The sequence below is a fragment of the Mercenaria mercenaria genome, chromosome 10 (assembly GCF_021730395.1).
Source record: "Mercenaria mercenaria strain notata chromosome 10, MADL_Memer_1, whole genome shotgun sequence".
Classification (NCBI taxonomy): domain Eukaryota; kingdom Metazoa; phylum Mollusca; class Bivalvia; order Venerida; family Veneridae; genus Mercenaria; species Mercenaria mercenaria.
Window position 1 is genome coordinate 7,263,198 of NC_069370.1, and position 51,616 is coordinate 7,314,813.

The 51,616-nt window shown below is 34.2% G+C and overlaps 2 protein-coding genes and 2 long non-coding RNA genes across 10 annotated transcripts; 1 reads left to right on the forward strand and 3 right to left on the reverse strand.

The window, feature by feature from the left end:
* Positions 1–2,227: 2,227 nt before the first annotated feature.
* On the reverse strand, positions 2,228–10,098 carry LOC123559980 (uncharacterized). Of its 5 annotated transcripts, none has more exons than XM_045352166.2 (4): positions 9,999–10,098; positions 6,999–7,220; positions 6,218–6,415; positions 2,228–5,952 (listed from the first exon to the last, which is right to left on the reverse strand). In XM_045352166.2, the coding sequence occupies exons 2-4, from the start codon at positions 7,201–7,203 to the stop codon at positions 5,543–5,545; spliced, it is 813 nt and encodes a 270-aa protein (XP_045208101.1). In that variant the 5' UTR covers positions 7,204–7,220; positions 9,999–10,098; the 3' UTR covers positions 2,228–5,542. The 5 variants fall into 5 exon arrangements, with proteins under 5 accessions (XP_045208101.1, XP_045208102.1, XP_053408190.1 ...); XM_045352167.2 differs by having other exon boundaries at positions 9,923–10,009; XM_053552215.1 differs by lacking the exon at positions 9,999–10,098 and adding an exon at positions 9,341–9,481.
* Positions 10,099–15,411: 5,313 nt separating this feature from the next.
* LOC123559982 (uncharacterized) lies at positions 15,412–25,899 on the forward strand. 2 transcript variants are annotated; one of them, XR_008372565.1, is made up of 4 exons: positions 15,412–15,543; positions 19,785–19,919; positions 20,067–20,227; positions 24,173–25,899. It is a non-coding gene; the product is annotated as an uncharacterized LOC123559982 (long non-coding RNA). The 2 variants fall into 2 exon arrangements; XR_008372566.1 differs by lacking the exon at positions 24,173–25,899 and having other exon boundaries at positions 20,067–20,686.
* Positions 25,900–27,926: 2,027 nt separating this feature from the next.
* Positions 27,927–36,148, reverse strand: LOC123559985 (uncharacterized). 2 transcript variants are annotated; one of them, XM_053552219.1, is made up of 3 exons: positions 36,048–36,148; positions 33,269–33,814; positions 27,927–32,777 (listed from the first exon to the last, which is right to left on the reverse strand). In XM_053552219.1, exons 2-3 carry the CDS (start codon positions 33,795–33,797, stop codon positions 32,329–32,331), a joined length of 978 nt encoding a protein of 325 aa, XP_053408194.1. In that variant the 5' UTR covers positions 33,798–33,814; positions 36,048–36,148; the 3' UTR covers positions 27,927–32,328. The 2 variants fall into 2 exon arrangements, with proteins under 2 accessions (XP_053408194.1, XP_053408193.1); XM_053552218.1 differs by having other exon boundaries at positions 33,257–33,814.
* Positions 36,149–44,461: 8,313 nt separating this feature from the next.
* On the reverse strand, positions 44,462–47,106 carry LOC128559760 (uncharacterized). The gene is made up of 3 exons (XR_008372567.1): positions 46,905–47,106; positions 44,949–45,137; positions 44,462–44,627 (listed from the first exon to the last, which is right to left on the reverse strand). It is a non-coding gene; the product is annotated as an uncharacterized LOC128559760 (long non-coding RNA).
* Positions 47,107–51,616: the final 4,510 nt, after the last annotated feature.

Consider the following 51,616-nt stretch of genomic DNA (forward strand, 5'->3'; position numbering starts at 1 on the left):
TTTCAGAAATCCATTCCATGACAGGATGTCAGCCTGTTGAATTATCCTTAAACAAAGCATAATTACTTATAACTGGAACAAGATAATAAGACCTTGTTTGTAAACAAATAAACCCTACTAGCTTTTATTCGTTTTACTATCGAACTTTTATTTCTTGCAGTGACGAGCACAATTCTTGAATTTTTTGTTACATACTAAATATTATAAAAATAGTACCATAAATTTTCGAAGACTGAAAACATGACACAACGCTTAGAAATTGATTTCTGTTTTTCAAATTAGCAAACATTGTTTTAAAAACTCGTTTTCTGTAAATGAAAAATAAAATGATACAGATAAATTCTGTACACGACTTCTATACCTGATGTAAAGAATAACAATTCTGCCTCAAGTTAGGTAAATATTTATGTACTAGTCAGGTCCAAATATTTATAGTGCAAGAGCGGTCAGAATTGAGAAAAAAAAATGAAACCTGTTTCTGAAACAAGACAATTACGATAAATAGATTATATTCGTCTGAGTATGACAATCCATTGCGTCACTGATACGGATGTTTGTATCAGATTATTTCATGAAACACACTAACGCGCGCGTACACACACACACGCACGCACGATAACATATATACGATAACATACATACGTACTTATTTAACAATGCAAATTTAAACAACATTTCATCTTATGTTACAGGATGGTTTAGTAAAAATGTAATTGATAGATATCTAGTATTATGCCTATGTATTGTACTTGCGTTCTTAGCCTGGAAAGTCGTTGAAAATTCATGCCTTGTCAGTATGTCCCAAGCAGATACTGAGATAGGTGATGAGTAGTAACTTCCGGACACCGCTTTCAGCGATAAAACAGCAAAAATGTTCTTTGCATAGTACGCAACCAAGCAACAATTGCAGACTCGGTTTGACTGAATCTGTTCATGGGAGTTGATAGATCCAGAATATCCCGAAGGCGTCGGAACGAAGGGCAAGAGGTTCGTCCAAGAGAATAGGCTGATAAGACTGATGACCGAGGATATGATATCGCGGGATAATAGTATTTCACTGGTAATTACTGCTAATAGAATAATTTTACATTAATTTACATTTTTATTTGTCCAGTTGTGCTGAATTCGAAAGACAGTGGGCACAATTGGAACCGAGTTTAGCATGGACGAAATGGCAGTTGCAGACAGCATTTTGGCCAATACCAAAAACGATCAGCGATTTTGAGTAATTTGGTTGCACACTGTAAAAATTATATATGTCAATGCAGATCCAATGGAGTTGTTATTTTTCTAAGTAATATATTTGCTATATCTACGTTTCTAGTCAGTTGTGGGTTATTCTGCGGTCGAAGATGATACATAAATTTGAGAATTGTGTTTTGATCTTTTTACAGATTTTATTAACTATCACAACAGCAATCTTTAAGTGCCGTGTGGCGGCTGTAAAATGTCTCCCCCTACTTGGATTCAGTGTTGTTGTATTTTCTGGTCCTTTGGGATCATGGATTCCATTAAACATACATGTACGTGTAATAGAGTTCCGCTTAAACAGGTGCTAGGGGGCGTAAGAGGTGTTGCACATTCCATTACCTCTCATGAACAGACTCAGTCAAACCGAGTTTGCTATTAAATCCTGCTATTTAAAGGTCAATGTCCTAGCTCCATTTTGACACCATTTTTATTGTTTTATCACTAAAACTGACAAAGATGTGACTGATTATCATCTATATGGTCGTCCTTTTCAAAACAGTGAAATCATATATAGTTCAAAAGAGTTTTTTCATGGGAACATTTTTTATTTTGAAAGAGTTGGTCCTGACGAACAATTTGGTACCTATGAAAGAAAGTCTAGGGGGGGGGGGGAAGGGGGAGGGGGTGCGGCGTGGGGAGTGCATGGCCCCCGTGCTATTATGTCGTGTACGCCCGAACTTCCATGTTGAATTTGTAGGTTAATGTTGAATGGCATATAAGGAATAAAGTTGAAAACTGACCACGAAATAAAATAGAAACTAAGGTAAGAACAGAAACAAACTACAGTTCGATTACTAAGTCATCCGTGCTTACATGTTTTCAAACCAATATTTCTCTACTTACAAAATGACCTTTCTACTTTTTGATTACGTTTTGTTTTTCTTATACAAGACACACTAAAATATGGAACCCTGAGATTAGGTTACCAAACGCAATCTTTAATGTTTACAAACATCATGTTTACGAAAACGAACTGTAACAGTTTAATATTTTATTTTCCAAAACAACTTGAGTTTATAACATTTTAAATATTGCATTTGCTATCAAAGTATATAAACAACAATTATGAAAAAGAATAAACAGTAATACAAATAGACTGTGTATTGAGTTTGTAACAACATCAGCAAACAACTAATATTGCGTTGCATTTAAGGTTATACATGAAGTGAACGAATTCATAAAAACTTTGTAACTAGGTCAAAATTTGAAATAAAACATAACATGTGTTATTCATTTGAAAATAGAGAATATAATGTAATTGTCTGATAAATTCAAATTTATTAAGCGTGTTGAAGAAAATATATTAGGCGAGGCTCTGTCGAGCCTTATATGTTTTCGTAGACGAGCCTAATAAATTTAGATTTTTCAGACAGTAATCTAATATTCTTTTTATCCTACCTGCTCAGAAAATTGGGAAAAAAGGTGTTGAAAAGAACTGTTCAGAGTGCAGACTGACGTCTTGTATAACGTTTGCAAGTGCAATTAAATTTGTGGATAAAGCTGAAAAAATGCAAAAAGTTTTTTGTTTCTGGATAAATTACTACTTATTTTCTTAGAACATTATCAATACAATTTAAATGGTTTCAATGAAAAATTCAGAAAAAGGGTGTTTTCAAAATTTCCAGCTTAAGTGTTGTAAAAGTGAAAAATAACAATAACTTTTTTGTCTCTGGATAAAAACTTATGATTTGACCACTCATTTTCGAAGTTCATACATTTCCAATACAGTGGTGACGGTTTCAATGCAAGTTTTGATGACATATGTGATTTAAAAAGTTCTCGTTAAAGTGATATCTTGACACTGACCAGGTAAAGCAAAGTTTATCAGGCAGATCGAATTTGTTCTATATCTAGTATGAGGGTAGGATAAATCTGTGTATGGTATAAGACATTCAAACCTGTACATCATACGAAAATCTGTCATATAAGTGTTATCATGTTTTACAAAATTGTTTTATTTAAGGTAACTGATCTGTAGTGACAATCGGCAATTTCCGTATATCATCGTAATGCATTTTTTGCATTCCTACATCATGTTACAAAATCATTTTCATTAGAACCGCAGAATGCCGAACTTTCACTGGAGAATACGTAAACGAACGAAAATTGCCGATTGTCATTGCGGGTCCACTACCTTAACAGTTTGCAAAATTGATTTATAAATAAAACATAACAAGTGTAAAATAAACCATACAAATATATGTAAAAATAAATACTGAAATATAAAAATGCTAGATATCGACTGAACACATCTTCTGAAGTTCAACATGAGATTCTTTTACGTACATAACATTCAGCACAATTGGACAAATAAAAATGTAAATTAATGTAAAATTATTCTGTTAGCAGTAATTACATTGAGGCATCAACCAACCTTTCACAATATAATGATAAGTATAGCATTGTTAGCGTGTTAAATTAGATTTTACAAGATAATGCAAACATTTTAATTATTAACAAAAATAAACTTGTATTAGAGACAAAAGCTGCTGAATAACCATAACAATTATTAGATATAAAATAATTGGTATTTCTTTTATTTTTTCGCAGATCCAAAGCTGTGCAAATATTTTTGAGCTATAATTTTTCAGCGTGTTCGCAAAATATGCAAGATACACATTAGAAAAGCTTACGGTACACATAATGCGACAACATATATATCGATTTACACCACATAAGTTATAAACAAACTAATAAATCATAAAAAATACACGGAAAAAAATATGTGCTAGTGAATGTAAGGATATACATAAAAATGTATGTATCAAGTGTCAAAATAGTCAAAACGTTTAATAGCAGAGATCCAAAGCAAGAGAATCGAAGAAAAACATCAATTGTCGTTCTCCAAGCAGCTGTACAAATTGATGTAAATTTTGTTGTCAGTTTGACAGACTGTAGCTAATTCATATTTCTGAACAGACAAAAATCCTCTCCTTAAAAGCATATACATTATGTATATTGTTAATTTATACGCAACGAGACGACAAAAAAGAAACATGATTGCAGAACAGATTATGCCGCAAGAATTGTTCCCGATATTAGTCAAGAAAAAACAAGTGAAGTCTCAAGGGAGACAACTTCTTGTTCTTCCAAATGCCTGGTTCGCGACGAGCACGCTTCGGGATACAAGAACCAGATGTTCCCCACCCCATCCCCCATACACTGCATAAATGTTTTTTAAACTGTTTTGCAATACTTAAAAAAAGAAAATAATCTTTTAGTTGAAAATATGAGGAGAAAGGAAAGCATTTTATATCATTTTCCTACTTGTTTGATGATGTGACAATAGAAATTTATTCTATGACCCGGAGTTATCAATATCAGTGGTGGTAAGGATTATAAGCATTTATTTAAATTTAGGAGAAATATAATAGACTGAACTTGCTTTGCTAGAATATTTACTTGTCAGTCCTTAAAAAGATCCAATATTTTAATTTCAGCTTTCAAGTTTAAATGAGAGCCTTTTAAACAACATGTCCCTGCTGTACATTAAGCATTTGTATGTAGATTAAATAAGGATAACGCGAGTACGATAGAAAAAGGATCACATTCCGCGAATTCAATAGAATAAGGATCGCATTCCGCGAATTCAATAGAAAAAGGATCGCATTACGCGAATTCAATAGAATAAGGAGCGCATTCCGCGAATTCAATAGAATAAGGATCACATTCCGCGAATTCAACAGAATAAGAATCCCATTCCGCGAATTCAATAGAATAAGATTGCATTCCACGAATTCAATAAGGATCGCATTCCGCAAAATCACAAATTCAGCAGACTTTTATGTTGATAGACAGATGAAATTTATTGCAAGAAATATATTCCTCGATATTTAGTAATTGAAAGTGAAAACATTGCCTACTGATTAAATATGAAATATGCATATTATATTTAGAAACATGTTTCATGGAAGAAAAACACGTCTACACGTCACATTTCTGGTAAATGAAATGTCAATGTATAAGATAGTTTTGTTTTTCATAAAATAGCAGTTACTTTCCCCATTACATGTGAAAGCTTTTTCAATATATTGAATTTAAATTAACTAAGCAATATCTTCATGATTAAAATCATTCATGCAGCGTCCATACTTTCTTGTAATTTTCTTTCCCCCTACTTACTCGTTATTCCCTTCCCCATTTTTTTTTTTTTTTTTTTTTTTGATGTATAGGGGAGTTTCCGCAGAAGAAAACATTTTCAACAATACACATTAAATATTCTTTGCTAAATTAGTAACTAGAATCTAGATTGTTTTTAAGTTGAAAAAATAAGTTCTAATTTTTCAGGTCTCTAAAACACTAACTGCTTCCTCCCAGCCATGACCAGACCTTTTACTTGATCAGAAAATACTGACATCTTCTTCCCTAATTGTATTCCTTTAATGCCAGTAAAGCGAGGCAACGAGTTTTCTGCCCAAACAGGTATAACTTTTATATTTGTTTTCAAAGCATATGTATATAGAATATCAGCTTGATGACATCTGATTTCATTTTGGCAAAAATTGTGTGTTTCATACACTAAGGCCGTTGTATATTCTTGACTTACCAACCTTATGCTCTCCATTTCATTTTTTCCAAGATGAATATTATCAAAAATGTCAACCGTCAGCTCTGGAATGTCAAGATCCAGCAACTGTTTACGAAGTTCAAAAACAGCTTCAGTATCTTCCTCTGAGTTGAGAATAACAACATCTTTGCAACCTTTTGTTAATGTAAACAACACATAACGTGGTAATATACTCAAAATCACAAAGCACTCAAATTTGTTGTAAAAAGAGAATAATAGTCTTTATTACCTTTAAAATCATAGAAAAGCAAATCAGTGAATTCTTTTAACCATTTTAGTAATATGTTAACATACAGTTAATGTAATATAAGTACAACTAACATTTGGCCACTGTCATACAGGATGCAGGTATCTATCTAAGTATACCATTGCAAAATGTTAAAATATCTTTTCAATTACCTATGCTTTCCCGTTGTACACGGTTCATGTTTTCATTTCCCTCACTCTTAACATTCCCGATTGACTTCGATTCTTCACTTTCGGTTTCATTCTGTTCTTTCGGCTGTATTTTAGATGGACTTTCTTCATCAGCTGGCTGTGTTCTTCTTGAACGCCTGAGCGTTCTGTTTTTGTTTCTGTTGTTGCTGTTACTGTAATCTAAATAAAAATATACATACAATAATTCCTATACTGAGCTATACATGAAATAAATTAAAGAATTTGAGACAGATCTAACATATACCACAATGATTTGATAATGCATATGGGGTTTGTTTCAACAGTTGGACATGAGAAATTTGATATATTAAATTCTTTATTGTTTGTTTGGTTGTTTTGATAACTTAAATCTTTAAAGGACAAAATTATCAGTGGTTATATTATCTGCATGAGGTAAAGGAAGTCGAAATAAATGGTAAATTCTACTTTGGAATGACATGTATTTCAATCAGGGAATGTGGTGACGTGTAGGAAAGAATTTGCATATATGGTTTGCTAAACGTTTTCAAACGTTTCTTTTTCCGCCATGATGATTATACTCGAGCATTTTTGTTCCTGTTGTTTGTACCTCATTGGAAGTTTATTGTGTTAATGTTAAACACTTAAACCAGTCTTGTTACTTGCTTTTTGTCTGTTTTTGTTTTGTCTCGAATCTGTTAAACTGATAGATGTGTTAGGCAAAATTGGTTGCTGAAAATCAAAGCCTTAAAGCAAATGCACACAATTACAAAATAAAACTTACTTTTACAGTTTGGTCTGACTGAGCATTCAGCCATGTCAATGTTTAGGACACGATTTGTTTTCAGTGTGTTTGCGTTGTGATTCTGGTCTTTGTTGTTAAAAGTATGACCTCCGTTATCATTTAAATGGCCATTAGATAAACGATTTAGTTGCAATGGTTTTATATTTGGTCTTTGAAGCATTGTTACAGCTTGAGTTTCCTCCATCAGGTGTCAACTGGAGACTGAAATGAAATGTTAATCTAAATTTAAAAGGATGAAAGTATTTAAAAAATATGCAAGAAACAAGTTTTTCTTTGTCGAATTGAAAGTCCTTCTTCTGTGTTGTTGTAGATAGCAAAGTCGAAATAAAAGTAAAGCATTGGCGAGTTTGTATCAGATTATATCATACATAACAACATTTTGGCGGCGATGCGACTTACCTACGAAATATCTTTCACCATCATAATCATATAAACTTAGGTGACATTATCTGTTCTACAATGCCGTCCGTGGATTTCAAAGAAGGAAAACAGATATGGTTTGTCTTGATACAAGCTGGTCAAGACTTAGTTAGAGAGCGAACACTGTAAATTTTCGAATATTTTGTAATTAAAGGGCCAAAACTCAACTCAACAGCTACGGGTATTATCCTGCTTATTATCAAACTTGGCCGATATTAATGCCAGTAAGTATGTTGACTACGTTTGGCAAACATTTGATAAGAACTACTCTAGTCAGAAGGCGGACAACTTAAGTGGACGCCACCCGATCACATATTTGTGTTTCACACGCGTATAAAGTAATTAAACAAGAGGGCCAAGATGGCCCTAGGTCGCTCACCTGAGAAACACACCATAACACACCATAACAGTGTAAATATGTTTGACCTAGTGATTTCATGGAAAAAAATATTCTGACAAATTATCATTAAAATTGGAGCAAAAAATCTTGAGTATAAATAAGTATTATCTTTGATTCGACCTGTGACCTTATTTTTGACCCCAGAGTACGAGACCCATATTCGAACTTGACCTAGATTACATCAAGACTATCATTCTGACCAAATTTCATGAAGATCAATTGAAAAATACAGCCTCTATCGCATACACAAGGTTTTTCTATGATTTGACCTAGTGACCTACTTTTTGACTCAAGATGACCCATTTTCAAACTCAGCCTAGATTTCATTAAGGTTATCATTTTGGACTTAATTTCAGGAAGATCAATTGAAAAATACAGCCTCTATCGCATATACAAGCTTTTCCTTTGAATTGACCTAGTGACCTACTTTTCGACCCCAGAGGACCCATATTCGAACTTGACCTAGATTTCATAAAGGCACTCATTCTGACCAAAATTCATGAAGATTAATTGAAAAATACAGCCTCTATCGCATACACAAGGTTTTTCTTTGATTTGACCTAGTGACCTAGTTTTTGACCCCAGATGACCCGTTTTCGCACTCGGTTTAGATGTCATCAAGGTAATCATTCTGACCAAAATTCATGAAGATTAATTGAAAAATACAGCCTCTATCGCATACACAAGGTTTTTCTTTGATTTGACCTAGTGACCTAGTTTTTGAACCCAGATGACCCGTTTTCGAATTCGGCCTAGATTTCATCAAGATAATCATTCTGACCAAAATTCATGAAGATTAATTGAAAAATACAGCCTCTATCGCGTACACAAGGTTTTTCTTTGATTTGACCTAGTGACTTAGTTTTTGACCCCAGGTAACCCATTTTCAAACTCGGCCTAGATTTTATCAAGGTTATCATTCTGACCAAAATTCATGAAGATTATTTAAAAAATACAGCCTCTATCGCATACACAAGGTTTTTCTTTGATTTGACCTAGTGACCTAGTTTTTAACCCCAGATAACCCATTTTCAAACTCTGCCTAGAATTCATCAAGGTTATCATTCTGACCAAAATTCATGAAGATTAATTGAAAAATACAGCCTCTATCGCATACACAAGGTTTTTCTTTGATTTGACCTAGTGACCTAGTTTTTGACCCCAGATGACCCATTTTTGAACTCGGCCTAGATTTCATCAAGATAATCATTCTGACCAATTTTCATGAAGATCAGTTGAAAAATACAGTCTCTATCGCATACACAAGCTAAATGTTGACAGACAGACGACAGACGACAGACAGACGCCGGACGCCGGACATCGAGCGATCAGAAAAACTCACCTGAGCATTGCTCAGGTGAGCTAAAAAGCAGAAATATCCCGATCGCTTCTTGTAAAAATATTCTCATATTTCAAAAGGTTAGAAATGAGTTAAGGAATTAAACTAAAGTTTGACCATGTTATATTGCAAATAATAGGAAATAGGAAGGTCAAATATTACTTTAAGGTTTAGCAGTATATCACAAAACAACAGATTTTTTAGTAAATGAACAGCATCTTGATGCACAACTTATCTGTCCAATACATGTTTTACTGTTCTGTCCCACAGAGTTGGATACTAAAATTTTTCAAAATGAGTTGTCCCCCTGTAAATAAGAAAGCCATTTGTAAAGAAATAAATGTAAACAATTGTCAAAAACGATGTATTACCTACTTATGTAAAGTTTAAACTCTCGCACGATGTTGCAAATGCATCAAAACGAAGACATGCAAGAGCTTTTTAAAAATGGTGAGTTTTTAAAGGCGCGGAACTGTCCAGAAATGTGGCCCCTTCAAGCAGTCCCTTTCCGGAATTCAATAAATATATGCGTAAATTGACAATGGTTTTGTAAAATAATATAAATGTTTTATATGCTGTTAAATTTTCATGTACAAAACAATGCTTTCTTTCTATGATCTGATGACGTTCGAACTTTTTTCTCCGAAACATGGACCTATACCTTAAATGATCCAGAAAAATCAATCAGTTAGATAAAACAGGTAAATTAATTTAGAATTAAAAAAGCTACACATATTGTTTTACCTTTTGCTAAATATTGTTCTAATCCAAAAAATAAATAAATAAATAAATTAATTAATTAATTAAAGCAAAAGTATACCTGTTCTTACTAAAAAAATTTCGGTGGTACTGGTGTTATCTACCTTGTTATTGAAGGTGGCGCTATTGATACCATTGAATCAATTATTTTTCATCAAGATTAATTTTCGAAAACTACAAGAGCACCTTAACGAGTTATTTCAAACAAAATATACATTTCTTTGTTAATACATGTCATTGAATTTTTTTTATCGTAATTTAAAAGTCTTGCAAAATAAACACTTTGTTAAATGCTAGCCGTGAAATCAAATACCTAAGAATATATCATGCCTTAACCTTGGCTAATATAAATAGACTTGGCAAATGTGCAATTTATTGATAGAATTGGGTATCAGTTTGCAAATCTTACCTATATCAGTTAACCTTGAAATCATACTGTGAAGTTATATGCGGAATAACACACGTAGTAAACATGAACGGAAGACTGAAAAAAAGGATATATTAATAACAAAGATAGCAAAGGTCTTTCTTTCAAAAGGATGTAAGGGGTTGTAGACATTTACTGTAAATCGTTTTCATTAAAAATATAAAAAAGTGGAAACTGCACAGACTGCTCTGCACGACAAAATGGTCCAAAGTTAAAACAATCGGCTAACAAACTGGAACTTAGAGAAGGGCATCTGAGGTAAAAGAGCCTGCATATCGTAGAAACTGTCAAAAGGCAAAATTAAACAGGAAGCACCATATCCAAGGGGCATCCACATCGATGACAATGGGGTATTGGAACAATCCAAGCTGAAATGTTAAAAATGAAAAACAACAACAACAGATCTACTTTTACAACATAATTGCCGCACTGAACGATCTAAAAAGATCGAAATGTAAGAACGCTTAACACTGAAAGAAAAGAGTCTTACTGTTTGCTATTGCTGATATTGTTGACGCAAGGTTCGGTTGATCATGCTGTCGCGTTTCACCATCGCAGTGCCACCACCATACGGTCGTGTGAAGGATGCGTAAACAATTCACTTAATCAGAAAATAAATCCAAAAGTACCTTCGTCTGACGCCATGTTGACTAAGTGAATGGGTTGTGCACTTGCCACTCACCGATGTAGCATCGAAATGCTCGCTTGGTTTTAGCATTCATTATCTGAGGAAGCCACTCAGATGACCGTGGTTCTTTGCAGGGTTCCATCCTTCAGTGGAACAGTGCATTGAGAGGAACCTTCTTCCACCTCAGTCTTTGTTGGAGTGATTCGAAAACCACAGCATCCCCACTTTAAAAATAAATTCCTCGAGTGTTATATGAATCATCAGCTTGTCTGACATCTAAGAAAAGGTTAACTTTAAAGACTTCTGTTGCCTGAAATGTCTTAGCTGCATTTATAATGTAATCATACTACCAATACTTTTATAATTGGAAGGTGTTGTAATTATAATTCAAAAAGCGCATGGGAACTGAAAAATATAACAATCGACAGTTTGACCTTCGGCCTAACGTGACGATGACATGGCAAGTAGTTTTTATGGAGATGACAAATATTTACGTAGATTAGTTTGGATATCAAGCAATAGCAAACTCATCAAAAATATTTTTTTAGATAAAATGGCGGACTAAACGAGCGGAAATGGTTTTTGTCAATATTTTAGTATTCTATTAATGAATAAAACTTAAAAATATTTAGACACAATATCTAAATCAATTCAAGGGGTTAACGAAAATAAAATGAAGGTACAATGCTTTTCGTTATTTTACTTGATCTTATTATGCCCTAAACGCGCTTAAACCCAGTTACCTTTATATAGGTTACTGACCATTCCAAGGCGGTACCCCTATTTTTATGCCCCCGAAGGGAGACATATAGTTTTTAACCGTCTGTCCGTCTGTCTGTCGGTCTGTCCGCAATTTTCGTGTCCGGTCCATATCTTTGTCATCCATGGATGGATTTTCAAATAACTTGGCATAAATGTGTACCACAGTAAGACGACGTGTCGCGCGCAAGACCCAGGTCCGTAGCTCAAAGGTCAAGGTCACACTTAGACGTTAAAGGTCATTTTTCATGATAGTGCATTGATGGGCGTGTCCGGTCCATATCTTTGTCATCCATGGATGGATTTTCAAATAACTCGGCATGAATTTGTACCACAGTAAGACGACGTGTCCCGCGCAAGACCCAGGTCCGTAACTCAAAGGTCAAGGTCACACTTAGACGTTAAAGGTCATTTTTCATGATAGTGCATTGATGGGCGTGTCCGGTCCATATCTTTGTCATCCATGGATGGATTTTCAAGTATCTACGCATAAATGTGTGGCACAGTAAGACGACATGTCGCGCGCAAGACCCAGGTCCGTAGCTCAAAGGTCAAGGTCACACTTAGACGTTAAAGGTCATATTTCATGATAGTGCATTGATGGGCGTGTCCGGTCCATATCTTTGTCATTCATGCATGGATTTTAAAATTATTGGGCATGAATGTGTACCACAGTAAGACGACGTGTCGCGCGCAAGACCCAGGTCCGTAGCTCAAAAGTCAAGGTCACGCTTTAGACGTTAAAGGTCATATTTCATGATAGTGCAATGATGGGCATGTCCGGTCCATATCTTTGTCATTCATGCATGGATTTTAAAATAACTACGCATGAATGTGTGGCACAGTAAGACGACGTGTCGCGCGCAAGACCCAGGTCCGTAGGTCAAAGGTCCTAAACTCTAACATCGGCCATAACTATTCATTCAAGGTGCCATCGGGGGCATGTGTCATCCTATGGAGACAGCTCTTGTCAATTTGTTTTTTTGTCTGTCTCGTATAATGTTTCGTAAATTGTCTTGTTTGTTGTTGGCTTATCTTTCCTCTCTCCCCTCCTAACTCCATCGCCCTGTGCTTTTACTATGAGTTAGTTACCGTACCCAGCATATTATTGGCCGCCGGCTGTCCATGGGCGGTACCCAACTATGCTGATTATTTCTGCTTGTTTGCTCTGTGTGTGCATGTGCTCGTGCGTGCGCACGCGTGCGCTCGCGTGTGTGTTTTGTTTTGCCCCGGATATTAACTGTTATGCTAAGTGATGTTAAAATGTTTGTTTAAACCGACTTTAAATAAAAAATATCTCATTACAATTGTTACAAGTATTTTTTCATTCTCTTGAAATAATTATTATTCATACTATACAGCATAGGCTACACTATACCAATTAAATTCCTTCTTTATTTCATATAAACAATGAAATCTTGAGACCTCATTTTCAGCACTATAGTCTATTATGGTTTACGCTGTAGTGTAACTGTGTTTCAGGAGCGTAGTATTCCCTTTGTATATTAATCCTTGTTCTATTTCCCCTTCGACCTTCCCCACCCACACCCCTTTTCTACCCCTTACCCCTTCCTCCCCCTCTATCTATATTTTGCATAAGATTTAAATGTGTTCTCGACATACATGTATTCTCGAGCTGTTTTAAGAAATGAACTGTGACCTCCGCACGCGACGTAATTACCGAAAGTAAACACTTGTTGATGTAAACATTGCGTCTGCTTTTACGAAAATAAACAAATTGAAACAATGCTCCGTGTCAAGGTAAGAAATATTCAAATTTATCTGAAACATTCATTTTATTGCTATAAATACTAATGCAACTTACGAACATGCATAAAAACTGTTATAAATCCTTAAATCCTAAAATAAAACTGTGGCTGCTGTTAGAATCATTGATGACGTGACTAATTTTACTTTCAACTGTTTGGTATATGCTCAGCGCAAATAGGCCATATGCGTTACAAAAAAAAAGTAAATTTGCTGTATAATGAATTATTTCAGTTGACACCATCTGTAAGAAAAAGGGTTCAGAAGAATTACTCATCCACTAGTCTGGTCTCTGCTTACAATTTGGTGAAGACCTCTAATGTATCAGTGTATAAAGCTGCACAAATTCCCATTACAACTCTCAGAGACAGAGTGGATAACAGGATTTCACTTGACACAACAAAATCAGGACCAGAACCAGTTTTGAGTCTTGAACAGGAGGCAAGGCTTTGCAGACACTTGAAAAGTTACGCTGAGGTTGGGTATGGCTACACCAGAGCTGAAGTCATCGGGTTGGCAACTGAATATGCCGTTTCGCTTGGTAAACGAACCCCCGATAAACCATTTTCTCTGCAATGGTTCTATGATTTCATGAAAAGGTGGCCAGAACTTAAACTTGTTAAGCCTTCAAGTCTCTCTGAACAGAGGGCCAAATGTGCAAATGAAACCTCTGTGAAGAATTATTTCGATGAACTTGAAAGTATTATGTCAAAGTATGACTTAAAGAGTAAACCACAAAACATTTACAACATAGATGAAAAGGGGATAAACACTGAATACAAGCCACCTAATGTCATTGCAGGTTCAAATTGCAAAGCTCAAGCTGTGATGGCTGAACGCTCCAAAACTGTAACAATAATTGGGTGTGGTAATGCACTAGGGGTACAAATACCGCCGTATTTTGTTTTCCCAGGTGAAAGGTTTTTAGACAACCTCTTAGATGGCAAAACTCCTGGAGCAGATGGAACAATGACAAAATCCGGGTGGTCAAACTCTGACGTATTTAGTAAATACATGAAATGTCATTTTTTAAAATATGTTCAGGGTAGAGATAGTAATGAAGCAATACTTGTATTGTATGACGGCCATAGAAGTCACGTCTCTATAGACCTGATTGACTGGGCATTGAAAAAACAATATTATATTGTTTGTACTGCCACCCCACACGTCTCACATACTGCAACCAATGGATGTTGGTTGTTTTGGGCCGCTCCAAACTGTGTATAGTCATGCATGTACCGCTTTCGCAAGGGTGAACCATCGAGTAGTAACAAGGTACGATGTCTGTGCTCTTTGTCCATCTAACTTGCAGGCTTCATTTAAGAGGGCAGGAATCTACCCACTACTTGATGGTTCAACCATGTGTGAGCAGCTAGGTTTGAAATTAAAGCCATCAACTTTGTATCAAAACAATGCAGATACTAGTAAGTCTTTTACTGAAAAAGAAAATGTTCCTTCTTCCAGTGAACCAGATTTTTTTCAGTCAATGTCTTTACAGGTAAAGGCTAATCAGGTTACACCTAAAAAAAGAAGAAATGTGAGTGAGGTTATTGGTGGTAAGGCACTTGAAGGGGATACAGTAGAAAAGCTTAAACAATATTATGAGAGTACTGGCTCTGGAAAGAAAACAAAACTAGTTGCAAATGATTTGTCAAAGAAAAAAGCAGTCAAGAAATCAACCGTTAAATAGTTGCTAGGAAAAACACACCATTTGTGTGTGACTGTTGTAACTGAATATATATGTCAGAAAATAATAAGAAATAAGTTTGAATAAAAAATAAATATTCATTACCACTTTATTTGTTTTCAGTAGAGCAGTTACAGTACAGTGATTTTAGCTGCAGATGGGGAAAATCACCCATTACTAAAAATAGCTCGAGAATACATGACGGTGATTTCTTGAATCGGAAAGTAGGTCATCTGATAAAACTTGTAATAATTAGCACAGCGGAGACTTATAATCGTAGATTTTGCTTGCAGATTATATGAAAGGGGTAATGTTTTGTCAAACAGATGATTTTAAAGGTGAGTTGAATATAATTATGTAAATAATTTGTGATTTCTTGTTAGACTATCGAGAACTCATGTCGCCAGGATACTTGTTGGCTTTTTGAAGCAACTCGTCTATTATATTTTCCCGTTACAGTTTCTTTTTTGTTGTGGACCTTCTTAGCAAATGCGTAGCTCTGAGGCTGCTTTGGTGCTCTGTTCTTCTGAGAAATCCCTTGATGGTTGACAGAGTTATGGACCGCATAGGAAAAAATCTACGGAACTTTGACCACTAAGTGTGACCTTGACCTTTGAGATAGGAAGCTGGGTGTTGCGCATAAAAATCATTATGGGGAAATTTGTATTACATAATATTAAACCCTCTTGGTGGATTACATAGTTATAGGCCGGACAGGAAAATAACCTAATGACGTTTGACCTCTGAGTTTGAACTTGACCTTTGAGATAGTGGCATGTATTTTTTGCATAACAAAATTCTCATTATTGAATACAATTGTGCAAAGTAATATTATAATGCCTTCAATGATCACAGTTATGGAGCGGACAGGAAAAATACACTATTGACCTGTGACCTGTGAGTACCAACTTGACAATTAGACTAGGGATTTGGGTGTTATTCGTGACACATCGTCTTATTTTAGGATAAATTTGTGCCAAGTAATAGTTAAATATCTTCAAGGATGACAGTGTTATTGACCGGTCTGGAAAAGATAGTACTGACATTTGACCTCCAGATGTGACCTTGACCTTTGAGCTAGGTTTCTGGGGTTTGCACATTGTCCATATTCTCATTATGAGGAACATTTGTTCAAATAATGTTAAATTCCTTGATGAATGACAAGCGGACGGACGCTGCAATTACTCTATGCGGCTTAAAAAGGTATTGATGCAATTTTAAAAGTTGATACACTTTGCTAAGTAGAAGCCGTATTGAAAAGTAAAATAATTTATGGCTTTCTTTTCCGGCCATGTAACGACAGCACGTACAGGTACAAGCCTATTTGAAGCAACAAACCCTTGTTTAAAGTAGTAGTCATGGTAGGATATTTCTTCCAGGACACTAACATAGGTAAACATAATTTCTCCATGTGTCATACCATTTTGTATCTGATAGAACTTTGGTTAGACTTTACGCTAAAACTACTCTGTGAAAAATTTTGTAAGTTGTTCCAAGCAAGATGAAGTTTGCATACATAGAGTATATTATGAATACCCTCAGACAACGTGTTCAATGTTTTTTGTTTCATCATGTTCTCTTTTATGGTTCATGCTTTGTGCTAAAATAGTCCATAAAAGTTAATGTTGCTGGCAAATTATAATTGTTCATCTCGTTCCTTTCGTCTGAACGTATTGGTTACTAATACTGTTAATTTATTATGTCGTGTATGCACAAACTTTCATGTTGAATTTGTAGGCTGATGTTGAATTGCATGTTAGAAATAAAATTCAAAACTGACCAAGAAATAAGATAGAAATTAAGATAAGAACAGAAAAAAACAGAAAAAAACAGACAGTTTTATATTTTATTTTCCGACACAATTTGATTTTATAACATTTTGTTTTTGCTTTTGCTATCAATGTATACACTCATCAATCATAAAAAAGAAAAAAAAACTGTAATACAAAGCGATTTGGTCATGGGTTCATTACATCAGCAAAATGTCCGATCCACAAAATACCAGCTAGCTGGTAGTAAAGTATAACATACAATATCTATCACACATATAGTCAATAAATGAATAAAAATAAATATTGCATGTTTCTAATTCAATTAAATGCATATGGTACAAGACATTTAAACCTGCTGCATTATACGAGCATTTAAGTATTATCATAATTATGTTAAAAATTGTGTTCATGTATCATTCAGCACTGTGATCTTCGTACAAAGTCGCTGTGTAACTTAAAAACAGCTCATAAAATTGATTTATAAATAGAATATAGCAAGTGTAAAATAAACTGTATAAAAATATATAAAAATGAATTATGAAGTATAAAAATGCTAGGTGTCGACTGAACACATCTTCTTAAGTTCAACATGAGATTCTTACTGTTATAATTAAGTACATAACATTCAGCTTAATTAGACAAACAAAAATGTAAAATAAAGTAAAAGTATTCTATTAGCAGCATTGTATAAAATAAACTTATCAAACTTACATTGAGATATCAACACGCCTTTCACGACAGAATGATTTTTCTAACATGGCTCGATTTGATTTCCAGTTAAACAAGAAGAAAACCAAGCTCTGTTTATTCTGCGATACCCAACGGTTGACGCGCGAGAGCATTATGACGTCAATGATGACGTCAAATTGCCGCATGACGTCCGATACATTACTCCTCGCGTAAATGAAGCCCAGCATAATATTTATTAAAATATATCAATGACCATGTCAGAATGAAAACAATCAAGGCCTTCTTGTGATTTATCGTCTAATTTACCACGGTTCATCGTTCAGATGCTTCAGTATTTAACCACTCGGGCTAACGCCCTCGTGGTTCAATTCCTACGCATCTGAACTCTGAACCGTGGTAAATCAGACGATAAACCACTCGAAGGCCTTGATTATTTGTTAAGTATAGAATTGTTAGCGTGTAAGATCTTAAAAGATAGTGCAGACATTTTAATCATTACCAAAAATAAACGTGTGTTAGGAACAAAAACTGCATAACAACCGTAATGCTTTATAGATATAAAAGGATTGGATATTTCTTTCATCGTAACAGATCCAAAGCAGTGCAAAATATTTCAGATTTATCATTTTCTCGCAAAATATGAGAAAAGTCTGAGCCATACATAACGCGACAACATATATACCGATGTACATAATTTATAAACAAACCAATAAATCATAAAAAATTAACACAGAAAAAATGTTTGCCAGCATATGTTAGGATACATAATGCATCAAGGGTAATCAATTACTCTAACGTTTGAAGGAAAACATTTACTACCGTTCTGCTGTACAATTAGAAGTAAATTTTGTTGTCAGTTCAGCAGGCTGTAGTAATTTACATTTCTGGACTGAACAAAAATCCTCTCCTTAAAAGTATGTATTGTTTTTTTATACACAACGAGTCGACAAAAAGAAGAAAGAAACATACTTGCATAAGAGATACACACATTTAGATTATGTCGCAAGGATTTTTCCCGATATTAGTCAAGAAAAAACAAGCTGAAGTCTCCAGAACAGACAACTTCTTGTTCTTCCAAGTGCCTGATTCGCGACGAGCACGCTTCGGGAAACAAGAACCAGATGTTCCCCACCCCCTACCCCCCATACACTGCATAAATGTTTTTTAATTACTTTGAAATAACTTAAAAAGAATATTAAAATAGAATAAGGATCGCATTCCGCGAACACAATAGAATTAGGAAGGCATAACGCCGCACAACAGAACAAGGATCACATTACACAAACACAATAGAATAAGGATCGCATTCCGCGGCGCAGTAGAAATAAGATCACATAACGCAAACACAATAGAATAAGGATCGCTTTCCGCGGACACAATAGAAATAAGATCACATAACGCAAACACAATAGAATAAGGATCGCATTCCGCGGACGCAATAGAAATAAGATCACATAACGCAAACACAAAAGAATAAGGATCGATTTCCGCGGACACAATAGAAATAAGATCACGTAACGCAAACACAATAGAATAAGGATCGCATAGCGCGAATACAATAGAATAAGGATCGCATTTCATGAACACAATAGAATAAGGAAGGCATTACGCCCAACAACAGAACAAGGATCACATTACGCGAACGCAATAGAATAAGGATCTCATGGCGCGAACACAATAGAATAGGATTCGTATTCCGCGAACACAATATATTAGGATCACATTCCACGAACACAATAGAATAAGGATTGCATTGCGCGAACACAGTAGAATAAGGATCACATTACGTGAACACAATAGCATAATGATCACATTAGGCGAACACAATAACTTTGAAGTATTTTTCAACATGTTGAACTTAAATTCACTTAAGCAATATCTTCATGATTAAAAAACATTCTTGCAGCGTACATTCTTTCTAGTTACTTCCCCCTCCCCTACTTTACTCGCTCTTCCCTTTCCACTTTTTATTTAAGTCAATATACATGTATAGGTCTACTGTTTCCGAAGAAACAAAAATTGTCACCAATACACATAAAATATTCTTTGTTGAATTAGTAATCAGAATCTAGATTGTTTTAATGTCAAACATTAATATGTTCCATTTCTTTTTTCAGGTCTCTAAAACATTAACTGCTTTCTCCCAGCCAAGACCAGACCTTTTACTTGGTCAGGAAATACTGACGTGTTCTTACCTGATTGTATTCCTTTAATGCCAGTGAATTGAGGCGGAGTGTTTTCTGCCCAAACAGGTATGACTTGTTGATCTGTTTTATAAGAATTGTGATCTAAAATAGCAGCCTGACGACATCTATTTCTATTTTTGTTAAAATTGTGTGTTTCATAAACTAAGACCGTTTTATATTGTTGATGGACCAACCTTATACTTTCCATTTCAGTTTTTCCAAGATGAATATTATCAAAAATGTCAACCGTCAGCTCTGGAATGTCAAGATCTAACAACTGCTTACGAAGTTCAGAAACAGCTTCAATATCTTCCTCTGAGCTGAGAATGACAACATCTTTGCAACCTGTTTTAATATAAACAACACATAACGTGGTGATATACTCAAAATCACAAAGCACTAAAATTAATTGTAAAAAAGAACAATAGTCTTTATTACCTTTATTAAATCATAGAATAGCAAATCAGTGAATTCTTTTAACCATTTTAACAATATTTAAACATAAAATCAGGGTAATATAAGTACAACAAACACGTGGCCACAGTCACCTAGGATGCAGGTATATGCCTATATGCGTCTACCAGTTAGAGTAAAATGTTGAAATAACTTTTTAATTACCTGTAGAATTCCGTTGTACACGGTTCATGTTTTCATCTCTCTCATTCTTAACATTCCCGATTGACTTCGATTCGTCACTTTCGGTTTCATTCTGTTCTTTCGGCTGCATTTTAGATGGACTTTCTTCCTCAGCTGGCTGTCTTTTTCTTGAACGCCTGAGCGTTTTGTTTTTGTTTCTTTTATTGTTGTTATCTAAATAAATATATATATATATATATATATATATATATATATATATATATATATATATATATATATAATAATTCCTATATTGAGCTTCACATGAAATAAATTAAAGAATTTATGACAGAATTAAAATATACCACATTGATTTAATAATGTACTGGTATATGCTGTTTGTTAAAACAGTTGAACATGAGAAATTTAATCTATTAAAAGCTAAATGTTGCTTTGTTTAGATACTTTAAATGCTGCGACCTAAACTCAGTTACTTAAAAATGAATGGACGAAAACATCAGTGAATATATTATCCGAGGTAAAGGAAGTAGAAGTAAAGTGTAAAACAACTTTTGAATGACGTATTTTAATCAGGAATGTGGTTCCGTGCAGGAACGAATATGCATCCATGTATATGGTTTTCTAAATGTTTTGAATGCGCCAGGATATTCACCTCTCCCTCCCAGAGACGAACATGCAAGGGCATTTTGGTTCCTGTTATTTTTACCTCATTGGAAGTTTCTTGTGTTAGTGTCAAACATTTATTAATACATAACTCCAATTACTTGCTTTTTGTCTGTTCTTTACTGCTGTTACAGTTGTTGTTTTGTCTCGAGTCTGCTAAAAATGATAGATGTGTCTTTAAGCAATTGTACACAAGGACAAAATGATACTTACTTTTACAGTTTGATCTGACTGCACATGAGCATTCCGCTAATTTATTGCAGTTTGGTCTGACTGAACATGAGCATTCCGCTATTTCAGTGCAGTTTGGTGAGCATTCCGCTATGTCAATGTTTCGGACACTGTTTGTTTTCAATGTATTTGCATTGTGGATCTGGTCTTTGGTGTTAAAGGTATGACCTCCGTTACTAGTATCATTTAAATGGCCGTTTGATGAATGTTTTATTTGCAATGGTTTTAGAGTTCGCCTTTGAAGCACTGTTACAACTTGAGCTTCCTCCATCAGGTGGTAATTGGAGACTGAAAAGAAATGTTCATCTAAATATAAAATGATGCTTCCCCCCCAAAAAATATGTAAAGAAGCAAGTTTACCTCTCATGAACAGACTCAGTCAAACTGAGTACGTCTGCTATTCTATTCTTTTTGGTTGCATTCTTTGAGTTACGTGTTGTTTTATCATACATCTATATAATTCCTTGGCATCTAAACTCCAAACAATGATGTTATTCAACGACAAATCACAAAAGAGATAAGTGTTTTCTTAAATAATAAACACCGTACTGGTGGCGGTGTGACTTTCCTATCAAACATCGTACATCAATTTTATATAAACTGAATCTAATGTGACATTACATGTTCTTTCACTAAAAGTATGATTTTGACTGGCGAACATAAACGAAATCACGCTGATGATGAACTGGATAGGTGGATGGATATTCCACAGTTTTGATGCCGTCCATAGATTTCACAGAAGGACAATATTTACGGCTTGTCTTGGAAGCTTCCAAAGGTTATACTATCTCAACATCAGCCGCTAAGTGCTGTGTAGCGACAGTCACCACGTTTGGAATCCATTTACCTTATCTGCATAGTAGAATGCTACTTATGCTGGAGCTTCTTAAGGTGCTTGAAGGGTGTTGCACATTTTATTACCTTTAATGGACAGACTCAGCTATTATTTTGCTTGTTGCGTTCTATGCTTTGACAAGGGGAGCCCATTTACACATTTCATTCAAAGAAAAGAAAAAGAGAAATACGTTTGATGAATTCATCTCCATACGTTCATATTATTAAGCTGATTTAAGAGATTTTGGCGCGTCTATTCATTGTTCTAAAAATTCTATAAGCTAAACAACTCGTGTCTAGATAACAAAAATCAGAGGCAACAAATACAATTATTATCCTTCAATAAGTTATATGTATTGAAACGGTAATTGTACCACGAACTTAATTAAGAAATAATATATCTCATCCGTGATTTGTCGCTGAATAAATCACTGTTTGGAGTTCAGATGCGAAGGAGTTATATCACGAGGGCGTAGCCCGAGTGATATAATGCTACGCATCTGAACGACAAACAGTGATTTATTCAAGAGCAAATCACTAAATGAGATATATTATTTCGATTCTAACACGTTATCAAGGACTTTAAAGTACACCTTGTCGGCATGCATTAGATATTTGCCCGTTTTCATTCGGGTTTTTTTCCAGCGCGCCGTTACGCCGCTTGACACTATGACGTAATAGTTGTGACGTCAGAACAGTGAATTGTTGTTTAATAAATCACTGTCTCCAGCTTTCTTTGTATTATAGGAAAATGAATCGGATCGCGTTAGAATTGATTTTAATTTCGAAAAGCCTAATTCACAATTTATTTCCCGAGGTTCATAGTTCAATTACCTGTTTTTCTTCAAGGTAAAGATGAAAAAATAATCCCATTAATATAATTATCATTAAACTTAATCCTGGCTTCAGCTCGAGTCATTGCACAAATTAGATAAAACACAAAAGAGTACATACATATCAAAGTAGGTTTTGAAATTAACATTGTATTACTCACCTTTTTTTCCAAATTCAAATTATTTTACAAAGCAAAAGTTGACTTGTTGTTATGCTTTCTAAAGATGGTATAATAGCCCATATGACTTTTAAGAGATACGTAATATTTACCTGGGTAAGTCCATTTAGAGGTTACTGCATAAAGAGCGTTTGAATTTTCATAATAATTCAAGTAATATAGCTAGCAAAAGATATTTAGTTTATTCAAAAGAGGCCCTTTTAACTAACAATATGTATTTCTGCTTTTATGAACATACGGTTTTATATATTGTTAGACACACTAAGCTGTCTTACCTTTATCACGTTGTAGGTGCGTCATATGTCATATGCGTCAGGCCCGGATACAGAAATATTTGATTGTGGCGCCCGTGGAGGGGGGGGGGGGGGGCGGGGCGGGGCACCAGTTAAGAACTATGTACGCTGGGCCTCTGCTCGTGTTAGCGATCAAGGTGTCCCACCAGACATTTGTGAAATAAAAGTATTAAATAGTGGCCTCTGGTGCAGTTTTTGATCAAAATTTTGGTACGAGATGGGTTACTTCCCTCATAATAATGGTGTCAGAGGGTCTCCCCATAGAAATGTTTTAAATAAAGGTATGACATGGTGGCATTTAGTGCATTATTGATCTTAATATTGAGGTACGAGAGAAGGTATTCCGCGCAGATTAGGAGATGGGGTTGTTGGTGGGGTGGGGTTGAGAGGATCTCTCCCTTGGAAGTTTTAAACTTATTATACATGTATGATATGGTGGCCTCATGGGCTTTTCTTTTTTGGGGGGTTCTACATTTTGAGAAAATATAATTTGTTGGCAAATAATTGGATGCAAATTTGATGAGTATAGGTCAGGTATAGGTGAGCTGGAGCCTGTGCATACAGAACGTTAGAACAACTGGTCTTGTGATGTTATCCATATTTGTTTCAAATTAAACAATGTGTACATATATACACAAATGTATAAATAGTTCATGTAATTTATCTTTGATATTTATTTGTTTTGACAGATTATGTGATCACTATCAACATCATCCAGGTCTACCTAGTTTTCATCACGTCCAGAGAACGTGTAAAGTACAACAGAAAACAAACACGGTCAGTGCGTTACGTATCGACAAACGCCGTCGGTACGATACCTCAATATGGTACATGACAAACCCCCATTAGTGAACTATAACGAAAACACCACCATAACGATTCATTATGGTGAACAGTTGCAGCTGCTTTTTTTGTTTTCTGAAATAAAAAAACCCCAACAACATGAGAATCCACCTGAAGGACAAAGAGAAATGCTTGACTAATTGTCCTACAACGTCCAGAAGCTCAAAACTACTCGCTTACAGTTGGCGCAATTTTCTTTAACCGAGTTTGCATACAATTTGAAACTGGCGATGAGAAATACCTAGATTAGATAAGGTAGTGGACCTGTTATGATAATCACTTATTTCTGATCGACTACGTTTTTTCTGTAAGTGACATCGGCATCTCCGGTTATTACGGAAACCATTGCTCGTACAGACTATATCTATGGCGGCAGAATAAGAGAACATTGGACTTTGTGTTGTTATATTTCCTTATTTTCTGTTCTTTTTGGCTAGTGGGATACATAAAATGTAGCTATATAATAATTTACAACTGGGGTCAGAGGAGTGTAGCACATTTTGTAATTTGTCAAAACACGCATGCCAAATACATCCGAGCATGCTTTTCACATGCTTTGGTGCTCATTTTCTGTAACTGATGGTGTGATAATTCACATATATTCATAACTTTGTCAAGAGATAAATTGCTGTGGTCTCCACATACTTGCATTTTTACAGGCAATATAAATGCTAAAACGGACGAGAAAAGTTACATAAATGGCAATGTTCATATTTTTGTTTTCCTCTTTGTATCTATATGTACGTGTAAACTAATTTTTGTGCATTTTCATGCAATTGTTATACTGTGGTCAGTATAAGTGAGCTTTGTCAACACTACTTCATTGGCAACTGGTTTTCAGTTTATTATTACTACATTATATATATCGCCGGTCCATATTTTGTACTATATGACTGGTCAATATTCAACACATGTTTACTGGGCGAATAAGTAAAAAAATCAAAAGTAAAACTATTAAAATCAACTACTCTTGTCATGTAATGGAAACACCGACTAGCTTTTGGTCAAAATGTCGGACCTCGAACAATTGTTTTGGCAATTGACCAGCATGTCATTAATTGGGTGTATGATACATCTAAATAAATCTTCCTGTTTCATTTTATTAGTTATTTAAAGTCGAAACTGAACAGTATGATACCGACGACCCAAACTCGTGATGTTATCTACATTGTAAATCATATGTTGAATGTATTATATCTATACCGTGTAAACAGTGTCATTTTATCTTTTCTGATTACATATTATAGCATTGTGTCAATGTCAATGACACACTATGTATCCACTATGATAATCATTATTTTAGTCCCTACTGTTTGAACCCAGATTTTGGGACTCGTCTGTCAGTTCGTGTGTCCGTCCCATCGCAATTAGGTCAATACCTTTGTCATGCAGATTTTCACCATAATAAGGCTATTCAAACACTCAAAGATTTTCTGTCTACGCTTGGCAACAGTCTCAAATTACCAAAACGTTTATTACTAGTTATTTATTTGAAAAGGGTTTATATCAATATTATTCTAACTTCAAAGTCTTTGCTTTGTCAATTGAAGAACATATTGGAGTTTTCTGTGAAAAAATAAATAAAAAAAAATAAAATGTACATGTAACATTTATCTTAGAACAAATATTTTGTGATATGCTCTAACAAGAATTTTACTTTCAGTACCGCATTTTTTATCTTTAATCTTATTCAAAGTGCGTTTGTTGCGATCATTTTCTCGATTTAGTCTAGACAGAACGGGTCTCTACTCAGTTGTATATAAAACAGCGATGGTAAGAATATTTTCCAGAAATAACAAAGACAGTTTTAGAAAAAGTGAAAAACCAGAGGCGACCAAAACTTGACATGAATGAAGATGTTGTAGGCTTCATTTTGAGCCTGTTCAATTACGGAAGTGGAGATACAAATTATAATGAGGATCATATTGTAGACATACTAAAATGTATTTTCAGTATAAATACATCACGACAGAAGACACCGCTAGACTGAACAAGATATTTTGAAGCTTGATTTTCAGTTTTACCTTATTTAGTTGTGAGGTGCTCTTGTAAATTCTCTTCTCGTAGAGCTTGTTTCAGTGCTAATCCTTCGAACAGGACATGCATTTTTCATTTAATGAATATCAGAGTGTATCGGAATCGTTAACAATAGCGCGTACGAAAATTTACTCAGTTGACTGTGACGATAATTTTTTCAGCAGTAGCAAATGTAACTATTAATACAAGGAAACTACATCGAAGTGTATTCGTGGATGAGTACACGAGAAATAATTATGTCAACAATATACATAAACAAAGCAGCCTATATACTAGTAGATAACGTTCCGAAAACAAACAAACAAAGCTATACATTGTGACACCGCCTTTTTACATTCACTGATAAAACACCACTGGGGAGTATTGATTGACAGTGCAAATAAAAGCTATCCCCGCCAGAAGAGTACCTTACACATGTAATGGTAACAAAAGTGTTAAACACAAACTTGCCTGTACGAATATACTAATTTTCCATTAAAAAAGACAATCACAAACCATAAAGTATTTACTCAATTACTTTGCGGAGACAACTGCTGTGGAGATTTTGCTTGAATAAACAGGACAGAGGACAATAATCAAAGTAGGTCAATCCCAGTAGCCTCAATAATGTCGTGCCATGAAGTAAACTACCTGTTACGTCAGATAAAATCAAGGGGAAAAGCATAAAGTCAATTTGTTAAATGGCTGAACACCAAGCACCCAATGTGGCTTAAAATAGTAGGATCGTTAGCTTTTTATGACCCATTTTAGACTTTCATGATTTTAATGAATACAGCTGGAAAATTGCCATGACCATATATCTTACAGCATCCCGTTCGAACTCGGGTCGTGATATACCTTGTCATAAAAGTATCACAGACAGGTTTTAACTTCTTGGTGATTTTAATACCGCTCATCGTTCTAAGGTCGCACACTGTCCCTATATTTGGTCGTTTCTTCCTCGTTGTCTTTATACTTTGCATAGTCTCTGTAATGTATTCATGTGTATATGTCAATCATGTACACACCCATACATACGCTGCTCTCGGGTTGCGGTTTGAAAGGGCAGCGTGGTTCTTGTGTTAGATCCCCAACATTTTGGTTGAGTTTAACGTCACACAAACAATTATAGGTCATATGGCGGCTTTCCGGCTTTGTCGGTGGTGGAAGACTCTAGGTGCCCCTCTGTGCATTAGTTCAAAACGTCATCACGAGCACGCACCTGGGTAGAACCAACCACCGACCTTCCGTAAGCCAGCTTGATGGCTTTCTCACATGAAAAATTCAATGTCACGAGTGAGTCTCGACTCGAACCCACATCAGTAAGGGGGAAAGTGGTACATAGTCAGCGACCTTAACCTCTCGGTCACGGAGGCATGCACCTCCCTTACTTTTAGGATAACTAAGAAAAAGAATCAAATCGGAATAACGACTTCCTTGTAAAATATTGACGTACTCTAAGGACACCATGTAGTGATTCTACTCTAGAATTATTATTTTGATAATCACATGCCTTCAAGCCCTGTAAAATTCATTTAAAATTCAACTGAATTTGTTAAATTACGGAAACAAAATAACGAAACAAGTAGTTCTTGTGCTGTATATTTTCATAATAACTGATAACAATATGTATAAATCTATAACACCTTTATGGAAACAAAATAAATAAACAAGTAGTTCAATAAAACTGGCTTGTATTTTTTCGAAATAACAGATAACAAAATGCATAAATCCATTACAACTTACGGAAACAAAATAAGTAAACTTATTGTATATATTCATAATATTTTTTTTTGTTGGATTTAACGTCGCACCGACACATGATAGGTCATATGGCGACTTTCCAGCTTTAATGGTGGAGGAAGACTCCAGGTGCCCCTCCGTGCATTATTTCATCACAAGCGGGCACCTGGGTAGAACCATCGATCTTCCGTATGCCAGCTAGATGGCTTCCTCACATGAAGAATTCAACGCCCCGAGTGAGGCTCGAACACACATCTATGAGGGGCAAGTGATTTGAAGTCAGCGACCTTAACCACTCGGCCACGGAGGCCCCATGTTCATAATAACAGATAGCATGAGCATAAAGCTATGACAACATTACTAATTAATTAGTTCAATAAAACTAACTTGTATATTTTCAAAATAACAGATTACATCATGTATAAATCCACCACAACTCCTAAATATCTCGCTGCCACAGCAGCCTTCAAGTGTCTTGTAAAATATAAAGAGAAGTAAACATAACTTCTTGTTTAATAAAATAAAAAACCTGATGTTCCTAATATAAAAATAAAATGTTAAATTTAAAAACAGTTTGACTAGGAATGTAAATGTCATATCTAAATAAAATGAATAAAATATGAGATTATAAAACAAAAGAACTTGATATTATTTCTAAAATGTATATACATGTATTACGTCTGACGCATGGAAGCAACTATACAATTTGGAAATATATTTGTAATGAAAGTCTTACATCAAAATTGTATATGATTTAGCATGTAAAACAAACAATTCTTTCATATGAGTTTTTCAATGGTCTTAACAAATTATATATCCGATATTTTTCATCCAGTGAAAACAATTATATCTGATATATTTTCAATGTGAAATAATCATGTATAATTCATTGTAATATTTAAATATTACACTAAAATAAAAATGTCAACGCAAATTAGCCTTTTTGGTCTTAACAACAGAAATGTATGCTAACAAAACTGATAATTTCATGAATGTTTTAGATAGAACTTGTGATCCCAGGGTGATTGCATCTAACATTATCATATACATGTATTATTATATCACAAAAAAACCGTGACACAAGGTAAAACTTAAACATAACATTCACGCCATTTTGTGAAACATGTAAATCATGGTTAATTTAAGAAATAATTAAGTCCAAAAAGTGATTTGTTATTGAATAAAACCATTGTTTGGAGTTCAGATATGAAGGATTTGTACGCATCTTAAAGACAAACAATAGTTTTATTCAAGAAAAAATACTGTTTGAGACATATTATTTCGGTTCTAACACGATATCAAGGATAATCTAAATCCATGCCGATTTTGCCTGTTTAGTGCGATTTTCTTTTCTAGCACACCGCTTTGACGTTGGAAGCTTTGGCGCAAAAATTACGACGTACAAACAGTTATTTGTTGCACAATAACACATAGTTTTAATGTGTTTTGTTTAACAGGAAATACATCTGGTCGTGTTAGAATAATATATAACATCTATATTTCTAAGTGGAAATAATTAGGTACTGGCATCATATTTATTATAACATTTATTCTGTACAAGATCCATTACTGTGCTTGAGGAGTTATTCTTGATATGTATATACATTTTATGGTATACAATATCTTGTTGTAATCGTGAATTTTAAGGTAGTGGACCTGTTATGACAACTGGCAAATTAAGTATTCTAGGTATGCGATTTCGGCGTTTTCCGAACTTTTACTGACAGCAATGTGCGCGTTCAGCTACATTTACGTCCGAAGAATTCCGAATTACATCACGATAGTACGTAACCATGCGAAATTCCAATACATTAACTACATGTATAAAACTTTGCTTATATTGGTTTTTACACTTTCAATTATCGATAACTGTAGAGCTACCTTTTACATACTAAAATGTAGCAGGGCTCTGATAGGTTCCCTGTCGACAAAGTACACAAAATACCATTAAACAAAAAGATAAACTTATGACATTAAATCCCGATATTAGTCAAGAAAAAACAAGCTGATATCTCCTAGGAAGACAACTTCTTGTTCTTCCAAGTGCCTGAATTGCGACGAGTACACTTCGGGATAAATAGAACCAGATACGTTCCCCCCAGTACACTGCTCAAAAGTTTTTAAGAAGCTTGTTATATATCGTATGGATGCTTTCTCTGCTTCTGATTGAGACCAAAATGAATTAATAAAAGTATATGTGCATCCATAATGTTTCAAAGTGCAAAAAGATTTGATTATACAACATCTTAAATTAGATACAGACTTATAGGAAGTCAACATTTCACTGCTTAAGTTTTTGTGAAAAGAACTGAATATTAGTATATCATTTTATAGATGTGTCACTTTAAAGAAAAACTATTACAGAAGCCTTTTTGATATGTTAATGAATATTTGATTGTTCTCTCTTTTATGTGTATATGGCGTGGAAAATAGGTTCATTATAAATGCTCGAGAGAGGACATCGTAGCGTCGCCAGAGTATTCCTAATATAAGTCCCGGTCTAGCAACACAATTTCTCATGTGTATACTAGTATATGGCACTCATCGTGGAATCGTGGGGTTGTCTGAAAATACTTTCTTTACTGACTGAGCTATCGGGTCAAATATAAATGTTCTTGCCTTTTTTTTAAAGTCCTCTACCTTGAAAGTCATAAATATGTTTGAAAGTCATAAATATGAAACAGCAGATTTTTCAATCACATTTAAGTTCTGATATAAAAGAAATCAGAAGTAAATTTTATTTAAGTTTATGTAGTCCATGCAGAGTCTAGAATAGTACGCGTCACTTATGATGACACTGCAATATACACATCAGAACATTGTGGCATATAAACTACGTAAAGACTGGAGTTTGGAAGATCTTATTTACTGTCATAATAGAATCTAGTTGACATTTGTGATGCCTACAACAGAGAAATTGTAAAATACACGACCAAATATAAATGCACTGATGCATTGATGTTGAACTGTTGAACTGGAAACTTATCGGTACTGTCTAGACCGGCAAACATTTTCTCATGAAGTTTCGGTAAAAACATAAAGAGTATTTAGTCGGCATATAACGGAAGCAGAGTAGAATCTCAGAGTCTTTGTTTGTTTTGCTTTGTCGGCATATAACGGAAACAGAGTAGAATCTCAGAGTATTGTTTGTTTTGCTTTGATGGTTTTTTTTTTAAATACATGTACTACTAAACACTGAAATGTTGAGTATTTAGTCGGCATATAACGGAAGCAGAGTAGAAGCTCAGAGTCTGTGTTTGTTTTGCTTTGTCGGCATATAACGGAAGCAGAGTAGAATCTCAGAGTCTTGTTTGTTTTGCTTTGATGGTTTTTTTTTTAAATACATGTACTACTAAACACTGAAATGTTGAGTATTTAGTCGGCATATAACGGAAGCAGAGTAGAAGCTCAGAGTCTGTGTTTGTTTTGCTTTGTCGGCATATAACGGAAGCAGAGTAGAATCTCAGAGTCTTGCGCCAAAATGACAAAATGTCCCAGATTTCATGTAGATATAAATTTTACAAAGTTTGTTAAATAAATCCTCCGACGTTTCTGAAAATCAGCTATTTTGTAACAACAACAAAAGCTTTTAGGTTTCATGGATTAAAGTTACAGCAGTTTTGTTAGGTTTCAATAGATGCATTTTTGTTAGGTTTCTATTTTTCTTGCAGAATTAAATATGTATTGAAAACATTTTGTTCTTGTCGTCTAAATGAAACTGAATACTTATAAAGTAAAACTGATATTATATCAGTAGCAGTGGAGATAAATATTATAAGAAAATATCCATACGATGCTGACATGGTAAAAGCTGTTACATAGTGCTTCTTTAAAACCTTTGTGCAGTGTATCATTCATTTCATGATCAATCTTTTGTTCCCCTTCCATCACCCCCTACAACTGCTTAAAGAAGCTGCTGCACAAGTTGAGTAATAATTCGTCTATTAATATCCTCCCTCTCTCTCTATATATTTAATATATACTTAATTGACGCCTCTCTCGTCTATCAATATCTATCTATCGTCTATCTCCTCTCTCTCTATAATAATAATAAATCTATAAATGTTTAAATCTTAGTAAATACATAATTACTAAATTGACGCCTCTCTCGTCTATCAATACGCTCCTCCTCTGTCTCTATAATGATAATAAATTTGTAAATGTAAATTTGTAAAATAAATCTTAGTAAATTAAATCTTAGTAAATACATAATTCACCTTACTAAATTGATTTGTAAAACTCCTTACAGTCCTTGGTACATAGGCCGCCTCCTCCCGGTCATCACCAGATCTGATACTTGCTTTGAAAAGTCTGATTTGTTCTGCTGTGATTGGTAATACTGTATTCCTTTTATCGGAGCCCATTCTAAAATTGATTTTTTTGCGCCCTTTTCAACCCATACAGGCACAACCCAATGCTCAAGGCCTTCCATTTCCAAACTTTGATGTAACAATATTTCCGCTTGCCGGCGTCGAAGTTTGTCATTAGCATAGTTATGTGTGACAAAAAGCAAGACTGTGTTACACTGTTCATGAAGCGATGATATACTCTCCATTTCAGTTTTCTGCGGATTGATGTGTACAAAGTTATCAAACGTTAGATCTGGAATGTCAAGTTTTAATAAGTCGTTTCGAAACACCATTGCAGTATCGTAATCGTCATCTGAGCTGTGAACAATAAAATCCTTGTTACCTATCAAAATTAAATTAAAAGTGTAATTAGAAGAAGGCTGATGTCAACATTGTATGATACATGTCCACCTCCCCTGAGAAAATAATAAGTAAACTCCAAAGTAGAGTAATAAATAAAATAATCTTGTTGATGATGTATACCAAGTCTCAGTTTAATTCCACGGAAACTGTTTGAGGAGCTGTCATACATCAAGTCAAGGAAGGGTCATTACTCTAGAAAATATAATCGGACCTGAATACCGAAATATGCGTTTGTCTAACTCATATATGATAAAGTATGTAAGTATAACTTCGGTCTTTTTGGTTGCTTTTTAAACAAAATTTCTATCGTAATCGTAATCGAGACGGATCGGAATTATCATCAGATGCATCGTTTAGTTAAGTTTGGTGTTGTTCAATAGCAGCCGACAGAGAAATGCTTTAAAAATTAGAAGCTTAAACAGTTATCGCCTGAATTATTTATGATAAAGATGAACATACCTTCAGACTTACTCTGTAAATAGTTTCTGTTTTCATCTCTTTCGACATCGCAGTTGGGTAGCTTTTGTTCTTCATTCCCAGGAACATAATTTCGTTTGTTATTTTGCCCTTCACTAAGATCAATTAAAGAATTTTTCCAGGTATTATCGCAAGCTCGTTTTGCCAGTCTGAGTGTTTTATTTTTGTTTCTTGTGGCCTTAGCTTTAACTTTTATTTCAGAATCTGAATTTGAATACGTGTAGGACTTGGTTTTGTGGATTTCGATTTTATCTGAATGATCTGCACCGACATGCTCTAGCTTTTTATCAGTATCGAGTTCAAAATAAGTACTTGATTTCTCTGTTGTGTTGTCATCTTCATATACAGTTCTTATTTTTTTCATATCCTTATGTACAGGTTCTGGTCTAAATGCGGACTCCTCTTCGAAACACATACCGGGACTGTAACAAGCTCTACGTTCGTATAAATTCGTAACTTTACTTTTGTGCCGAAGAATAAGTTGTTTATTGGTCAAGATTGTTATTACTTCTGCTCCCTCCATCTGATGATAGCTGGAGGCTGAAATTCAAATCGAATACAAATTCATTTCGCGTTTATACAATAATCAGATTACATGAAAACATTAAGGCCCATTAACAAACATTCTAATTATTTGGACAAGAACATATGTTTATTTACCCTTACCTTTTATCTTTTACTATATTGAAAATTTGTCGAAGGTAGGTAAAATCAAGAAACACAACGAACTAAACTATTTTAGAAGTGAGAATTCGACTGTGGTAAAGGATATATTTAAAAACAATATCAATTAAAACATAAACTGCGTGCTGGCAGGGTACAATAGCGGGTAGGAGGGGATATTGATTGTCAATATCTTCAATTACGCCATATTCAAAGGTCGCAACTCCAGAGCGACAAAGGTTATATGCCGCTCTTTTATAGAGTTTGGTAAGAATAGTATGCACCTAAATTTAAACATTCTGACAAAGTTTGGTGACCGTTCGATAAGACTTGCTGAAGTTATTTCAATGGGCAACGTCCGTTTTTGCAAGTGTAAGTATATAGCAGAAATTCGGTCAGAAATATGCTTCCGTGGTGTTGTCTAAAATGTCCCTTAAAAAGATCCAATTTTTCCATCTTTAGCGCATTTACACCTAAACAGGAGACTTTATGGACATTATTTCACTCGTGGAATGTAATTTACATAAAATAAGACACTTTTCCCGCTTGTTTTCGTGCTGCTTATTTGAAAACGAAAGTAGGACGTTTATTCTGCGGACCGCTTTCAGAAATGCGACAGTAACAGGGTACTTTCAGCTGAATTATATTTCTCTGCATACTACTCACCACCCCTTTTTCTTTTTCATTTTCTTGAAGCAAATGTATAGAGATCTTGTGGAACATAGGTCTACAACAGAGTGAAAATCTAGAAGCTGTGTCATTGAACTGAAGCAGGTGAATTTTATATGAAACAAAGTACAATTTCTTTTATTGATATATCTGACTGGTTCTCATGGACGATATATTATGACAGTATACATTGCGACAAGTTTGTGAAAACTGGATAAGTAACTATGTTTAGTAATTCAATGGCTATAACCCAGAGCTTATTGAACAACCCGAATGTTTGTCAAACGTTGAGGAGATGTTATGCTAATAATATTGTGACCAAAGGTTTGAAGGATAGACCTCTATAAGCTAGGCTTTTGGCCGCATCCCTTGTATCGTTGTTAATGTTAATGTCTCTGTTGTAACCATGTCGATTTGTCTGAAATAAAATATGTTTGAACTATGTCACTGGAGGAGAACTACTAAATTAAGAGAGCGGACTCTATCAGATCTCGAAAATCTGAAAGTTATTCGAAGACCTTTAGGACAATTCATCTGTCTATCGATCTTGGCCTAGATATATTATACCCATTAATGTTGTGACCTGTTTTGGTGAACTTTTGATAAGAATTACACAAGTTACAGAGCGGTCAAAACTCCAGAGTGACTTTAATGGTCCCCTAGAACGATTCAATTCACTATCGATCTTGGCCGATATAGTATGCCCACAAATATTTTGACCAAGCTTGATTAAAATCGGATTCAAACAAGTCAAGTTAGAGAGCGGACTCTGTCAATATTAGAATATTTCATAATTAAAGGGATATAACTGCAAACCCACCGGTGCAATCCTACTATTTTTCGAACTTGGTCACTAATTTTGCAAGTAAACATTCTGACCATGTTTGGCAAACATTTGATAAGAACTGCTGTAGTTAGATGGCGGACAACTTAAGTGGACGCCACCCGCCGCCGTAGGTGATTACATATATAACACGCCCCGTTTCTTGCACGTATAAATCAAATACAAAAGAAATGTCCCAATTTCTTCATCAAACAATAAGTACATACTTTTTAAAAAGATAGAACGCAGTAAACAAATTAACCTAAAACACTGCTCTGTCGACCATTTTTTTAACAACTATTTATCACTTGTTTGGCCTTGTGGTGTGTGGGTAAATGACACATATGTGACTTTGTTGAGTGTTTGGCGCTGATGCCTGGGTAATGCAGTAATTCTCTTAACATTCCTGCTTCAAGTTCATATCGATACGATGTTATGTCAAAGTTCTTAGATAAAAAGAGTAAAATTCTATTCCTGCATTGAAAAGGCAAGGAACAGGGGCGGCGATGGAGGGCGATAGCAAGCTTAAATAACAATTTAGATGATTCTGAAATTCGATCAGTTAGATAACACAAGTAAATTAATTTAGAGTAAAAGAAACTGCAAATTATATTTTACCTTTTCAAAAAATATATATCGTTGTTTTAATCCAAAAAAATTGTTAAAGCAAAAGTAGACCTGTTTGTTACTAAAAATTTTCGATGGTACTGGTGTTATCTACCTTGTAGGTGGCGCTATTTCTTACCATTGGATCAACTATCATTCACCAGGATTAATTTTGTGTGTCTACAACGCGAGCACTTTTACATTTTATTTGAAATAACACAAACGGTTATTTGTTAATGCAGGTAGATAAAGGGCTTTTGTCGTTATATACAAATGTTACATATAGTTAACTTATGTAAATGCTAACCGTGAAATTAAATGCCCTAGAATATATCATGCCTTCACTGATTGTCCTTGACTGTGTATAAATAGACTTGGCAAACGTGCAATTTGTTGACCGTATTTATAACTACTTGGGTATCATTTTGCAAATCTTATCAGTTAACGTTGAAACCATGTAGAAAAAGTATGACTGTCTATTTGATAATCTAACTTATAATGTGTATATATTTCACACAAGATTAGCTTTTGTAAAAGCTAGTTAGTGCAGTGGCCTCTAAACATCAATTCCTAAAGAACCTTAACAGTCTTCTATGTTTGCTATATTTGTCGCAAATGTAGCTTGACTTAAATTTACAACTACAGTGAAACACCGCTCGCTCGAGCATCGATGACTCGAGCACCCGGGCTCGCTCGAGCAATTCATGTGGTCCCGGCCGATTTCCTTCTATTTTCTATGTGATATTACCATGGCTGGGTCGAGCATCGATAACTCGATCGCTCGAGCATGACACCTGGTCCCTGTGTGTTAATTTACTCTTTGTTACTTCTGGCTAACTCGAGCAGAGGTGTCAAATTTTTTCACACCTCCGGCGGTCAAAATGTGTCGGTTAATTAAACATTTTCACACACCGTTGAAATTGCGTAGTCTATTCCCAGACTATCTTAAATGTTTGTTTGTCGGTATAGTTGATCTTATGATGAGAATAATTATTGATAAAATCTTAAAGAAAAGTTTTATTGATCAAATATCGATCAATTACTGATTACTTAAAGCATCTTGTCTGCGGGATCGAGAAGATAGTTATGAGATCTTAGTATTTTAATCAGCAATTGTTTGCATGCAAATGAAGGAAATAATATAGCCGTTTCATAAAATTCAGACGATAATTATGATATGCACTTGTTGATGAATAAAAAAAAAATCTTAGTTGTTTCTTCACATGTGCCATTTACAAATTATATATTGAAACGTCTATCAATAGATAACGTTTGTAATACGTTTGTTTTTGAAAAATGTCACAAGTATGTTATTATTACGCATCACCGTTTACTCTGCAAACGGTCCCAATGACAGTTGGTTAAACAAACTTTAGTTTTCTTCGTATGTTGGTCAATGTTTGGGTCGCTCGAAACCATGGATAACTCGAGCATTTTGCTCATCCCCTTGCGACCTCGAGCGAGCGGTGTTTTACTGTACCTTTAAATGACTTATTACTGCAATTAATCCCAAAACACATACTATATTAGTAACTATCAATGGTATACAATTGCCATTTAGGAAGACCCGCCAGAAAAAAGAGGCAAAGAAATTGCCTTAAATGACAGTACGTTTTCTAAGGACAATAATAAGATCATTCCAAAACAAAAGCCCAATGTTAAACAGTGCATTTCGCTTAAAAATCCCGATTTTTGCCATAAATGTTAGATCGCAAAGTAAATAAATACAAGAAGTTAAATACATAGACCTGATGTAAACGTTTGTCGCCGATTGAAGATAGATATAAATGACGTATATTGTATAGAAATAATGGCTTTTTATCTCAGCTGTCAATTAGGCGTGCATGATTGTACCGGTTTATTTATATTTTGTTTATTTGATATCTGTCGCAGATCGATATTTTGCTTATGCCTTTTTGGCACACGTGCAATTTTTAAGTATATGTATATGTCTATACAGAGACATAAAGAATAGTTAAATATGCCAATACATTCAACCCCTGTCTAAAAACTAAACTAAAGATAACAACAAAGGCAGAGAAAAGTATAATACAAATAAGTAAAATGTACCAAGAATTTGAATTATGCAAGTACATGTATCTTCAAAAAAGATAAGTTAATGGATAATTAATTCATATACATCTGCTCATTTTATTATTCGTGTACACGGGGACGTTATATACAGCAATAGAATTGTTAATTTAATGTAGGGATAATACACGTAGTTTTGTGTATTAACATCTGCAGAAGCCCGTGGGGTTGCATGTGACCGAGACCGAAAGTGTATTGTCGCTATTCTTGCATAGAAATCATTATACGACGACTAAATGCATTGTTTTCGTATGTGGTGACTTTACGATTCAGGTACATTGTTTAATTACCATTCTGTTGTTCTTGGAAACGGTAAACATGTTTTAAATATCCATAACCAGGGCCCAGAAATCAACTTCAATTCCAAAAACATGTAATGAAGGTTTTTAACCAATTTTTGACATTATTACAAACATAAATTACCCATATTTTACATATCACTTCAAAAGTTGGTAAACAGAACACAATTTCAAAAGTAATAACTTTACATTCGAATTATTTTGAGTACGAACACATTTAGAGTATGGATGAGTACGAACGTAGTGACAAGCTTTCAAATGTTTTATCCGAATTCTTCGCGAAATTAGATAAAAACAATCCGACTGATACTTACAAACATCATTAAAATGATTCCTAAAAACGAACAATAATTGCGTGTTATACGCAGTTCTTATACATTCATGGTTATCAACAAAAAATGAATCGACTCTAACGTCTAAAATGAGGTGTAAACAAGGGTGGAGCGAGTACATTCATTACTGTGGGTAGTGCGTTCGGTTTTGGTAACTAATACAGCGAAACATACTATGGATTAGATTGCATCTTTATGCTAAAAGAAGAGAATGTTATGGAAAATCAAGACGCAGATACCAGATGTTAATCTGCGCAGAAATACATATATACATCCCTGACAAAGCATTTCCAAAATAAAAATCATGTATCAACAGCACGTAATTGTCTTGTTTGCGCACGATTTTTCTCCCGTTAATACATTGGCGGATCAAGTAAAAAAGTAGTTTTTATGCAAGAATGATATAAATAAAAACAGCTAACGTGTATTTATTATCATTTCAACTCACGTGAAGAAGGTTCAAAGCCATCTTAATTGTGGTGAAATATGTGCAATTTTCGTGTATTTTGTAAAGCTGATTAATGAAAGAGCAACTAGATAATACATGAAGGTTGTATAAAGGGATATAAGTCAATTTATTGTGTACTAACCACCTAAACTTTAGCATTGGTGTCTAAATTCCTTACCAGTAGATGAGGAACTAGTGTTGACGGCGGTTTTACTATTTTTATGTTTGCAGAGCAAAACATGGACCTCCTTTTGCCATTATATACTAGTACGTTGTCCCCTCTCGAAATCATAAACCGTACGACAATACACAATCATATACCAAGGGAAGCAATTGGGAAGATTATTATTTCGTTGCAATTTACTTTTCAAGTTTAATCTGTGAAAGTTCGATAGGCTTTCAACAAGGTAGATCAGCAACAAGCAAATTTGCCCAACATAATTTATCCCTGATCACATTCTGCGACGTGAAGAATATAGATAGAATTTTTAAATACAATATCAAAATGAGGTGCTGGTTGCAGTTAAACATAACAATCTAAGACTTTAAGATTTAATATAAAACAGTAAAATGCATGTATAAAAATATAAATATAACATATCAAAAACAAAATGTGTTTACCCGTAAGAAAGTATCAGCAAAATGCCAAGAAAAACAACTCACATATGAAAGAAAAAAGTCATATTTAAGTATTAACAGTACATAATTCTATATAAAGATGATATTAACATGTAAAAATGTATAAAACTGGCGGCTTCACTAGATAACTTAACGAAATATCCAACGACAAAATATAATTTGCAAAAATGGAAAAGTATATTTCTTTGCGTGCTTTGGGCTTTAAGGAAATCTACCATTACCCTTTTAAAATTACATTTACTACTGAATATTACGGTGCCCCTAAAGTGACATGTTACGCACTTTTTTCCACTTAGACAATGTGAGACTTTTTTTATTTCATCAGTTCGTTTAAACGAAATAACTATTTGATTTCGTTTTGTTATTTCGTTTAAACGAATTAGTTATTTCGTTTGAACGAATTAGTTATTTCGTTTAAACGAAATAGTTATTTCGTTTAAACGAAATAACATTTCATTTAAACGAAAAAACTAATTCGTTCAAACGAAATAACTAATTCGTTTAAACGAAATAACAAAACGAAATCATTTCGTTTAAGTCTCACATTACCATAATGGAAAAAAAGTGCGTAACATGTCACTTTAGGGGCACCGTAGAATATTGCCATTTTACAAAAAAAATAATTGATAGAAATGTGAACTGCAAATTGACGACTGAATTTAAAATTTGTGTTTTGAAAAATATTTGAACTACATTTTTGTCACACAAAATGCATGAGCATTCGGTGCCCAGTGGTTAAGGTCTTTGACACGGAATCTCTTGCCCCTCACTGCTGTGGGTTCAGGACCTCAGTTGGATCGTATAAGTTTTACAGTCTTCCTCCTCTATGCAAAGCTGAAAATTCGCCATATGACATATTATTGTGTTAGTGTGACGTTAAATCTAACAACAACAACAACTAATAAACAGCATAAAATGCATTAAAACAAACTGCAATTCAGAGTAATCTAACATGTTTTAATTAAACATAATCTTCTAGTTTAAGCAGCTAAACACAGTTTGATATTAGAGAGGTTGAAATTTCACATTTGTATGGATATGTGTTTGATTCAAAAGGTGTCTGAGTCGTCAAAATTGTGAATTTTGCAATGCAGTGTTCATAATGTGCTTAAAACTCTATAGGCTTTAGCGTTTACATATAGTTGTCCCTACACACAAGCGATGACCTGGCCTCGTGTTCAAAAACATTTTCATTCTCAGCTGAGTTGGATAATGAAACTTTATTTGTCATTTATATCTAAATTGCATGTCTGAAATCAAAAGTTAAGTTCAGTGCTGATGGTCAGTGTCAACAAGTTCTAAACAGTTTCAATCTCAATCTTAGCTGAAACCAAAATATGCTTTAGGAACATGGGGCCTGTCTTGAAATAGAAAACTGTCTGTTAAAGTATTTTTAAATCAGACAATATATTGAAATGTCAATGTAAATAACATAATATTATATTGCTTTCGCATGCTTTTCAATTAGTTTATTGCACTGTCGACTAGCTGTTGGTAAATAAATCAATACAAAAAGCTTTTATTTTTTCTAAATGGGAATATGTCTAAATGCTTATAACAATGTTACAGGTAATACGATATCGTCAATTAAATCAACAACAAAATATTGCTTACTATTTCACCGATATATTGAACTTCACAAACTATGACTTGAATATAGGGTAACACAATCACTTTATGACAAGATGTTTTAATTAAGCAGTAATGAAATTCCATTTGTACGTAACACTACATTAATAAAAAATAAGGTGAAAGAATTATTTCCATTTTTTTATATAATTTATCAAACTTTTCAGAAGGACTCAAGTCTTTCAACACTGATTTTTCATAAATCATGAAAAAAATCAAAATTAATTTGGTTGGCAAACGGTAAAATAGTATTGTATATATTTGATAAGCACTGATCTAAACTACGCAAAATTACATACTAACCACAAACTGTATTGTGCACAATTTTTGTCGTTTAAAAATAAGGTAATACGAGTGATATTTTTTTCAGAAATGTAAATAATTTTCGCACAAAAAGTATTTGTAAGAATTTGATATAATAATAATGATGAAAGATACATGTTAATTAATCATTTCTCACGTAATTACATGGGCATATCTTATAAAGAGAAGTTATTTTTAAGGGTGTGGTACTTGATTGGTTACAATATTATCTGGAGAAGTTGACAACTTCCATTTTAATCTAGTATCATAATATCAAGTATATAAGCTTTACATTTGCAGAGATATGTTTACATTTATTTATCATTTATAGAAATGAGATTAACCATTTTTTTCTGTCCAAACCACTTAAAAAGTAGGAAAAAGTTCAAAGCTGCTTACCTTGTCACATCGAAATGTATGGTGACAAATAATGACTAGAAGCAAAAAAGCAAGAATAAAATTTTGTTCTATTATAAATATGTATATTTGATGTCTATAAAATGTAAAAAAAAATAAAATATGAGTCATATTATAATGAATAAAATAATGAATGCTATATCATTTATTTTCATAACTTTACTAATTGCAAGCAGTAGTATTCCATGACGACCATTTTTAAAATCATTTTATCAGTATTATTATTTTGTAAATATTGTTGCATATAATATTCCTGTATTAATAAACCCGATATTAGTCTAGAAAGAACAAGCGGAAGTCCTCTTTTCACAAGACAACATCTTGTCCTTCCTAGAGCCTGATTCGCGACGAGCACGCTTCGGGATGATAGAACCAGTTCCGTTTCCCCCCAGTACACTGCTCAAAAGTTATAGAAACAAAAGCTAAATTAAGAAAACATAAAAGCGAAACCTCAAAAAATAAAATCTGAACAACAGACGATAATGTCATTCGATTAGAGAACTTACTGAGATGCAAGTAATACAGTTAAACAAAAATGTTAAGAATTATTTGTGTAACGTGTTAGATTTATCCACTTATTTGCCATCAAAATGTTTGTCGTCAGCATTCGTCTTTTTAACTTGAGAAAGGTATCTTCCGAATTTAAATACTGCTTTCAGATCTGTTTAAAATCAGACCAAAAGTAAATTACATTAAACCATTTTAGTACTTTATTGTTATTACTGTCAATGTTCTTTATTTGAAAAAAAAAATGATTGGTTTAGTTAGATAAAAGTTTGCCATGCAATTTTGTTCTTTTGCATGGTTGGAAATAAAATGCTTTGAACATTATAATTAACTTTAAGGAAAGTTTCAATCACATCTCATGAAAGATATACCAATATTACGATTGAAGGACAAAATATTGATGAAATGTCAATTTAAACTCGTATCAATTACCTGTCTTATTTATAGATATTAGATGTACATTTCATAAAATGAAAGACTTAATTCAGAGTCAATAGAAAAAAAGAGCAGTTCACTTTCCCAACTTTCTTACCAAAGCACATACTTTTAACAGGTCTTTCGTTCCCATATTGTTTAAGTACAACAATCTACAACCAAATCACCTTACCCCATTACAAGGAAATATAACAACGTCAAAATGTCTAGCAATTGTTCAATGATATGATGATATTTACAATGAAATCATGGTATTATTTTAAATGTTTATGCATCTTGGGTTTGTTTATATATACCGATTCCTCCCGGCCATGACCAGATCACTGATTTGTTTTGGAAAAAGTCCAGTATTTGCTGAATGATGGTACTGTATTCCTTTGATAGCGAGCAATTCGGGCACAAGACTTTCCACTCCGCATTCTGCCCATACAGGTACAACCCAGTTCTTTAAAGATTTATTCTTGAAGCTTTGGCATAGTAGTAATTCTGCTTGGTAACGCCTAATGTCGTCTTGAACATAATTTGATGTCACTAACAATAGAACTGCTTTATATTGTTTGCAGAGCATTGAAGAACTTTCCAATTCCCTGGCACCAATATGAATATGTTCGTAAATATCCACTGTTAAGTTTGGAATGCCCAGGTGTAGCAAATGTTGACGGAAAGCCATCGCCAAACCTTTATCCTTTTCAGAATGGTGAATAACAAAATCCTTGTAATCTGTGAAAAGTGGATATATATATTTTGCATACATACTTGTAAACTGTAAAAGGTAATGTAGAGCTTTTAACTTTTACCCCGCTAATTTTTTTAAAATGGACTGGTCTATCGGCAATACCATTTGTTATTCCAAGGAGTGTTCATTGAAAATTCACTGATGGAGTAGCGAACAGTGCAGACCATGATGAAACTGCAGGCTGAAATTGGTCTGCACTGGTCGCAACAGCAGTATCACTTGCCGCCAGCAGGCTGACGGCTAAACTGCGAAAGTTATGAAGTATATTTATAGCATAGAACTGTTTTGTTCTAGGTTTGCATCTATTGAAATCAACTCATTAGTTTTATTTGTGGACTAACCATTACAGATTTAATATAACTATAAACCTCTTCGACATATGATTGAAATGCATGAGCTCAAATATTTGCATGAAAACGGAGAGGGCTATTCATTCACCTAAATTTGTGATATTGAAAGTGTTTAATTTATTACTTTAAACTTATATGACACTGTTTTGTTAAAATATTTACAAACTTTACTTGTATTTCACGTTTTAGCTTTCAAAATTACCTCCATGTTCATTTTTCTGTTGGAAACAATTCATAGTTTGTTCTTCGCAGTTGTTTGATAAAATGTGCTTGTCTGTCTCAGTGGTATCGGTCCAGCTTGTATGCTCATTATCCGGCAGCTTTTGCGAAAGTTTCTTGCAGTTATGTTCTTGACTTGATATTTTTGGTATTTGATTTTTGTTTCGTTTTACTGACTTGTTCACTCCTGAAACAAAACGACTTAGTTTGGTTTATAATTGTTAGAAACACTGATTCACATGTACGCATTCTGTTTTTTCCATCGTTTTTGAATAAGAAACATTTATTACGATAGCTTAAAACATATGTGCTTTGTTTGAATGCAGCTGTCCATCAAAAACTAATGAATTTAAGATACTGTATGCTACAACGTATTCTATGCAACACCATAAGCGCTTAAATGTTGCGTTGTGGTGCACCAATATGACAATAAGTTCAAAACAAAAACAACACAAACAGCAATAAAACCTCGCATACAATTTAAACTGTATTGTTTTCATCTTTTTACCTGGAAGTTCTGGTCCGACTGCGGGATCAGCGGTAACACATCCTGTTATTATGTTGTTCGGACAGCATGTTGCGCTAACATTTCGTGTGTCTGTTTGAATATGTTTTAGCTACAGTGATGTTTCTTTTATTTTTCCAAATTTTAGCATTGTTACAACTTTTGCTTCCTCCATCTGATGTTGTCAGGAGGCTGCAAAATCAGGTTCAATGAGACAGTATAAGCCGTTTGAATTATTACGATTCCAAACCTTTTTTAGACTTTAACAAATAATTATAAGGCCACCTTCTGATGGGGCCAATGATAATGTTACAAAACAATTCCTACACTTGACCTGGAATTGACCACAAAGCTCACAACTGCCCCTCTGTACATATGTTACAATCGCTCTTTCGCTATATCAGTTTCCCGCCAATACCCAAACTTACATAAGGTGGAACACTACTTGCTTCTAACACATGTTATGTATTGATTATCCATGGATATGAATAGATATAGACTTAATGCAATTATGGGAACAAAATGCAGAATACATTTAACATTAAATGTTCTTTTGGATTCAATGATTATGAGTCATTCTATAACTTTAGGAAATGGTTTAATGAGAAATATTTTAGAATATAAGATAGTCCCAACAATGAAATGTAAGCTTCTGAATGGGTATTGGTGAGTACGTAGAATATGCCCGGAAGTATCGCTTTAACTCCTAGTACGACCCTTGAAATACCGAAAGCCAATCAAGGGAGCTGACATTTTCCACAAAGCAGCAAGGGATAGAGCACCCTCTAACCTCCCACACCCGAAGCGAACACTCAGCATTGAGCTATTGTGTCTAGGTCGCAATGAGGTTTCTTTAGAAAATGTATTCGGTACAATTACACTGAAAAACTTGAAAACAATGTCTATTTCACGATCAAAGTTAAAACTGAATAAACAGCTCGAATATGATACGGTGCCGGTGTATGAACTTCTTGACTGATTTCATAGCCAAATTAGTGATATTTACAATTGAAAGAGCAATTTTTTAATCAAAAGTCAAGGTTGATGATTTGTCCCCTTTCAATACCCTTTAACTATTATATTATTTATCAATAATCTAGTTTCCGTGGGTCATAACTGCTACCATTCTAGAATTAGTGCCATATTCAGACGTTCAGATTTTCTTGTTGTATACATGGTTTTAGTCATAACGCGTTTTATATTTAGAAATACTGCTTTTTGCACGATGTGCGTCTCACAATCTGACTAAAGAACTTGATCTTCTAAACGAAGATCTGAGAATGCCCCATTTACATTCGTCTTCTGTATATTTTGGATTTCCAATATTGCTATTTTTATTTTCTCAAATCTATTTTTATTTGAACTAATCAGACGACTTGTTCGAATGTCAAAGAGTAAGGAAATTTTGCAGTCAGTCCAGGGTTCGAATCCGTGACTCCTCGCTTACAGAGCAAGTGCCCTACCGACTGAGCTAACCGGCTATCTGACATCTTACGACATAAGAATTGTAGATATGAAAAAATCAAGGCTTTTTTAAGTTTGCAGAATGTTGTAAGTTAGCTTTTGATTGGCTAGCGGAAGGGTCGTCAGAACGAGGCTATCAATAGCTCGTTTTCAGATCCTAAGCGTAGCGTAATTGGAGATGTACTTTAGTCAGATTGTGCGTCTCATTCATTAAGGTCTTACTAACATTATTAGATATTTGTTTATCAACTTGTAGATACATTTAATAAGTATTTTTCTTTTAAATACTTTGATTACTTTAAAGAAGTTTAATGGCTTTACATGTGTGACAAATGTTGATTTCTTCTATTCGTTCTGAATAAGTTCAAAGCGATGGCTGGTAGTGTTACTGACCTTTTTCAAATGAAGACTGCATCAAACCCAATACCTCGATAAACATTAATTGTACATGAATAACATATATTTAATACTGACATACTGAATAAGAACTATTACCTTTTGACCAAAGAAAATGCTGTCTTTTTAGTTTCCAATATTTTTCAAAGCAAAAGTTGACTTGTTGTTATACTTCCTTGATTTCCTTCATGTTACAAAGAGTTACTTACCTTCCAAACGTAGGTGGCGACACAATGATCGATAAACTATAAAATCGTGCATTTGGCCTTGAAATAAATTTAACTTATTTGCAGGTCGACAGAAGTGCGATCTAAGAGATATAAATTACATGCTACGTCTTTTAAATCATGATAATAAATACGTTAGTGATACTTGAAAATCAGAATATTGTTCTAAATGAAGTAGTTTCGGTAATCTGAAACAGCTAATCCGTGCACGACCAGTAAAAATGATTTTACATTTATACCCATTTCATACTGCATATTTAACACGGATGAATACATTTTGTCAATGCAATCTGCATAAAAACGAACGATATGAAAAACTGGATATGATTACGAGAAGATAAGCTATGCATTTCGTTAATTATTGATCGTTGTAATATTAGGGTTTTTTGCAGTAGTTAGGGCGTGTAAGTATGCTCATATATTACGGAAATGACATCCTTAATCTACTATCTTCTGTTCAGTACGTTCACCATTATTATATATATATTCAAAAACAAAACGTTCTATTTAGTATGTGTCGGAAAGATGGACTGAAATTGTCTATCTTTTCAATTGTTCATAAATTAATCACAATAGATGCTTCATAGATTTTGAACTTTCGCAATTAGTGGAGATCTTAGATGCAACTCTAACTATCTTCTTGTGTTTTTATCGTTCAATTTATCCGTGTATATTGAATGTGTGATCTCTTGCTTTGAACAACATACATGCAAAAATGATAAAGACTCTTTTATATATAATGTGTACAGATGAAGTTGATGCTGCAGAATTTAAGTGGTATAATACAATTAGCTTAGATTTATTTTTATCAATATGTTCTTCTGCGACAAGATTTACAATCAAACAGGGTAATATTATCGGATCTACCTAATTAAGTATACAAGGATGTTGTACATTAAAATATGTAGGTGTTTTGTCAGTTGCATCAGTGAGGTTCGCTATAAGGACATAAACCATCTAGTTTATTACATCATGAGTAGAAATGAAGTCATCTTTATTTTCATTACATATTCATTTCTACCTTCAGTTTGTTGTTTATTTAACAAAACTGTTTCATAATGGGTCAGACGTTCTTGGACTAAGGTCATCCGTCACATCTCCATCCACCAAATCAAAATGAAATAGGATGTCTTTAAGTTTAGTTTCTAAGCTCTTTATATTTTGTTTGACATTATGATAAGTTCTATATTTTATAAAGGTTTTCAAGATAGCCTTGTTGTGCGTATATGTATTTCTATGATTATGTAGAATATTTCCTTTTTGCATTCTTAAATGGGGCACTAGTATTAACAATATATTAAATAGGGTATCGTGTTTCCAGAAACATTGTTCGGCATTCAAGATCTGTTCTCAGCCTAATAGGTAAGTATATTCCACCTCCATGTCTATTCCAATCATGTCTTTCCAACTTGCATCCTTGATCTGAAAAACGGTTTTTCAATGAGATGTATATTTTTGTTTCAGAAAATGTTTATATTTCAACTATTTATATCGGAAACATTTTGTATTCATGTAACCGATTATAGGTCCTTTTGTGTACGAATTCTTTAGATCTTTGCATACATCAAACATAAAAAAAGAACTCGAGGAAATGTTATTTTTTTCATTTCATCTTGGTTTTGGTGAAGTAGACCATGCCATAAATCTTACAAAAGGTTAAGCCTACAACAGCAGATGGGAGGTGACTCGAGGCAAAATATACGTCTGTATTAAAGGGCGTTACTTCCCTTGCCTTGCTTGTTTTAAAAGTTACATAGAGCGCATTTAGGCTTGTTCTTATAGGCTGGTTTACTTTGTTATCTAAGCTTGAACATTTTTATATGTCCATTGCGAACAATATGAACAGACTCAAGTGCAATTGTTCATGTTCACTTTCTTAGTACATATAGACCACAGATAAGTTCTACTGGGTTCTATTATATCATTGACAATGTACTTCCCATGGCCTGTGTTAGTATCTATGTAATAACATAAACCTTATATCAAAGTGAGCTTCATTACATATATTGTCTGAGGTACCATAGGTCCCTCATCCCACTTACTCCTTCGAAAAAGTCCATCTCACAGATCAAAGAAAGCTAAGCGGAAGTTTATTCTTCATTCTGTCTGATTTTAGGCTAGCATTTACGTACCACTGTATCATTCTACCTTATTAACATTGGTTGTAAAAGATGATGAAATGAAATATTGTGTTTAAAACAGTCGCCATTTTTAAGATAGATATCTTGTTGTCGACATCAACATCTACCAGAGATTTATTCGCAATATTTAGACTTCTAATTTGCAAAAATGACAAACAGCAACCGAATTGCTTGCTGCAAATCGTACCATTTTGCATGAAAAGAATTCCTATTTATGATTTCAACAAACAAAACATCAGCATAGGAGTTCGTAACATTGTATTTGGGCTGTTAAGAATGTATTATTGAATCTATTATTGTCAACATGCCCAGTGCCATGTTACAAATCCCTGTGAAAAATGGCGTCAGATAAGAAATCACAAATAGAACTAGCAACATAACATTATACTTTACATAGAGAAACGTTATTCTATTAAATCTTTTCCTTTACATCATCCAGTCCAGATGCTACTAGATATATTATTTAAATGCTTACAGTAGTCATTGTTTCATCTGTAAAGTCCTGTCACTTTATTATGTCTTCTTTCGTCTTTTTCAAAACCATCAAGAAATAATGAGAGTAGTTGAAATATTTTAAGGTATTGAACTAGTACGAGCCCGTTACAGAAAACAGTTAAGAAGCAGCACTTTGATATTTGTATAAGCAAAACAGACAAGTTTCTGAACGATAGAAACGACAGGGAGTTAAACTACACGTGTTACTACGAACAGAAAAAAAGTAATTTCCCTTTACCAATAAGTAACGTTCCTCTGAAGAAGAAACAAGTAAATATCAAATTACCTTCTCATACGCACAAAAACCCGTAAATATACAAACCAACATGCAAACTAGAGCCTTTCTTGCCATATTCCTATTTTTTCGTGCATTGTATTTCATTAATGATATTGTCACTTTCATATTATAAGTTATGTCTGTTGGTTTGTCTTAAAAGTTGTATGAAGCAAATCAGATTAAAACGTACTTTATTCATTTCAGGAATAACATTCCCATTGTCTTCAAATCCTAGCCATGTTGGTGGTGGCACCGTGGTCGAGTGGTTAAGGTCACTGAGTTTAAATCAATGTCCCCTTATCTCTGTGGGTTTGCACACAGCATGGTACTTACATTTCGGTCAAATTCTGAACAGACGTGCATTATCGAAATATTATCTCAAAGTAATATCAAATTAAATAACACAAAACATGACATGGAGAACAGTTTTTTATCTCCAGTACTATGCGATAGGACTCGTATGTTGTTGATTCAAAGACATTGTCTGACGGGAAATTCAACAAAAAGACAAGTCAATTATAGACTCTCCAGTCTGTAGGAGTTTGAGCTAATCATTTTTAATTGAAAATTGTTAGTTTGAAACATTTAGTAATTTGCCTGATCCCTCAAATTGTCTAGCTCATAATAGAAATCATTTACGAATCATTGGTACACGAATCATTTAGGCAAGGTAGCAAGAGGAAAATTCTATATATGAAAAATTTGGTCTCACCAGCTCTACGTTTTAACAAAGGACATTCTACATTGTTTGTCAGCTAGTCCAAGACATAGTCACCTTAGCGATTGGACCTAAACCATTGTTCAAGATATTAAAGGCGCAGGCACTTCCCTGGATCATATAAATCGTATTCTGACAGGCCGCACCAAATCCAACGGCTTGAGAATCAATAAGTGTATAAGCTTGAAGCAGCTAAACAACATATGAGCCGCGCCATGAGAAAACCAACATAGTGGGTATGCGACCAGCATGGATCCAGACCAGCCTGCGTATCCGCGCAGTCTGGTCAGGCTCCATGCTGTTCGCTTTTAAAGCCTATTGGAATTGGAGAAACTATTAGCGAACAGCATGGATCCTGACCAGACTGCGCGGATGCGCAGGCTGGTCTGGATCCATGCTGGTCGCAAACCCACTATGTTGATTTTCTCATGACACGGCTCATATATTCGTTATAGACATACACTTCCCTTAGCCTATACACACACTCTCGTATATTCATTAGTTTCTTAAGAAAGCGGCATAGGGAGACTCCTCTGTTACTGTTGTAGTACCGTGCTTAAAATTATCTTCAAATTTGTCCGAAACCACTTTTGAACATGTATTAAACATAAGCTTTGGCGGTTTTTACCAGACGCCGTTAAATACTACAAAAAAATGAAACGCGATGTAAGACCATCGGAATGGTTCGAGTGTAAGGCAATTTTGGTAAAAGGAAAAGCAGGTTGTTTTTTTTTTTCCAAATAAAAACTAAAAAAAAATTCGAAGATATCTTATCAAAAGTTGCACGTTCCGATGGACTCATTTAAGTTATATAATGAATATTTCATTTGTGAGTACTTATTTCGATGTAGCTATTTATGATAATATTCATTCCAAACTTTATTTTCCCTTATTAAGGTAGAGATGTTCTTTGTGTAACATTTTATTTTTTGTTGATTTTAACGTCGCACCGA

What these genes read in the sequence shown, in the direction of transcription:
- LOC123559980 (XM_045352166.2), bottom strand. Translation starts at nt 7,203, where the DNA reads ATGGAGGAAACTCAAGCTGTAACAATGCTTCAAAGACCAAATATAAAA. An exon ending in AGTCAGACCAAACTGTAAAA is followed by an intron (nt 6,416 to 6,998) that starts GTAAGTTTTATT and finishes ATTTTTATTTAG; the next exon opens with ATTACAGTAACAGCAACAAC. An exon ending in TGTACAACGGGAAAGCATAG is followed by an intron (nt 5,953 to 6,217) that starts GTAATTGAAAAG and finishes CATTAACAAAAG; the next exon opens with GTTGCAAAGATGTTGTTATT.
- LOC123559985 (XM_053552218.1), bottom strand. Translation starts at nt 33,797, where the DNA reads ATGGAGGGAGCAGAAGTAATAACAATCTTGACCAATAAACAACTTATT. An exon ending in TTTACAGAGTAAGTCTGAAG is followed by an intron (nt 32,778 to 33,256) that starts GTATGTTCATCT and finishes TAATTTTGATAG; the next exon opens with GTAACAAGGATTTTATTGTT.